The following is a 72,089-nucleotide window of genomic DNA, read 5'->3' as shown; positions in this document are numbered from 1 at the left end:
AACTGAATTTAATGTCAAACCAAATAAAGGAAGAAGGAAGAGGGAAAGGAGAAGGAAGAGAAGAGCAAGGAGAAGGAGGAGGAGGAGACAAGGAGAAGGCGGAGGAAGAAGTTGTATCATCTATTTGGCTTGTATAAGAAGAAAAAGGTGATCTTCCAAAGGCTTATTGAAAAATGAGTTTTAAATAAACTTGCTTTTTTAATATTCTGTAGGAATATATACTCATGACAAAAAAATCAGAAATAAGAGAAAATTAGAATGTTGAGAAAAAATTACAATAGTCTACTACTCAAAGCAATGTCATTTTGCCTAGTATATTTCTTACCGTTCTATTATTATTAATATTATTATTATTCCGTGTTTTGCATTTACTGTTCATACAGATTTAATAGATATAACATCAGCATAAATTTATATATAATTTTTTACTTAAATAAAAAATAAAATGTATTTTCCTATGTTCTCAAAATTCTTTATATGTATCACTTAAAATAACCATGCAATATATTCAGTATGTATCATGATTTACTTTACTAATTCTTTATTCATAGATAATTTTAAAGATTATTTTTGTATTTCAAATAGTGTCAAAGTGGCTATCTCTGTGCATAAAACATGTATTCTCTATTTAAGAATATTTTCTTAAAATAGGTACTCAATATTGGGAAAATTCAAGCATTTTAAGACGTTTAAGTGGAATTCTCAACCATAAGAATAAAATAAAAATCCATGAATAAAAGAATGAAAATGACAGAATCCTAAATAAAGACTTTCCAGAGAAGGAATTTAGTTAAATATCAAGAAAGGAAATAATGTATAAAATCCAAAAAGACTAGATGTTTTCGTGTAGCATTCCAAATCAGAAGATCATAGATTATGGAATATTAAAACAGATTAGATCATTTTTAAATGATGGTTTCGCTGAGATCAAATGATTACAGTCTACATTTGTCTTGAATACAGTTTTTCAGTTGTCAGTAAACATCACACATGATGCTTATTAACGAAGTTAAAAAATTCTGGCATTTCGTAATTAAATTAGTTCTATTAGTCAACATCAATTAAATAATGTATCAGGATGTTAAGTGAGATTTTCCCAATTGTCTCAAATTTTGGCTGAAGCCCCAAAACTGAGAACAGTGTAAAATAGTATCCACACATTCTAAAGAAAGGTGCTAGACACGTCCATGTCGGATTTGCTAAAAGAAGAGTAAGTTCGACCATCACCTTAGCCTCTAGTTTATTTCAGAGAAGATAAGAAATTCAAAAAGAAATTGTTTGAAGGGAATTTGTAGACATAGAACGGACTTTGACTTTTCTCCTCATCTCCCTAAACCAAGTAAGATGGTTCTTGAGATTGGGTGTGCCTGTAAGAAAGTCAGTGCACTGTCCCTCATCTGAATGCTGGCCGGGCAGCAGACACTCTGTACGTTTCTCACAGTGTGCCACCCAGATAGCGAATGATGAAAAAAAAAATGTCAGAAGAGCATGACCAATGTTTCCTAGATTTTGAAGTTCGTGTATGAATACAGTCAGGTAACAGTTTTCATGGAGAATCCCATAATGGCACTGAGTGCAATTAACTTGTCCAACATCTTGGCATGGCACTGATGTGAGAGTTAAACTTTGGTCAGGTGGATGTTTCATAGGTAGTTAGATTTGAGCCATCTTAAATAGATCCCAATATCTGAAAAATTAGACAGTTCTTTTAAGTGACCGGAAAGCTATGGGAACTGAAAAAGATGTCACAAAGAGGCAAAAAAGCAGATTGATCAGAGTATTCTAGGCCATTCAATAAAGTGATGATTACCCTAACTTAACTTAGAAAATGTGAGTAAACCTATTGACAACTAACTATTACCTGTGGGGACATTCGAAAACACTCTAGCTCAATGAAACATCCTAGTTATAGTTGTCAGATAAAATATAAAATGCCCAGTAATTTGTTTTTTTTACCTAAAATTTAACTTTATCTGGGCATCTTGTACTTTTTACCTATAAAATCTACGATTTGCTAGATCCCAAATGACATGCGTGCACTACCAAGCACACACATATTAATATATCTCTACCTATGTACAGTGAACATTTGTTGTTTATATAGATGTACACATCAAATGTTAGTGAATTTTACAGTTTTTATATTTATAGTGTATCGTTTATTATAATGCTTTAATGTACTTGTAAATACATTTACAAATGTGTTTACATATATTTATTGCTACTGCTTTATATGCATGACTTCCTTTAATCTTCGCAGTCACCTGTGACATAGACATTGTTTTTGTCCCTGTTTTACAGAGGAGGAAATCATGGTTTAGAGAGGTAAAGAAACTTGACTAAGGTCACATGGCAAGAGGGAGTGAAGGAGGATTTATATTTGGGCTCATGTGACTGCCAAGTCTGTATTCTAACCACATGTGCTCTACCTGTCTCTTTATGCTACATAAACCAGAAGAGTAAGTAAATTGCTTCATGAAAATGTCTTGCATAAGGACACTTTAAAGAAGAAACAAGGTAAAAGAAAGCACTACGAATGTTAAAAAATAAAATCACAAATCTGATTTTAATTTGGGACATTTTATCTTCCTCATACTGATATAAAAGTAGAGTTATGGCTCCAAGTGTCTAATTTGTGAAAACATCAATTGTATAGATACATTTAAACTTCTAAACAAGATCTCAAAAATAATGCCCTAGGCGAAATCTTCCTTTGATAATGAAGTGTTAGATACTCATGTCCAACAGAAAAGAGTTTGTGTTTTGTATCTTAACCTTTATTCTGTGTCTTTTTAAAAATTAATTCATGTATTTGCTGATTCTTCCACAAACAGATGCACTCGATCATACTTGAATAAAAGGGGACACACATAAGAGCTGTAATTTTTCTGAAAGCATCTTAATTCTTTTATTTTTCTGCTAAATAGGGTTATATAATTTACCCTTAATGAATATGAAATAAATATAGATTGTGAAAAGACATTTGCATTTGCCTTTATAATCATCAAATTATTCGGTCCCCAAAGATGTTATTTTTGTTACCCTCAAATAATTGAATGAAGTGAATGAAACTGTCCTTTTCTTACATTTCTAATAAACTAATCAAAGAATACATTAATCTCTGTCTTCCAGTGGAAATGGAAAGAATTTTCTCCAGAGATGTTGCCACAGTACATGCCACTGGGGATTCTTTTCTCCTCATCATTTTGATATTCTGATATATTCAAAATAATTTTAGTCAGGGTGGTATTTTTAAAGTTCAAAATAATGACATGAGTGTGATTGTGTTCTTTCTAACTCTATGCCATATTTTAAAAATTTTAAAATGCTACTTACTATTGTATGTTATTAAAGTATATGTCAATTTTTAAATATCCATCATTAAAGAAATTATTCCTAGAATTATCTTCATTATTCTAAATCTCTTTTTGTTATTTAAACCAGACTCCACCTAAAAAGTAGTTTCAATTGGGTTTCTGCCAATCACAGGGCAAGATGGTATTTCCAATGACAGGTATGAACATATAGGTTCTTTCTAGCCAAAAAAAAGGAAGAAGAAAAAGCGAATTCTTTATTAGGTATCATTGATAAAGCAATAAATTGGTAATGTGAAAGTTCTATTTACATATACGCCTTTTAGCAGCAATGTTTGTCATTTCCTGCCCTCCTTGCTCCGGGTTTAGATTTATTTCCATTTCAGTTTGGCCTCACTAATATGGTCTACATTTTTGAGTGATGAGAACTGTCAAAAATACACTCACTTAGTTTTCAATAGTTCTTTATGTATCTGAATAACCAATTGAAAAAAATAGACATTATTTATAAAGGGAAGGAAATTAGATTTTAATGATCATTGGCTAAGTGTCAGGTATTGTAGTATGTATTATATGTGCAGTGTCTCATTTAATCCTTACATCTACCTTATGAATTAGATATCAACAGATGAAAAAAAAACATGCTCAAAGAGGAAAACCACTTGCCCAAGTTTATACAGCAGCTAAGAAGCATTATCAGTTGAGGTGTGTTCTCTCTGAGTACATCTGTGAATTATATCTACTATAAAGGCTGAGTCTGAGACATTCAAGCTGTCTTTAAAGTTTGAATTAGTCTACAGCCATGCCACCCTGAACAAGTTCGATCCTGTCTGATCTCAGAAGCTAAGCAGGGTCAGGCCTGGTTAATACTTGGATGAGAGACCACCTAGGAAGACCAGGTGCTGTAAGTGTAAAAAAAAATAAGAGATTGTAAACTGACAAGATCCTTGCAATCTGTCAGGTCAACCAAGGGGTGCCTCACCTAAAAATTATATATATATATATATATATATATATATATATATATATATATATATAGTTTGAATTCTCTGACTACTGAGCTTTTCTGTTCAAGGATGCACTGTAGTCTGTCAAAACATGCTAAATTATTCTATAAGGGCAGTAAAACTTAGGTTCACTGAGTTGATATGAGAAATAATCAGTTGACTTTGACTGAATTTTCATTCAAAAATATTTATACAAACCCATGTGTGTAAACTCAGAGAACACTATGCAAAATGACAAAGATGAGACATGAATTGTCCTTGTCTATATATCTAAAGAGACACTAAGTATGCTACATTGAGTCTGTGCATGTTATCTCTCACTGATATGCCTGTGAATCTTTAGTAAGTATTGGAGATTATAATAACCATAATCTCTTGCCAGAGAGATTACTTGAATAATGTCTTTATTTTCATTACATGAATATATTTTTGATGCTGAAGAGACTTTTTAAGTAAGTGGTATCTATACCTGATCCTTTAAACCAGGTGTCTGCAGACCTCTTTTATAAAAGACCGTATAGTAAATATTTTAGGGTTTCTGGGCCATACGGTCTTGTTGCAACTACTCAACTTTACTGTTGTATTACAAAAACAGTCAGACAATGCATAAATGAATGGACATAGTCGTGTTCCAATAAACCTTTACTTATAAATACAGGTGGTAATCAGGATTTGGCAAAAGGGCCATAATTTGCCAAATTTTGCTTTTACCATGATCTGATAGGGTGTACATTCACATACAACACATATATGCACACAAATACACACCACCCTTTTTATTTTATTTTATTTTAAAATTTATTTATTTATTTATGGTGACATTGGTTAACGAAATCCGATAAGTTTCAGCTGAGCTGTACATTTTAACAGTAAGGCATATATGTATTTATGCTGTGTGTTCACCGCCCATAGTTAAATTTCTTTCTGTCACTACATTTGACTCCCTTTACCCCATCTACCTCCCCTCTCCCCTCAACCCCTACTGTCTGGTAACCACTAGAACATTGCTCATGTCCTTGAGTCTCTGTCCTGTTCATTTGTTGTTTTTAGGTTTATATCCCACACATAAGTGATATCATATGATTTGCAGCTTTATCTATCTGGCTTATTTCACTTGGCATGATTATCTCGAGGTCCATCCATGTTGTCGCAAATGGCTGTATTTCATCTCTTCTTATGGCTGAGTAATATTCCATTATATATATGTACCACAGCTTCTTTAGCCAGTCTGCTATCATAGAACACTTTAGTTGATTCCATGTCCTGGCCACTGTGAATAGTGCTGCTATGACCATTGGTGTGCAAATATCATTTCGGATATGGATTTCCAAGTCTTTGGGGTAAATACCCAGTAGAGGGATTGCTGGATCATAGGGTAGATCAATTCTGTTTTTTCGCAGAAACTCCATACTGTTTTCCATAGTGGCTGTACCAATTTGCAGTCCCACCAGCATTGTATGAGGGTTCCTTTTTCTCCACATCCTCTCCAACATTTGTTAGTACTTGTCCTGTTGATTATAGCCATTTTAACAGGCATAAGATGGTATCTCATTGTGGTTTTGATTTGCATTTACCTAATAGCTAGTGATGTTGAGCATTCTTCATATATTTGTTGCCCATTTGTATGTCCTCTAGGGAGAAGTATCAGTTCAGGTCCTCTGCCCATTTTTTATTGGATCATTTATTTCTTTCTTATTATTGAGTCATATGAATCCTTTGTATATTTTGGACCTTAGTCCCTCATCGGAGGCATTGCTTGCAAATATATTATCCCATTCTGATTGTTGTCTCTTTACTTTGTTGATGATTTCTTTTGCTTAACAGAATCTTTTTAAATTTGATGTCCCATTCATTTATTTGGTTGATGGTTAATTTAATCTTATGTGCTTTTTTTTTTACCACATTTGAAATATAAAAACTCTTAGAGAGTTCTGGGGACTTTTAAACAAGTCCAAGAAATGAGAGAGAGAAAGAGAGAGAGAGAGAGAGAGAGAGAGAGAGAGACTTCGAACACAATATATTCTTTGGTTTAACAGTGTAAGTTTGTTGCTTGCCTTTACCCTTGTAGTTAGTGTAGACGTAGAATCTTCAGATTGCAGACCTGAATTTGTTCATATCCTTTGCCCATTTTTTAAAAAATGTAAGTGAACCAGTACTATGATGGCTTTTTTAAATACCTATTGTAAGCTGCATCTTATGTGAAATTGCTGATAACATGCAGTTTCAGATTATTTAGTTCTTTCCTAAAGTTAGAAGTATTCTTCTGAATTAACTACTGGGTAATTAAAATGAAAGTTGGGTGCATTGTATTTGAGAAAGGAGTTGTAGGCAATAGATTATAATTCTCTTCAGTTTTAATTGAAAACTGAGTTAAATTAGCTCTACTCTGGCATGGTTTCTATAAAGGAGTTCATTATAAGCATTTGTAAAAGTAATGCATAGTCTAAGGGCACTTTTCTATTTATACTATTGCCATAATTAAGAGTCTGTCCATATTTTTAAAGGCTTGTTAAGACTTTTCCAATTTAGCTTTATATATTCTCTTCAGATAAAAATCTGGTAAATAACAATGACCCTGGTTTGGGGTGGGGATAGAGAAAGGGACTTTAGAACATTTGTTTTCTACTAATTAGCCTCTTGGGCTATTAAATATGGGTGCTTATGTTGTTTTATGGTTAAGCATTTCAAGCATTAAGACCTGTTCTTTAAGTTTAGCAAAAGTCCACATATTCCAAGATTTATTTAAATGGAGGTACTTCAAGCTTTCATTCTATATGCAGTTTTATTTTCAAAAAGTTTCCAAGAGAATTCTAGGAAATATTCTGACAAAGTGTTTGGACTTGAAATAATAGACTAAAACAATGTACAGAACAGATCTAGAATATAGAATTCTAAGAGGCAGAATGTCCATCATGTCTAAGGGAAAATGTGAGGAACTTCTGGATAAAATTGATAAATCTGCTAGGGATGTACATATCTTACACCTTTCTCAGATCAAATATCTGCTAGTTTTACAATGTAAAGGGCAATGAAATGTTTGACTTATTGGAAAAACAACTAGAGCTTTACAGTACTTTAAAAAGTCCATCATCCTATATAATAAAGTTGAACAATGTCCTATAACTTTTTTCCTTTTTCTTTAGACATGTTTACCAAGTTATATAACTCAAAACATAATCAAAACATACATTTATCTTAAGCTTTGCTTAACATGCCAGCTCAAAATATTTGAAAACCGAACCTACACAGCATGGAGTTCAAAATCTTACAATCTAACTCTAGCTTTCCTTTCCTGCCTTATTTTTTGCTAAGTCCTATCCTGAATGGTTTACTCTAGCCAAATAAGATTGAGTTTCTTTTCATGAATATTCCCTCCATTCCCTAGGTCCTTGCTCTTCCTCCACTTGGAAGGGAAATTTTAGAAAAAATGGATGAAGCTACTCTTAAAAGTTAGTGGAAACTGATTAATTTTCCCTTTAGGATCAAATGTCAGTAGTATATATTTTACACATATGGCCTCAGAATCCAATCTTTGCTTGCTTGTCAAACATCAAAAGTGTGAAATGTTTTAGCTACACGGTTCTTTTTTATTAATCTATAAAATATGTTCCCCTTTATGCAATGCTATCAACACTGCCCTCATGGCATGTAGGCAGTTTTTACATTTAAGGGGTTTGGGAAAGTCTCAATTGTGAGGCTCTCAAATTAAAGCTTTGAGGTCATGGAAGCATACTTGCATTAGGAATAAGAATAATTCCTTATTTACAACCTGCCTGGCTTGTTACCCTGTCTATTTGATGAAGGACATTTATTCTGATGACAACTGAGAATTAAACAGGACATGAGAACTGAAGAGAACATCTTAGCCTAGAGTTGGCTATGTACTATAGCTTTTAGGGAAACCTCAAGATTTTCTCTGCCTCAACCTTCACCAGTGGTAGGCCAATGAAGGGAAGGGGAGTTTAACTTAAGTTTAGGAAGGACAGGTAGTGTGCTTGGAAGTAAGACATCTAGTGGAAGAAGAAAAGAGATTATAAATAATAATAATAATAACAATAATAATAGATATTTACTGAACATTTACTATTTGCCAGGCAGAGTGCTCAGTGTTTTACCCGTATTATCTCATTTAACACTCATAACAGCGCCAAAAAGTAAGTGCTGTTAAATCATACCGCTTCAGAGATAAGAAAATAATGGCTCACAGTGGTTATACTCATTGAATTCTTGCTTTGCACCAAACACTGTTGCAATTTACAGCTACGTTTAATTTAATATCTATAACAACTCTATCAGGTAGATGATATTATCTCCATTTTACAGATGAGAAAAGGAAGGAAATCTAGGCTTACTGATTCATGAGCTTGAACTTGTAATCCTTACACTGTCTAGTACCTTAGCTTCAATTTGTTTTTTCTCTTATTAGAATCTCTAATTTTGTTTATATAGCTTAGCACTGTTTGATTATCTATCTATTAACATCTACGTACATGGAATTTATCTCTGATACTTATTATTTCCTATTATACCCCCCATGTCCTGGGATAACCTAGTAGGACCAGGGAGACTCAGAACAAGGAGACCTTGAATGGTGGCCTATATCAACTTTATTGTAAAACTCTGAGAAAGGATTCTTATTTTTCTAGGCTTTTCTTTTCTAGGCTGCCTCCCTCAGTCTGGTGGTTAAGATCCAGAAAATGGACTAGGAGATAACTCAGACATATTTCTCTTTGGGATGGGTGAAACTAAGAATTTTTCTCGCTTTGCCTGAACACATTTGTCTTAGTCTCAGAAGCTTCCTGCCATGTACCTGTTCTATATGCATCTGATAAATGTTAAATTTTGAATTGAATGATTTTCCTTGACAAACAAAATTAAGGAAATTATGAATTAATTTCTTTTTTTTAACAAAGATTGTAGAATACGATCCAGAGTTAGAACAATTAGTATGTGCACCTTCTGATATCAAGCTGATTTTTCAGGCAAAGTTGTTTTTAAGTAACGTAGTTGGGGACCTTTTCATCTGTTTCATTCTGACAGACCATCTGTTGGCTGTCAGCCATGGGTTTTTGCCTCCAGTAAGTACTGTCATTTTATAAACTATGCACTATTTTTACTTGTAGTTATTATATGAATGACATTGAACACTTGAATGGAACTTCCTTGTTATTGTACTAAGATTCAAAATTTCCTGATCATAAAGTCAAGTAATTTAGTCACTTGAATATAGACTATGGTGAGAATACTTATTTTCTTTATGTATCTTTTTTTTTTACTGGTTAATAGATTTTTGTAATAGATTTTTCTTTAAAAAATTTTAAAGCATGCAATCCCCAAATATTTCAAATTATTTTACTGTTGATTACAAATTATGTGTTTCAAAAAGTTCTATGACTTAGAAAACTTTATTGAAGAATAGTTGACAAATATAATTGTATATATTTTAAATGTACAATATGATTTTGATATACGTATACATTGTGGAATGACTACCAAGATCAAGATAACTAACAAATTTATCACCTCACATAGGTAACTCTTTTTTTGTGTGTCTGTGTGTGTGGTGAGAATTCTTAAAATCTACTCTTAGCAACTTCCAGGCACACAATACTGTATTATTAACTGTAGTCACCATGCTGTTATTAGATCCTCAGAACGTATTCTCTTACAACTGAAAGTCTGTACCCTTTGACACATATCCCCTTATTTCTTCCTCCCCCAGCTCCTGACAACCACCATTCTATTCTCTATTTCTACGAAATTGACTTTTGTTCGATTCCATATATAAGTGATACTGTACAATATTTGTCTCTCTCTGTCTGGTTTATTTCAGTTAGCATATTGCCCTCCAGGTTGTCAAAAATGCAGAATTTTCTTCTTTTTTATAAATTCATATAATATTTATAATATGTATAATATTTATATAAAATGGGATACATGTATCACATTTTCTTTATCCATTCATTTGTCGAGGGACATTTATGTTGTTTCCATATCTTGGCTATTGTGAATAATGCTGCAATGAACACAGATATGCAAAAAATCCGAGACTGGTTTTAATTCCTTCGGATATGTATCCAGGAGGGGAATTGTTGGACCATATCCTAGACTGAGTATCAAAGTATCTTCTCAACAAAGGTTTCTGTTTTTCAACTCAAATAGCATTAATTTGTAGTTTTTGTCAGCACTGATTACAGTATTTAGACTACAATTTCTGAGAAAAAAGAGTCATTTATATTTTGCACACTTAGGAGCCTCATTTATGTACTTTTAAATTATCCTACTCATATGCTGTTTCTAAGTAAACACAGATTAAAAGCCAGGAGAAATAACATTAACTTTTTTTGGTGACTATCATAATCATCAAAGACCCACTCTTATACTTCAAAGATGGCATATCTGACAGTTTTCTTGATTGCAAACAACAGAGGCTGACTCTTTCTAAATAAAGAAAAAAATCCATTGGAAGGGTATCAGGGACTCACAGAATTAAGGAAAAAATAAAAGTGAGAAGCCCAAACTTGGGAAATGACAGAGGCAGCAGGGCATTTATGGAAGAGCCAAACAGAAAACACCTCTACGATCTTCCCTCACTGTTATATATGACTTTCCTACCCTTGATCCTTATATTACATTCATTGGATGCCACAACATTCATCATGAAAGGGTCTAAAGGAAACTCTCTCATCTTTGTGTCACTTATTTCAGATTCAAAGTCCTGGGTAGAACTGTTCTATTCGCCTCCCCTTACCATGTTTCCAAAGCCACTGCCAGAAAATGAAAAGATCCACACTTTGATTGATAAAGTAGACGTAATGGAAAAACACAGCAACACATAAAGACTGCATGTATTGGGGGATTTATCCCTAAAAGGAAGGCAGCTGCATAGATTTAAAAAAAAAAGATCTAATATGCACTACACACAGGTTAATGAGTAGTAATTAATCCCATTTAGTCTTATGTAAAACTGTGACTATTCTTTCAGAAACAAATCATATTTTGATTTTACTGTGTAGTTTTTTGAGCTCTAAAAAGAGCTATCTTAATTTATTTTTTCTGTTTATATGAATGCCTTACCAAAAACAATGGGATACATTTAAAAGAATTCAGTAGTTAGTAAAGTTGAAAGAGCTATAATTAGCAGTCAGAAAAAAACTAAATATGTATATCTTTGCCAGTGGAGTGATCTTGGTAAAGGTTCTTAACTTCTCTGGATCTCCATTTCCCTACTCATAAAATTGAAATAATGTCTCCTGTGCTATAGTTATTATGAGGATCACATGATATAATGCAGTGCAGGGGTCCCCAACCCCCGGGTTGTGGACCACTGCAGCAAGAGGTGAGTGGCTGGCAAGCAAGTGAAGCTTCTTCTGTATTTGCAGCTGCTCCCCAGCGGCAGCATCACCGCCTCAGCTCCACCTCAGATCACCAGCATTAGATTCCCATAGGAGCACTGGTCCCTGGTGCAAAAAAAGTTGTAGACCACTGATATAATGAATGTGTGCTAAGTAAACAGTACTTGACATGCAACTTAATAAATGATAGCACTTGTCACTAGAGAGTAAATGTAAGTCACTGACTTCGCAAGTGCAAATTCACAAATTAATTTAACATCATTTCAGTTTTTTAGCTCAATTTAGAAAAAAAGTTTTTATTCAACCTGACCATGTAATTGATTGAATTTTTGAATTTGTCTAACTTTTAATATAATGTTTTATTGTCTTAAATTAATTTTATGTGGGTTTCGGTATAGCTGAGGAATTGTATCATAATGTTGAATTACTACTGATTTACCTTGGTAATGGTCTATCTTAAAAACTCCCCAAATACAAAAATAAGCAATATTTTTTGGTTTCGGTTTTCTGGGATAAAATTGCTTCACATATGATTCTTAACATTCACAGGACTTAAAAACTCTTAAACTCTGTGCAGATTTTCTTCATGTTTTTTTTTCTTTCCTGAGTTTTTACTCTCAGATTTGATCAAGCTTTTAATCTTGCTTTGTTGAAAATCACTTTATGGTCCTTAATCATCTATGCCAAATAATAATTAACTAGGAGTTTTTTAAATTATTCCACATTTAAACCATTTAACTCATCATTGTCTTCTTTGATAAATTCTTTTAATATTTCAGCAACTCAAGAGTTCAGATTTTTCTAAAGGCTAAAGTGTTTTTTTTTTAAATATATTCCCCATCTCCTGCCTAAGTTCCTACCCAACCTCCCAATCTCAGACAACTAATTAGCAGTTTAGAAAAAGTTGGCTTGTGCTAAACAATTGGGTTTTTTTCCTGTACCTTTCCTGCTCAGAGACTCCTGTTCTTTCTCTAAATTGTTACTGATATTTGGGAAGTTTGTTTGCTGCAGCCTTGCTATACACAGTTGTAAAATTTGAACATAAATAATGTAGCAACATGCACATTACTTACTATAGTGATATGCTCTTCTCTGGGCAATACCAAGAATATTATTACTCAGATAACATTTACATCCACCAAAGATTTTCACAATACTGATATCAGAGTGTATATATCGAAGATGAAAATAGCAGCGTGAATGTTGCGGAATACTGGAGATTAACTTTCTTCTATACACAGTCACCTACCTCTTGGATCTGGGCATTGAAAGGCCATTTACCTGTGGGCAATAAACAGACAATGCAACGTACATATGATGTATTATTAAATTGTACACTTGAAAACTATAATTTTATTAACCAATGTCACCCTGATAAATTTAATAACAAAAAATCTTTAGGGGATACATTGTGAGGCTCAATCTAAACTAGTAAATATCCAGTGTCTAGTGGATTTCAATATGCCATTGTATCACGAATTTGAAAGGTGCTGGTAAATGCATAACAACTAGGCTGGGGGTTAGATGGAGAAGTTCTGATTTGTAGAATTTGCTGATTTTCATGGTATAAACAGTCCTAACATGACCAATTTCTAGCTACCCATATACCATTGAATGCAGATTTGGGAATAATACTAACTAGGTCTCATGAAACAGTAAGAGCTGGCTCCAGCACACGACTACATATATATATATAAACCTTCTCATTTTTTAGAAAACAAAAACATCATACAATATGTGATTATCGAAGATAACATCTGTAGTCAATATAAAGCATTAAAATTTAACTAAAGCTCTTAAACAGTTGACCTTTGAACAACTTGCTGACTACTACACTCAGTCAAAAACTGACGTATAACTGTTGACTAGCCTAAAACAACTACGATCCCTTGGAATCTGCAGGGGATTGGTTCCAGAATCCCCTGCAAATACCAAAATCCATGGATTCTCAAGTTCCTTATATAAAATGGTGCAAAATAATGCCACACACAGCTGGCTCTCTGCATCCAAGGATTCAACCCACCACTATTGAAAACAATATTTTTGATCTGCAATTGGAAGTCTGCAGATGCAAAACCTACGGCTATGGAGGAGTGACTGTATATTTACAGGGAAAAAAATTCCTGTATAAGTGGACCTGCATAGTTCAAACCCTTGCTATTCAAGAGTCAAATGTATTCAAAGGCAAAAGTAACCTGTTATATTATGCAATTTTCAGTTCAAAATCTTCCCAAAAAACTAAAATCAAAAGGTATACTTTGCAAGGTGCAATTTGTGGAAAAGCCACTTCACAGACTAATTAACACTATTATTGTGGTCACAAGCCAATATTGCTTTTTTTAAATAAGAAAAGGTGAGTTGGAAAATGGAGCCACTTTGGGTCCTTCTTCATTTGAGACAATGCAAAACTAAAGTGTGCTAAGAAGGGCTTTATAAAGAGTGACTTCTCACATCATGTAAAACTAAAATGCTTGCCTTGGGCTTTCAATCTGCTTAACACCTTTTTTCAAGTGAATGAAGAGTATACACATTTTGAAGCTTACATATGTCTTTTTCATATTCAGTGTACTGAGACATTCCGTGATGCTAACGGAAGATGTAGGTAGCACAGAGACAATAGGTTGAGCTTGTAGGAGAACAGAATTCCCCTGATCTACTTGTTTTATACTCCCTGGCATGGTGGGTGCTGTGATGCTGACTAGTTGCAATGAGACAGAAAACAATTTTTTTTGCATGAACAGTCCTCTTTATAAGCTCCATCCCATCAGTTTCTCAAACTTCATTGTCAGAGACTCATAAAATGGCAGGAACAGAGGGGTTCTTGGTGATTACCATGATTGTGCAGTCTAATTGGAGGCGCGATTTGCTGAAATCACACATAGAGTGAAAAAAAGTTGCTCTTAAAGTCTAGTATTCCTTCACCTCATTTAGTATTTCCTTTGTCCAAATTCTTGCCAGCAGAGTGATCATCAACATTGTTGAATATCCCCCTACTACCCACTCTACATTGAAACTTTTCTCCAGTCCTTTGGTTGCTCAATTTGTCACTGCTTTCACCAGTCAGTTGGTTCTAAGGAGTTTAGAATCATCATAATGCATTGTCATAAATATAGCCTGTCCTCAATTCTAATTCTTGAGATGTGCTCAAAGTAAGTGCTTGCTTGTTTGATTCAGACTAATTTGCTTTATATAGTAATAATAATAACAATAATAACAACAACAACAAACAACAACAGCAACTCTCATTTGAGTACATTCTGTTATTTTTAATGTGACCTCTAGCGTTATATGATATAGTTACTTCAAATCCTCACCACAGCAGTGCACATAGGTATTATTATTTCGATTTTACACATAGCAACCTGAGACTAGTGGAGTTTAGCAGACAAGTGTAGGAGCACAAACTTGATTTTAGTTTTATCTGGCTCCAAAGCATTTCATCTTCAAGTCCTAAGCCACTAAAACCTTAATTATGCTACACAGCTTACAGTCATAAAATAGCTTCAGAGAGGAAAAATGGTTTCAGGAGATAATTTGTTTCCTACAATTGTTTGGATAATGTCTATTTTTTAAAAAAACATGAGTAATACCAAGTTTTTGAAGGCAAATGGCAGTTAACCAGGTACCTTCAAATGAATATATGGAGAGAAAATCGAACTCTCTCTAAAATAATGAACACAAGAGTTTTTGAGAGGTCAAGATGAATTTCTTCTTTGGAAGAATGTCTGTTTTCTGGGGCATATTTGCTACTATGATTTGTTGATGTTGAGCCATGTTAGAATGCCATATACCACAACTACAGAATTCATTTTAATTTCTTGAAACATCTCACTGGGGAAATCTCTGATGCTTTCAAGGACTGTAGCACTAAAAAGGTTCTTAGTTGATATTATCATTTGATATAAATGTAATGATGGTGAAAACATTGATATAATAGCATTACCACCTCCGTGGCTCTTTACCTTGGGCAACATGCACAGGTTCCTCTGACTATTCATTGCATAATCATTTCAGGAAATAATAGAGAAGAGAGAGAAATAGGATAAATGAAGATCATTGATCAGCTTTTTAAAGTTCTCTCCAAGGCTATACAGGAAAATGTAATATTGTTTGTCTGAGGGAAGTGGGAGAGAATGAAGAGTTTTCACAGTATGTATTTTTGCGCCCGTTAAATTTGTAGCCATTTAATGGATGTCTTGTTTATACACAATCACTTAATAACATGAAATTAAACTTTATGAAATATAAATCTTCCTGGCTGAAAGATGAGGCTATTTGAACCGGAAAGCTTCAATTCATGTTAGGCACTCTTTTTGTCTTCTGGTTTCTGACCAAATGATTTTGTGTATCAGAGTTACCTAATGCTGAGGATATGATGGCAGAAACATGATCTACATACATACTTACAATCCATCATAATTTGAATAAAAATTTTGAATTAAACATTGCAGCTTAAAAAACATGCAAAGTGTTTTGCACGTGATAGATGTCAGCAACTGTTTCTGGGTGTTGGAGTAAATAAATAAACCTCTAAGTCTGTGTACCCAAGATATTTTTCCATCCTTATCCTACTACCCCACACATCTTTATTTTCTTAGTAAGACAGAAAGAAAGAGGCTCTACGAGTATTCATTGCAAGACATGGAATGATAATAGTCTTGGTTAGATTCACATTCTTAATCCTTTCTTCATCTGACCTTCAAAGGAGAGTAGAAAAGAAACTAATTTTTCTAAGAGAGCTGAACCTGAGTCAGGCACCATAGTGAGAACTTTACATACATTATCTCATTTAATCTTCATAATGACATGAAGAAGTAAGTACAATCTTCTTTTCACAGGTAATGAAACTTAGCTCATAAATGTTCAGTTTAACATGACCCAGATCACATAGCTAGTTAAGTGGAAAAGCTGAGATTTGAGTTGAAATTTATCTAGTTTCTCAATTAGATATAAAGATGATGAGGACCATAATAATTACTATTTATCTAGTGCTTACTGTGTGTCATATCAGTTCTAATCTTCTCCCAAACCCTTCAAAGTATATATTATTATCTTCATTTCACAAGTGATCTAAAAATGAGGCTAAGAGACATAACGTAACCGAAGGTCACACAGTTAATATGTGGGATAGTGGATATATGAATCCAGATTTGTCTTTCTTCAAAATCTACTCTTTTCCACATAATACTATACCTCTAAATATAGCCATATAGCACCTGGTACCAGCAGAAATCCCATCCAAACTCTACTCTTACTCCCCCAATGCAACACACACCCGTTCACCCACACATACATACTGATGGAAGAATAATGGCTATTAAAAAGACAGGGAAGTTTATAATCTGATATCATGGAATTAAAAACCGATATTATCATCATTCTGGCTGTTGGACAATTAAATATAGAAAAGCCTGTTAAATTTGTATTATTTTAATATCTTTCCATTTAAAAGTTATCTTTATGTCCCTAAGAAGGAAAAAGATGACATAAAATGTTGATTCTGTTTTGCATCATTTAGATATACAGCGTCTTGTGGTTTGAGAGAAATTATGTAAAAATATTGATATAACAAATTCTATATTTAATCAATTTTAAGATTAAGGAAAATTAAAAATGCTAGATGTGTATTATGTTTTCCCTTGAGAGTAGAGTGACTAAAGGGGAAAATATATACAAAAGAACTAAGTCAGAAAAAGCAAAAGCAGTTGCCAGCAAAATGCACTTTCTTAATTGAGATCAATGACTCTTGATTAGATCAAATGTAATAGAGGGGGAAAAGGCCTGTGCATAAGTCATTTCCTAAATAGTAATATCCCATAAGAATGATCTATTTTGTGTTCAAATATAAACAATTATTCCAATGGAGATAAAAATCAAATTTTTTGATATTAATTAGAGGAGTTACTTGGACTTACACAATCAAAATCAACAAAAACCTAGTCTTTGAAATATACGAAGAGGAATGGAAAGGTAGTAACACTTCACTGAACTAGAAATCTCACTTATGCAGAATGCAGTCAGGAACTCATAATTAAGCAAAAAGACTTAGAAAGGACCAAAAGAGAGGTTGTGATGCCCAATAAAGTTGATGAATTTCAAAGTTTCTCTTGTCTATATTCAGTACCTCTTTACCTTATTTCAACTACTAATAGTAATGCATCTGGGTTATCTTGTTTCTAAATCCAACCTACATTAGAGACAGAGAATTATAAATGAGAAGAGTTTCTAAATGTTGAGCTGTTAACAAAAGTAAGTAGAGATAATTGTCAGAGAATAGAATGTAGGAAAACTATCAAAGCACACCACAAAGCTATCTAGGGCAAATGACCCGATATATGTATAAATAGCCTACAAGAGCCAAAATTATACTACAATGAAGTATGATAACACATTTGTAGTCAATACCCCAAGACAGTGGGAAATGGTTACTTTCCATTCATATTGCTCATTTTTTTGGAGGCAGGGGAGAGTACAATCTGTTTGAGAAATATTTATATATGATTAAAATCAAGTATTGGAGTTTAAAGCAATAAAACTTCAGCTATTCAGAAAACCACATGGTTTAGAATAACTGAGGCTCCAACACTGTGAAATACAGGCACTTACTGATAAATCCATACTTATATTAAACTAGTCTCTTTAAATATCAGAAGAATATATTTTTCATAGTCACTAAAGAATTAATAAATCATAAAGAAGTCAGATTAGGTGGTATGTGTGAAATTTTACTTATTAGCAAAAGATGATGCTTTGCAGTAGTTATTGTATAGCTATGACATTGCCTTGCATACAAAGGAATGGTTTGGCAGAGACCAAAAAGGGGTTTAGATTTGGAAAAACAAATGAGAGAAAACAGAATAACGCTTTCATTCAGGTCTTATATAAATTACGATTCTGACTACTTGCATTAACCAGGAATTATTCAGTTCCTTCTGCCTTTCAAACTCTCTGTAGGGGCAAGAGCTCTTCTCGCAGGTGCTCCTGAACTCATTTTCCTGCTCTAGAGATAAATCCATCCAGGTCTGCTGGCCTCCGGGCTTCACCTACTGGCTCTGGGCTCATACAATGACCTTGTTGTTTTCCTTCACAAACATTATACCCTCTCCTTGGCTGCCATCCACCAGTTTGAGATTTGTCATGATTTGTGGACTTGAGACACCACTGTTCTTTTTATCTGTTTCAAAAGGGATATGTTTTGTTCCATAGTCAAATTATGTTTTGAAAGTTCAAAAGGAAGAAGAGGGCAAAATCCCTGAGAGGAGCAGTTTGGCTGTGACTGCAAATCAAGTTATAAATTGCTGGTGATCTTTAATAGAAGCAGACAGATCAGTTTAAATAAAAGCAACAATAAAAATGCGAAGGTTGCTATGGGGGAGCCATGTGTAGCCATGAATCAAAGTGATCTTTTCTGAGAAGAAACAGCAATGTTGGGAAGGGCTAAGTGAGAAAGAAAGGGGGAAAGAATTTGTGGCCATGACATTAGGCTTCAGCTTGTACTATGACATGGGGAGTGGATTATAGAGATGACATTTTTGTCAATTTTGAATCAAAGGGTGGATGAGATACTGCATTTTTCTGACAGCCCCTTAGGAATCAGGAATGATTACTGTTTTTCTTAACAGCTTCATAAAGGTATAATCGATATATAAGAACAGCACATATTTAATGTGTACAATTTGATAAGTTTGGACATATGCAAATACCACTGTTACCATGTGTGTCCCCTGTGTTTTTGCTTTATTATAGTAAGAGCACAACATAAGATTTGAACAACAGCAGATGTGAATGCTATAAGTCAAATGGACCTTACAGATGTATACGGAATATTCCATCCAACAGCAGCAGAACACACCTTTTTCTCAAGTGCACTTGCAACATCTTCTATGATAGATTATGTGTTAGGCCACAAAACAAGTCTGAAAAAATTCAAAAATATTGAAAATATATCAACTATAATTTCTGACTACAATAGTATGAAACTGAAAATCAATAACAAGTCTACGGGCCTGCGACCCTGAACAAGACTAATCCCGTCTGATTTCGGAAGCTAAGCAGGGTTGGGCCTGGTTAGTACTTGGATGGGAGATCAACTAGGAAGACCAGGTGCTGTAGGTGTAAAAAATAAAAATAAGGGATTGTAAGCTGACAAGGTCTTTGCAATCTGTGAGGTCAACCAAGGGTTGCCGCACCTAAAAAAAAAAAATCAGTAACAAGAAGAAAACTGGAAATTTTACATACATATAGAATTAAGCAACACACTCCTGAACAACCAATAGGTCAAAGAAGAAATCGAAAGAGAAATTTTAAGAAAATCTTGAGACAAACAAAAATGAAATTACAAAATACCAAAACTTAATTGGAGGCATCGAAAACAATTATAAGAGAAAAACTCATAGCTATAAAGACTTACATGAAGGAAAAAGAATCTCAAGCAGCCTATATTTATACCTCAAGGAACTAGAAAAGAAGAACAAACTAAGCCCAAAGTTAGCTGAATGAAGGATATAATAAAGATTAGAGCAGAGATAAATGAAATAGAGACTAGGAAAAACAATAGAAAAGATTAAAAAAAGAGTTGTATTTTGAAAAGGCAAACAAAAATGACAAAACCTTTGCTAGATTAACCAAAGGAAGAAGAGAACTCAGATAAATAAAATTATAAATGGAAGAGGAGACATTACAACTAATAGCACAGAAATATAAAGGATCATTAAGAGACTTCTATGAACTATAATATATCAACAAATTAGATAATCAAGAAGAAATGGGTAAATTTCTGGAAACATACAATTTACTAAGATTAAATCATGAGAAATAAATAACCTGAACAGGCCGACAATGAATAACGAGATAGAATCTGTAATCAAAAACCTCTGAGCAAAGAAAAGACCAGGACCAGATGGCTTCACTGGTGAATGCTACCAAATCTTTAAAGAACAAGTAATACTCATCCTTCTTCTAAAAAATGGGCAAAGGACCTGAATAGACATTTTTCCAAACAAGACATACGAATGATCAACAGGTATATGAAAATGTGCTCAACATCACTAATCATCAGGGAATTGCAAATAACAACTACGATGCGATATCATCATGCATCTGTTAGAATGGCTATTAGCAAAAAGACAAAAGGTAAGTATTGATGAGGATATAGAGAAAAAAGAACCATTGTATACTGTTGGTGGGAATGTAAGTTGGTACGGTCACAATGGGAAACAATATGGAGGTTTCTCAGATATTGAAAATAAAACTATCATATGATTCTGCAGTTTCACTTCTGAATGTATAACTGAAGGAAATAAAATCACTGTCTCATAGATGGTCACGGGGATGGGGAGCACAGCATAAGGAATGCAGTCAGCAGTAATGCAATGGCTAGGTGGAGAGCCAGAGGGAAGATAGAGTAATCAGGGGGATTGTTTCATAAACTATATAAATGTCTTACCAATGTACCGTATACTTGAAACTAATAGTAAAATGAAATAAAATGTTCCAAAAGATCACTATCTCAAAGAGTTATCTACCCCCTGGCCATTGCAGCATTATTCACTATAGCTAAGACACAGAAACAATCTGTCAGTTGACAGATGAATGGAAAAAGAAAATGTGCTATATATACACAATGGAATATTATTTAACCTTTAAAAAGAAGGAAATCTTGCCTTTGTGATAACATGGTTGAAACTTAAGGGCATTAGCTTAAGTGAAATAAGTCATACAGAGTAAAGCAAATATTGTATGAGGATACTTATTTGTGAAATCTAAAAAAGCAAACTCAAAGAGACAAAGAATAGATTGGTGGTTGCCAGGGATTGGAGGGTGAAAGGAATGGGGCAATGTTGGTCAAAGGGAACAAACTTCCAATTATAAGGTGAATAAGTTCTGGATGGCTATAGCTAACAATGCTGTATTGTTTACTTGAAAGTTGTTAAGACAGCAGATCTTAAATGTTCTTACCACATACACATACACACAAAGAAAGAAAAAAGTAAACATGTGAGGTGCTGGATGTGTTAACTAACATTATTGTGGTAATAATTTTGCAATATATACATATACCAAATCATCACATTGTATGCCTTAAACTTATACAATGTTAGATGTCAATTACATCTCAATAAATCTGGAAAAAATAAATTTCCAGTGTGAAGAAAAATCAATGTGATTTATTCTCTTAAATTTTGAAGTCCACAATCCTGTATTGTTCACTACAGACACTATATTGTACAACAGATCTCTAGAATTTATTGCTCCTGCATAACTAAATCTCTATACGTACTGAAAAATGACTCCTTATTTCCTCCACCACTCCTACCTCCAGCCACTGGCAACCACTAGTTACTGGATTTTCTTCCTCAAATAATTCTAATTAGATACAGCTTGGCTACTTTTTTGTTAAAGTGGCTAGCCTTTAGGGACATGTTGGTCATCATTCTTCCTGAAGGAGAACCAACCAATTCCTATAGTTACCTTTGTTGATCCAACTATATAGTAATTTGTGAACCAGCCATGTTTTTGTTTTCACCTTGAGAAATCTCGATGAGTTCTAAATATAGTATAATTATTAGACCGTAAGGATACTAACCTTTAGAGTTAAGTATTAATTGATAGCACTTGAAATAGAGACAATTTAAACCGAATTAAATACAGTTATTAATTCAGCTAGTTCTAAATGCAAGTACTACTCCAAATACAAGGGTAGAAAACTGTCTCTCTGGGTTATAAAAACACAGCAATCATTTTGACAAATGTTTGGGTTGAGTTGATTTAAGAAGAAAACATTGGCTTAGAACTTAGGGGAGAGGGGTAGTATTTAAATTGTTTAAGTGACCAGATTGATTCCAGAATCCTTGGCCACTCTCAAAGTAGATCTTTTCACAAAGTCATCCACCTACAGAATATACTACATAAAACCTTACCTATTCACCAAGAGACCTATGGAAAGCAACACTTTGTTTTCCTAATTTGAGTAATGGTAAATACATGAAAATAACATTTTCCTCTTTTTTAAAAGTACAACTAAGAATCCTGTTTTTGAGATGTATTCTATATAGCCCCAGGGGTTCCACTGAGCCCTGTTAAGACAGTGAACAGGGAAGGTGACTTATAGAACCGATGACCAAAGGAAGAAAATTCAATTATTTGCATTTAACGTAGGTTTATGCTAACTATTGTTAACATGTGATATTTACTGCAGAATAATTTGTGAGTCCCAAACTATTCTTGACATGTAATAAAAATAATGCATGTAATGGATATTACTGGGAAAGCAGAAAGATTCAGAATAAAGAATTTTGAAATCTGAAGGGTCTTATCATCTAGAAGTCTAAACTTTTGTTGCACAAATTTGCAGAACAGATTTTAAAACCTAAGTTAGTAATTCTGCAGTTGACTCGAACTATTTTGTAGTTAAGTATATGCATTTTTTCTTTGCAACCACCAAGCTGCCATGTTATTTACAAATGGCTAAGTCATGAATTCAAGTTATAAAAAGGACATGAAATGCAATAGAAACTGGCTTTTTTCCCCATCTTCTTTTTAAAATTTACAACTTACGACAAATACTTATCTAAAATAATTCTTAAAATCTGCCATCGGAGAAGACTTAGAAACTCTTGGGCCACATGCTTATATGCTTTTTGGATCTTAGAATTTTAAAAATATTTTCCTCATTTAGATTTTAACAGATGAGTCTTGATTCCACAAGTAAAGTGAGCTTTCTTTAGTTTTCTTTACCTCTCTCTCTTTCTATTATGATCTCTTATTCTTCAAAGTAAGAAAAATGTAGTTAACTTAGTGTTCCCCATTTCCTTCATCTAAGTTAGGGGAGTTGATTTTGGCCAAGTGATGAGGGGCGAATTATGAATCTGCTCCCCATTGTTGCACTCTAAATGCTGGCAAGTATTGCTACTTCCTGATCGCTCTTTGTATATCCTCTTCTATCTTGACTACATGGTCATCTCAGTCCTGCTTATTCTGTAGACTTCAGATTTTCTTATTCAAGTGTACAATTCAACAATACATCATATTCATATTGCATTGTTCACTACCCAAAGTTAAATTTTTTGTCACCAAATATTTGACACCTTTTACCTTTCTCTAACTTCCTGATCCTCACTTCCCTCTGGTAACTATTAATCCACTGTCCATGTCCATGAGTCTCTGCTTGTCATGTTTGTTGCTTTCAGTTTCATATCCCATACATGAATAAAATCATGTGGTTTTCAATTTTTTTCTGTATGACGTATTTTTCTTAGAATGATTATCTCGAGATCCATCCATGTTGTTGAAAATGACAGTATTTTGTCTTATGGCTGAGTAATATTAACATTTCAAAATCATTTTTCTGCTTCTTTTCTGAGGGGGTAAATTACAAAAAAAAAATAAATTCCTCTAAAGAGAAGATATTTTAACAAGTCTTTGGGGATAACAAAGGTAGCTAAACAAATGCACTAAAATACATTTTGTAGGGATAAACAATATCCACCAATGAAATCATCGAGTTTCTTATTTTATGATTCAACTGTCAAGTGAGTTTAGTTTGATATATTTCTGAGTGCTTCAAGGCCCATTTCCCATTATGATTTGAGCAGAAGAAGCAAGAATGCATTTTCATGAGAATACAGAAATAAGAAAACCTGACATCTATTATCCAAGTTCAGGAATTTATGCCCAAATTCATTAACATTAAATTATGAATTAACTGTCATGGAAGAGCACCTCAGTAAATAAAGCAACGACCATACAAAGTCTTCAATGTCCTGGTAGTTTTGTTTTTAGGGCTTTTGGTAACACATTCAGCAGAGAGTAGCCTGGCAATGTTTGTAAACATTTTCTAGGTTATTTGTAATCCTTGGTATCAGCTCATATAATAATAGCAATATCATGGACAAAAAAGACATGGAAACATAACTTTCCTAGAGGAAATAAAACGGCAAAAAAGAATTTGAGTAAACTGAAGGGATAAGCCTTTTTAAGATTCAATCAACTAAATATTGCTTTTCCCAAAATTCTTTGGAATTTTTAAAGTGTTGTTTCTCAAAATGTTTCAGACTTTCTATACTTTAATACATTCTTCAGATCATTCCTATGTCTGTTTAAGTTTGAGAACCACCAACCATGAAAAATGTATCCATATATTCATGTATATACCTCTATGTAGAGTTCTATGTGTGTGGATATACATGTGTGAATACTTCTGATAATTATTAATATATTAATTTCATTGAGTATATTATGTTAGTATTATTGCGAAGAGCAGACACAAATATAGCTACTAATAGGTTTCTGAGCAGCTCTTTAAGGAATCTTTATGATAGTCACTTTGGAGAGATTTGGTTCAGAGTAGTCATGGTACATACCACTTGGTGAGCATGTATATCTGTGAAATGTGCTGAGGGCTTTACAAGTATCATCTTGCTCCATTCTCATCACATTCCTCTGAGTTAGGGACTCTTAATATTCCTTTGTTACAAAAGGGAAAAAAGTTACTGTCATGGAGCTGGTTGTTCACATTTTTTATTCACTCTTGTTTGTTCAGAGGTAGCTGAAGATCTGTGCTAATTTCTGAGAATAGAACAATAGCAACATCAATAATATTGATAAGAGTAGCAAACATTTATGGAGTGATTACTGTGTGCCAGGCACGGGACTAAGCATTTTCCATTAATTACCTTATTTAATCCTCATATCGACATTATGTTGTATATACTGCCTTAATGCCCATTTTGTAGGCGAGGAACTTGAAGTTGGGAGATCAAGTAATTTATTGAAAAATCACCTAACTAATGCTAATGGGTGATAAATATCTCTGACTCCAAAGTGCATTTCAAACTTTCAACTTACCACATATAAGTGAAATTGTATAGTATTTGTCTTTCTGTGTCTGACTTATTTCATGTAGCATAATACCCTCTAAGTCCATCCTTGTTGTCACAAATGGTAAGATGTCATTTTTTTGGCCAAGTAATACTCCATTGTATATATGTACCACCTCTTCTTTTTTCAGTCATCCATTGATGAGCAGCTTGGCTATTGTAAATAAAGCTGCAACAAGCATAGAAGAGTATATATATTTTCAAATTTGTTTTGGATTTCTTTGGATAAATATCCGGAAGTGGAATTGCTGGGTCATAAGGTAGTTCTATGTTTAATTTTTTGAAGAACCTCCATACTGTCTTCCATATGACTGCACCAATTTGCAATCCTACCAACAGTGTACGAGGGTTCCCTTTTCTCCACAACCTCACCAACACTCCTTGATTGCTGATTTTTTTTGATGATAGCTATTCTGATAAAGAAAAAAAAATGAATGAACAAAACAGAAATAGACTCATAGATACAGAGAATAAACTGATACTTGCCAGATGGGAGGAGGTCAGGGGACTGGATGAAAAGGGGGAAGGGATTAAGAGGTACAAACTGGTAGTTACAAAATAGTCAAAATGTTGTAAAGTATAGCATAGAGTGAGTACTAGACTAATCGCGGGATCACTTTGTAAATTGTATGAATGTCTAGTGCAGGTTGCTGAGGATAAAGGCCAGAAATGAGCCTCTGTGGCTCCAAGCATGACACATCAATCTTCTCTGTTCATCTGGAGTGTGGACCCTGAGCCCCAGCGAGGGCTGGTGGGCCTGGCCTTTCTGGGTGGGGTCTCTGTCCTGGTAAGCCAGTCCTTTCTGCCCTGCAGAGTTGGGAGGTCAGGTGGACCAGCTCAGCTGTCCAGTTACAGTTTTGGGTGCAGAAGCAGTGTCCCTCCCAAACCCCTGCCTCCCCTGCCCTAGCCACAGCATGCTGCCCCTCCAAGAGAGTTGTGGCATCAGTGACCTGGGTGGGATCACACATGCTACCTGCTGCTGGTCATCATCCTGCTCTATTTCAGCTTGTGGAAGGGAATGAAGGCATCCAGAAAGCTCATGGGGATCACAGCCTCCATGCCATGTGTGGTCCTCTTTGCTCTGCTCCTGCAAGGAATTACTCTTCCTGGAGCCACCTAGGGCATCAAAGCATACTCAAGCATTGACTTTTATCAGGTCTGGGAGGCTTCGAAGACTGATCATTGATGGTGAAGTATTCCCGCTGCCCATGGAATAGAGAGATCCAAATAGTATCAGATCAAAAACAAAGTCCTCCCCCAAAACAAACAAACAAAGTCCAGAGTTGGGCTGCAGATCGCTTCATTAAGGAAGAGCTTGTTTCGGGTTAAAAACCCAAACACAACCCCCTGGCTAAATTACAAAAAAAAATAATTAAGTAATTAGAAACACACACACACACACACACACATATACGTATATGTATACATACATATATATGTGTAATTTAAAAAATTAAAGCATGTACACTTTAAGGAATAGAATAGAAAGCCAGCACCTGGGTAACTGGTCAATAATTTAAAATTTTCTGCAGGTGACAAAAAAAGGCCTGAAAAAAATAATCTTTCAAAATCCCCTTCTTTCCTTCCTTCTTTCCTTCCTTCCTGTTTGCCTGCCTCCCTGCCTGCTTGCCTGCCTTTCCTTCCTTATTCCTACAAATATATTTGAATTTGGTTGACATCATTCCAAAAAAGCAACTCCCACAGCCCTGCTCTATTTCTGAGCTTATTTCTTTGTTTTCCATCTTTCTTAGAGGTTTATTCTAACTGCTCCTATTTCCTCCTTTCCTGTTTAAACCCCTTATCCTCTGCAATTGGAAGTCAATCCTCGTTAATTTCTAAAGCTGCTCCTTCAAGGTTGCAAAGGCTTCTTAATAATACATGTAACAAAGGTTTGTTAGTGCTCGTCATCCTAGACTTTGCTCAGGGTGATCAACAAAGACCACTGAGCAGAGAAGAACGGGTTAGTAACCTGGTTGTTTAAATGCATTACTAACCTGATTTTTTAAATTTGTTTTCTTTTGTCTTGTCAATGTTTCATTCACCACAGAGGCTAAGACTTTGTAATACCGACCAGTGTTGCTTAACCGGAGGGGCACATAAGCAGCAGCATCTTCTAGGATTTTGATTCAGTTGCTCTGAGGTGAAACCAGGTGTATATGTTTTCAACATGTTCTTCACATAATTCTTCTTTGTACCAAATATGGGGATTAACTGCTAGAGAATTAGCAGCAGTCTGTATTTCTTTCTAAGATGTACTGTAAAAAATGTTTTGGTCTCTATCTTTTATTTAAGAAACATGCTTTCTTACCTGCATGTTTTTATATTTTCAGGGTTTTTAAAAGTCTAGATATATACTACTTAGTATATATTATCTTACCCCTGAAGCTTTAAATCTGTTGGAATTATAGCCCTGAAAAAGTCAACTAAAATTTAACAGATATTTATCTTATGAAGTTTTAAGTTTAAAACAATAAATAGAGGAAGTATCAATATAAGTTCTAATAAGTTTATTAATCATATTACCATTGATTTTTCAATTATAAATTATGATATTTTAGGATTACTGTGTAAAATGAAGCATATTGTAATTTATCTTTGATGGCTTAATTGATGGCTACAAATGAGGTTTTTATGTCTTTTCACTGTAGAAGTGTACTTCTTCTGTACATGTCAAATTTAAAAAACACTCCAGAATTACTTTGTCTTACTTTAACCAAAGTAACTAATCTAATTCTTCAACCTAAAACAAAGTGGCCATTGAAACATATCATATATCATTTACTGGAGAAAAATTAAAATCTATACAATAGCTCCAAATAATAATTTTCCTAGTTTAATAAAAGTGCCTTAAAATGAATGAATATTATGGGTCAAGAATATTTTAGCTAACTTTAGAAAATATATCTTAGGGTAATTGTTACCATTCTATGAGAACTTGTAGAGTTAGAAATAGTCATTGAAATCAAGACTACCATTTATTTCTCCTTTTTATTAAAAAAAGATGGTTTCAAGAAATAATTTTGTATTATTGAATCATATAGCTTATTTTTTTCTAGGATCAAAGAGCTATTATGTTTTTAACCCATTTATTAGAAGATGACTTTTGTAATTTCCAATATTTTAAGAAATAGGTCAGCATGGAGACAAAATAAGAATGGGTTTCCTGCCCCAGATTTTCATAGAATCAGAGAATAGAGATGAATCAACTATGAAATAGTCACGGATATTTGTTGTTAGTTGGCTGAGATTATTAAAGAATTATTACTTAATTTGTAATTACTTGGAAAATTAAGGCCTTAAAATATTTGTAGTCGATGAGAAAAACATTTTTTTTTGGTTTTCTAGTTGTTTAGCTTAGTAATCAAGAACATCTATGAAAAATGTGTCTATAAAAATCTAATGCCTGTCCAACATTTCTACCTTCACAAAGCAAAGATCACATCTATGATGACCAGCTCATCCAAGATTACTTGAAATTCCTATTTTTGAAGCTGAAATATCTATGTTCTTGGGATTCCCCATCAATTTCAGGCAAACCAGGATGGTTTGTCATCTTTTTGTTTGCTGTTAAGGTAAAGCAGAACCTTCCTTGTGGATTCATTCATTTATTCAGGATTTCAATAAGTATTTGCCAGTGGTCTACTATGTGCCAGTCTCTGTGCTAGCTGCTAAAGGGACAGTGATAATTAAGACATCATTGCTGCCTTTAAGGAAGTTACAATCTGGTGGAGGATATGAACATTAAATAAATATGGTAACATTACCAAAGAGGAAGATTAAATTTATGTAGGAAAGAGGAGAGGTGAGTGGGGGGCTGGGAGAACGGGGTGAAGGGTTAAAGAAGTACAAATTAGTTGATAGATGGTCATGGGGATGGTGAGCACGGCATAGGGAATGCAGTTGGCAGTAATGTAATAGCTAGGTGGAGAGCCAGAGGAGAGAAAGAGCAATTAGAGGGATCGTTTTATAAACTATATAAATGTCTAAGCAATGTACTGTATATACTTGAAGCTAATAAAATAAAATTAAAAAATTTATGTAGGAGAGTTTAATTATAAGTCAAGATTCTGGAGAGTCTAAGAAGTGCTTCTCTGTAAATGTGAGCAGATGGAGGGGCAGGGGAGATGACAGAAATGAAGCCGGAGAGGTGGGCAGACAATAGACAATATAGGGCCCATAAGTTATGTTAGAGAGTTTGGAGAGCAATGGAAGCCAGATATTTCTTTTGTGAGAGTAGTCCACCATTAAAATATTTGGTGTCTATTATTCCGCCCTTAAGAAGAGAGCTATATGAATGGTTAGAACAGGCATTTCTAGGTTCTAAACTCCTTGGTTACACCTAACTGAAGTGAACTCTGCCATTCTTTTGTCAAACCAAGTAAGCTGCAATATACTGAGATCCATTCAAATCAGTGAAGCTTTTCCTAAGTGTGTCAGATGACTCACCAAAAAGAAAAAAAAAAGTCACCTAGAGGAACAAGCTGCCTTGCTGCCTTCTATTTCTGACAGCATATTCAAATTCTGTTGTCCTAGTCAATTTATTTTAACTGGCATCTGAGAGTGGAACTTCGGTGGTATAGGCACGGAGTTCAGATCTAAGGCTACCAGCTAAAACAATCTTTTGTTTACTATGCAAGTAGGCTTTCCATCTGGGAGAAGTACAAAATGTACTGTTCATCTGTCACACATTGGCCCCTATAAGGAGACAAATATCAGCCTTCCTTGCTGGATATTGTTTAACTGCTAATCCTCTTAAGGAAATCTCTTGTGTATCAACCATAGTTTAAATGGCTCTGGGCAACCAAATAGGTACAGCCTTTCCCTCATATTAATATGGATCACTGAATTAAACTGACTAACAATATAAGCAATTAAAAGGTTTCTGAGTTTAAAATGCTGATACTGTGTAGACAACGCATCTGAATACTCTTCTAAGTTTTCAACTTTTATTCAAAACTTGGTATTACAGGCATAGCCTACACTTAGCCGCCCAAGCAGTTCTATTAAACTTGCAGTTTTTTTGCAATCAATATTGATATCGATAGTCATATTAATTCAGCTGTGATGTCCACTGACTTCACAGATGGGCAGAGTCTTTTGCCTGACCTTGCCATTCTGGTTATTTTGAACACACAGATATAGCCGGAGGAACAATTGGTAGTATTAATGCCAGGCTTAAAGAATTATTAATCAACCTCTTAATGAAACATGATGACAGAAGAACAAAAGAAGTTGCTTTTAGGGAAAGCTCCAAAAAATTTATAACTCCTTTTGCATTTTTGGTGGATATCCTGAAATTTTTAGCCATTGGTCTATCAATCTTCCATAATTCCCAGATGTGTTCTTAAAAAAGAAAGACATTATAATTTTCCATAAAAACCTGTTTTGCAAGCAGCTATCAATGTCAATCTAATTTTTCCTCTGCTTCAATGGCTTTCGAATGGTGAAAAAATGAAATAGGGGAATATCTGCATTTTAGACATATAAATAATTGCATGAGAGTCATAGATTTCTGTAGAGGAGAAAGTTTTTCTGTATTATTTGCCAAGCCTGTATTTGTTGGATGTATATAAATTTATTTAGTTTGAACCAGTTGTTTTATTGTTTTTTTTAACAAACACTTTTAATTGTAATGTAATTGTAGATTTATATACAGTTGTGAGAAATAACACTGAGAGATATTTGTACATTTACACAATGGTAGTCCTACAAAATTAAAGCACAATATCACATTAAGGGTATTGACATTGATACAATCAAGAGATGAAACATTCTTTTTTACCACTATAAGGATCTTTCCTATTGCCCTTTCAAACACACATCAAATTCTGTCCCACCCCACCCCTTCCTTAAGCCCTGATAACCCTACTATGCCCTTCATTTCTATAATTTTGTCATTTCAAGAATGTTATATAAATGGAGTCATACAGTATGCAATCTTTGAGGATTGTTTTTTTTTAACTCATCATCACTTTTCGGAGATTCATCCAGGTTGTTGCATGTATCAGTAGTTAATTCTTTTATATTGCAGCGAAGTAGTTTATGGTGTGGATATACCAATTTGCTTAACCATTCACTCATGGAAGGATAGTGGGCTATTTCTAATTTAGAGCTATTATGAATAAAGCTGCTATGAATATTTGTGTTTAAGTTTTTGTGTGACCATACCTCCAGGAAGAATGGCCAGGAATGCAATTTCTATGTCATATGGTAGGTACATGGATACATGTTTATTTGGTTATAAGAATCTGACAGATTATTTTCCAGAGCTGCTGTTCTGCTTTACATTCCTACAAGCAAGATATGAGTGAACCATTTTCTCTGCATCCTTACAGGCATTTGTCATTATATTTTTATTTTAGTCAATGCAATAGGTGTGATGTGATACTTCATTGTGGTTTTAATTTGCATTTCACTAATGGCTAATACAGTCAAACAGTTTTTTTTAATAGTAAGTCCAAATTAAACTTTATTTGAATTCTTGTGCCTAGAGGACACAAATCTATAGCAGTACTACAAATATCAAGTATTCTGTAAGAATATAATATGAAAGAAATTTGATAAAGGTTTTTTCAAATTTGACAACAATCTTAAAAGCTTATATGGCATTACCAATACTGAGAACTGAAGTTAAAAGTTTTTAATCATACTTGGGGAAAGACTAAATTATGTTTCTACATTTGCTATGAAAAATTATATTATCAGCTCGTTGAGCTACAATAGAGCTATCAAAGAATATATAGCCCATTGCTTTAGGAAAAAGTCTCATAGAAGTGTGTCAATAAATAATAAAAATGTTATTTCTCTGGATGTTGAACATCTTATCATGCACTTTTTTGTCATCTGTATATCTTCTTTGGTGAATGAACCAATTTTCTGAAAACACACTACCACAACTCATCTAATATGAAATACATAATTTGCATATCCTTACAACTATAAAAAATTGAGTCTTTAATTTAAAAGGCCAAGATTGTTTTCCTGGAGAATTCTACCAGATATTTAGGAGAAGAAGAATTAACACTGATTCTACACTCTCTTCTAGAAAATAGAAAAGGAAGAAACATTACCCAATTCATTTTATGAAGCACATATTATGATAATACAAAAACTAGACAAAAACAATGCCAAAACAAGCAAACAACAGATGACTATATCTCATGAATTAAATGTAAAAATCTTTAACAAAATATCGGTGAATAAAATTTAACAATACATAAAAAGAATTGTACACTATGACCAACTGGAGTTTCACAGATACAAAGCTGTTTCAACATGTGAAAGTCAATGTAATTTGTCATATTAACCAGCTAAACAATAATATGATTATATCAATTGATTCAGAAGCATTTGACAAAATTCAACACTTGTTCATGATAAAAACTCTCCTAAAATAGGAATAGAGGGAACTTCCTTGGTTTCATAAAAATTACCTACAAAAACCTATATCTTTTCTTAATTGTATTTAATGATGACTCTCCCTAAGACTGGGAACAAGGCAAAAATGTCCACTTTGACCACTCTTAATGAACCAATTGCTTTTAAGTGGCAATATCATTTAACATTTCTAGTATATGAGAAGGAAAGTATCCTAGTAGTTTTAAAAAAATATCTTCACTCAAAAAGTCTCTCTGTGAGGTTTAAACTTTCAGGTATAAAACAAGTAAGTCATGAGGATGTGTCATGAGGATGTGGTGTACAGCATAAGTAATATAGTCAATAGTATTGTGATGGTGTGCTACAGGGTCAGATGGTTGCTTGACTTATCATGGTGATCATTTTTTTAGGTATAAAAATACTGAATAGTTATTGTGAACTCCTGAAACTAATATGATATTGTATGTTATCTATATTTTAATGAAAATATTTTTTTCAAAAGGTCTGTATATTAAAGATGAAAAATAAACCAATAGAAATTAAAGTTTCATTCAGGTATTTTTTTTTCCTTTTTTGAAATAAAGATCCACAAAGCTTTCAATCTCTGAATTTGACCTGCCAACACAATTTAAAACCTTTCCGAGCATTTTTGTAAATCCTGTATACCCAGGAATAAAAAGCAAAAGTAGACTTCTATCTATTTTTTTAAAATTTATACTCTACAAAGAGGAAGTGAATAACTTTTTAAAGAATTTCCTGTTGGAATTCTCCAGGGAAACATATGCTTGGTTTGGTTATAGAATTTCTTTTCAATTATTCATTCTTTTCAAGAGTTCCATATGATCATTTATACCTTTGAGAAGAGTGATTCTTACATCCTGTTGTCAACTCTTAGATTTGAAAAGAAGATACAGAAAACCAGGAGAGTTACTCTTTAAGTGACACCCTTGGCTAGCATATTTTATTTGATCTTTAGAGTTTTATAATCATTTATATTTTATAGCAAAACAGCCAACAGAAATTGGTAATGGAAAACACTCTAGTATCTATATGTTTTAGCTAAAACAGGGGCTTCCAGTTTAAATACATATGTCAGTACTCAAAATATACTCTATTATATACTATATACATACATATTTTAGATTATCCCCATAACCAAAGAGTAAAGAAGCTGACCCCCATTGCTATAGAACACTTTTTAGTAATAGAAGTGTGAGTCTATTGATGTGTAGCAAACCACACCAAACTCTAGTGACTATAAGGGTAGCTATTACTCTAATTCTATTAATGAAGAAAATGAGATGTGGATTTTATATGACTTTCCTGAGCCATGCAATGCAAATAAGAAGCACATTCAGAACCCAAATATAGATGTCTCCACTTTATCCACTTTGATTAAATCAAATGCAAATTACTGTAGATACTTGTTAAGAAATGTTACTGGTAAATGTCCACTATCTATTCATGGTATTATGTTGATGGAGTTGTTCTACTGACTGACTATAGATGCCTTAATACCATATTAACAGCTTCTCCAAAAGTATATTCTAAAATCTAACACAACGTTTTAAATAAGGCACAAATCAAGAAATCAGTTTAATCTGTATATATTGATCTTCAAATATGTAACTCGGTGGTGTATAAATCAATTTACTACATGTAAATCTTTTTCTCTTTTTATTCAGCAATTTCTCTAAGATAAAGTTGTTTATAAGGCAACACAGTTTCTGAATTAATGTTGCCTCGGGTCCATCTTTTAATTTATAAACTCTCTACCTTGGCTTGTGTTTAAACCCTGGGAATAGAACACAGCAATCTAGAGGACTAAACCCTTTTCTAACTAGAATCAAGTAGTGATCCTTGAAATGATAAGTTTGAAAATTTTAAGCTTCAACATAAATTAAATTGTGATTTTAATTTTTTAAAAATTTAAGCATTAAAATAGAAAAGCATATATTCTCTTACATTAGGCTACTTTCAAAGATACACTATTCAAATTCGGAGCTGGTGTGTGTGTGTGTGTGTGTGTGTGTGTGTGTGTGTGTGTGTGTGTGTTTCCTGGAACCAATCAACCTGTTGAGTACCTCAATGTTTGCTACATTCTCGTTTGAAATAAAGTATGAGAGATAATTAATAATGTCAGATTTACTTATCTGTGTCTATGCTCACTAATTAGTTTCAAGTAAAATATAGGCTTCTTGAACAAGTAGCTATCAATTGATTAATGCAGCTCAATGAATTGTTTTCAGAATTATAATTTGACTTGTTTTATTTTTAAACTCAGACTCTCTTGTGTTGATAGTTATAACCTCAGCTTCTTTTAAAACCAGGATTTTGGATGTGATTTAAAAATTTTCGTAAACTTAAGAAATTTGCTTTGTCCTTGATTTTTCAAAATGCCTTTGCTTTTATCAGGTAAGGGAGTAGGAGTGTTGTTTTCGAAGTTAATTATAGTATAAAGTCACTACTGAACACCACCCCTAATAAAACAAACAACAAAAAAATAAAGTTGCTTCTCTGTAGGGAAGCAAAAAAGAAAGTAGGAGCCAGACCGCCAAGATTCCACAGTGCTATATTGAATCGAACTCTGCCATTCACTAGATGTGTGATTACAAATGGAAGATGTGCAGGCAAACACTTCACTGAACTAAGAAAGAAAAAAATATACATAAAAATGGGTATTAAGTTCTTTGTAAATTGAGTTCTTTTACTTTGCTGTTTATAACAATGATTCTACATTTTTTCTTCAGACTCTCCAATGGTACCTTTATTAGATTGTAATTGATTCACCACAACCATTAATTCTCAAAGTAGAATAATGTTCAAAGGAGAGACACAGTTGACATAGTTATGGCTGTGTCAGCACATTTAACATAATTTACTTTAATACAGTTTCCTACTTGGCTATCATAAAGCTTCTGGGTGGAGAATTTGAGCGTCAGGTTTTAGCCAGAATGACTCTTTCCTTCTAGTCAGTTTTATAAACGTGTGCTTATTGGAAATTTGAATGTGGACATAGAAGGCAAAGTATTATCTCTTTCACATGATATATTTCTGAGACGCAATATGATTTAATGGAAAAAAAAACACAGTATAAGAAATATAAATACTCAGTTCTAGAGCTACTCCCTATTTAACCAATATATGACATTGGAAAAGTCAATGTCTCAATTTCCCTACTGTAAAATGGGAAAAAATTTTGCCTCTCAAAAGTATAATAATCAAATTAAATGATGTGTGGGAGATTAAAATAATTTTTGCTGTCTACTTTTTGATAGTACAGAGTTCTGATAATATGTAAAAATTATGAAGCATAACTGAAACCACCATCTAACTCAACTAGATTCTTAGCAATATTGTTGCAACTACCAATGTGTTCCTTCCATAGTCAGTCCCACTGCCTCCTTCTGTTTACTCTCAGCTGCTTTTAAGACCCACTCCTTGCCTTTTAGTTTTTGAAATTTCACTACAATGTTTCAAAGTCTGTGGATTTCTTTTAACATATCTTGCTTTGTATCCATTGTTTCCTAAACATATGTTAGGCTGTTTTATCTATCATCTCTTTTTCATTGTTTTCTCATCTACTTCTCTTTCTATGCTTCATTCTCAATAATTTCTTCAGCTCTATTTCCAGATTAGTAATTCAGTTGTGGGCTGTGTCTAATATATTATTTGACCAGTCTTCTCAGTTTTTGAGTTTGACTATTATACATAATTTAATTAAACTTCTAACATTTGTTTCTTCTTTTACTTATTTTGGATTTTATTAGTGCTTCATATATTTTTGGATGTAAGTCCTTTATTAGATATGTGTTTTGAAAATATTTTTTTCCAGTCAGTAACTTGTCTTTTCATTCTCTTAACAGTGTCTTTTGTGGAGCAGATGTTTTTAATTTTAATGCATTCTAGCTTATCAATTTTTTATTCCATAGATCATACTCTTGGTGTTGTACCTGAAAAGTTATCACCAAACACAAGGTCACCTAGATTTTTCCTATATTATATTTTAGAAATTTGAGTTATGCATTTTATATACAGGTCTATAATCTATTTTGAGCTATTTGTTGTGGAAGATATACAATCATATTTAGATTTATTATTTTTTTGGGATATAGACATCTACTTGTTCTAGCACAATTTGTTGAAACATTTATCCTTTATCCATTGAATTACCTTTGCTTCTTTGTCAAAAGTCAGTGGATTATATATGTGTGGGCCTACTTTAGGACTCTCTTTTTTGTTCCATTGACAATGCGTGTATTTTTTTTGCCAATACCATACTGACTTGGCTGAAGATTTGTAGCAAGTCTTGAAATTGAGTAGTTTCAGTATACTGACTTTATTCTTCCTTAGTTTTCAGTTGGCAATTCTGAGTCTTTTGCCTTTTGATATAAACTTTAGAGTTAATTTGTTAATAACCAAAAAATTAGTTGCTAGGATTTCGAATGATATTTCATTAAGTCTACAGACCAAGTTGGGAAAAGCTGACATCTTAATAATATTGAGGCTTCTTATCCATGAATACAAATGGTGTCTTCATTTATTTAGATCTTTGAATTTTTGTCATAGTGCGCAGCTTTTTTCATGTACAAATTATACAAATGTTATTAAACCTAAGTATTCTTTTTTCTGTGCTTATATATGGTGTTTAGTTTATAATTTAAAATTTCATTTTTTCCTTTCTAATATAGATAAAAACTGTTATGTATTAATTTTGTAATCCACGATCCTGCTATAATTGTTTATTAATTCCAGGAGTATTTGTTTTTAATTTTTAAAAATTTTTTTTTTAATTTTTCAATTACAGTTGACATACAATATTATATTGGTTTCAAGTATACAACATAGTGATTAGACATTTATGTAACTTATGAAGTAATCGCCCCAATAAATTTAGTACCCATTCAACACCATAGTTATTACAATGTTATCAACTATATTCTTTATGCTATAATTTACATCCCCACGACTATTTTGTAACTACCAGTTCATACTTCTTGATCCTTTCCCCTTTTTCCCTCAAGCCCCAGGACACTTTCAATCTGGCAACCATCAAAATATTCTCTGAGCCTATGACTTTGTTTCTGTTTTGTAGATTGCACAGAACCCTATATATACTGTTTTTTTTCCTATACGTACATTCCAATGGTAATGTTTAATTTATAAATTAGGCACAGTAAGATATTAACAATGATAACTAATAATAATATAGAACAATTATAACAATATACTATAGTAAAAGTTATGCGAATGAGGTCTCTCTATCTGATAACTGACCTGATAACAGAGATAGATACTAAGTGACTAGTGGGAGGGGACATAGAATGGGTAAACTAGAAAAAGGGATGATTTATGCCTGGGAAGGATGGAGCAGAATGGCACAGGACAGCACTAGGTTTTATCACATTACTCAGAATGGCACACAATTTAAAACTTGTGAATTATTCATTTCTGGAATTTTCTATTTAACATTTACGGACTGATTGCTAGTCGCTGAAATTGCAGAACGTGAAACTCCAAATAAAAGGGGACTAGTGTATATGATAGTGCTTGGCTCATGTTAGATCAGGGGTCTCCAACCCCCGGGCCACAAACTGGTACTGGACCATGGACTGTTAGGAACCTGGCTGCACAGCAGGAGGTGAGTGGTGGGCAAGCAAGTGAAGCTTCATCTGTATTTACAGCCTCTTCCCAGAGCTAGCATCACCACCTCAGCTCTGCCTCAGATCATCAGGCATTAGACTTTCATAGGAGCATTGGTCTCTGGTGCCAAAAAGGTTAGGGAACACCGACTTAGAGTACTGCTCATGTTAAGAAATATTTACCTAACGCCTTACAATCCTCTGCCCCTCCCTCAAATTTATACGTTTTCTCTTATTTGTAAGCATCAGAATCATCCTCTTGACATAGGCAAAAGGATCCTTAGTGTATTTTCAAAGCTAAAAACGAATGAGTTCTCTCACCATAGAAAGGCAACATCATAGAAAGTTATAAAGCTTATAGCAGCAGCACCTGTTATAGGTGTCATGCTAGAAACTGGAGAATAAATTAAAATAAAACCTCATCCTCAAAGAATTCCCTCTAGAGTGGGGGAGACAGAGTAACTTAAACAGGCAAGTGTATTACACTGCGGTAGATGCTAAGATGGAGGTAATGCAGAGTGCCATGAGAAAACAGACAAGAGTCTACGGCCATGCCACCTTGAACAAGCCTGATCTCATCTGATCTTGGAAGCTAAGCAGGGTCGGGCCTGGTTAGTACGTGGATGAGAGACCACCTAGGAAAACCAGGTGCTATAGGAAGGGAGGGAGGAAGGAAGGAAGGAAGGAAGGAAGGAAGGAAGGAAGGAAGGAGCAAACAGACAAGAGCCTCTATTATGGGGTTAGCGTCATCAGGTCAAGGGAGGCTTTTCAAAGATGGTAACAGCTGAGCTATGTCCTGAAGGATAAGAGGGATTTTGAAGGTAGAAAACAATAGGCAAGAAAATTCCAGAGAGTAGCATCACTGTAAGCAAAGGCAGAGAGTTATGAAAAAGCTTGACATATGAGAGAAGCAAAAACATGCTATTGTGACACTTGATAGCAATTCAGAGAAGACTTCTGCACTCAAGTGACTCTAATTTTCATACAAAAGATAGGACATTCATATGCAATACACACACACACACACACAACATACAATGGTACAATGGTATAGACCAGTGGTAAAAAGAAGTGTTTAGGGATGATGGCAGTGATGATGGATCACTGTGAACCAGTTTCTGGGAGTTTAATGGGAGAAAGGGGAATATGATTGAACTTTATAGAGAAACTAAGACCTACACTAGAAGAAAGGATGTAGAAAACATCTAAGGCAAGAGGAATGATAAAATCAAGAAACTTCTCAGGAAGGAAACAGTGGACCACATGGCCCCCATGTTTCCCAACTTGGGGTAACTGCCCACTTAGTGAGTATCCAGAAATGTGTGGGGACATATAGTTATCAAAGTGCCTGGGAGGAGCTACTGACATTTAGTCTCTCGAAATAAGTGATGCAAAACTTCTCTCAGTAATGATGTCCTTAGGTGAGATTACATAATTAAACCTGATAATTATTGGTAGCTTAACAAGCTTCAGGTTTGCACGTGTGTTTGCTTTTGTTATTTCACATGCAAATTTATTTTCGTGAAACTTTCAACCCCCAACCCTCATCCGCCTTCTTTGGTAAGGGTTTGAAAGTAGATGTAATGTATCTTCTCTTTGTGTGACTGAACAGGATGATACCTGCTAGAATTTTGAAAAAAAGATAGTGGCCTTATGAACGGGTCTAGAAAAAATTCAGAAGAATTTATCCATGATCACACCAGATGTTTTTTTTTCTGTTAGTTTTCTCTCCCTGACACCTCCCTGTCCACTCCACACAAAAGCAAACCCTGGCCCCCTTTATGCAGATATTGGAACATTTGGATGATAGACCTTGCAACATGATAGATATGGACAAGAAGCTGGATTGCTTCAGCAAATCTAATTGAAAAGAAAACTGGATGTTAGTGCTTTAGCCACGATGAATGAATATGAAATGCTGTAGCCTATTATCAAGTTATAATTCAGAAACTTGACGTTCTCACTTGTTTCCACCTAGAACCTTAGGCAAACCTTTTATTTTTTCCTTTATCAGAGGACTGGTTATTTCCCAATTGTTATAGAAATTAACAAAAAGCTGATTAATATAAATAAATTTGGTGATGTCCCATAATACAAAACAACAAAGGGCCTCCCAAATTATCACTAAACAAATGAGGTGACTATAATTTGTTATGAGTAGTAAATACCTATACGAAAGCAATGTACTCTCAACAACATATCACATTTCCTTTCTGTTGTATGAGATTAAGAATAATGTGTCCTCTCAGTGTGACATGGAAAAAAATTATATTATTATGGAGTTCTTTCTATATAACTAGAATAAAATTATTTTTTCTGTGTGAAATGGATTTCTCCCTCTAGCCCCCTCAAATTCAGTTACAATAGGTTTAGCCGTGGCTCTAAGCCAAGTTGTATTTTGTTTTGTTTGGTGTTTCTATAAGCTTAAACCCAGCAGCTGTGCATGTTTGTGCAATTCCAAAGTCAGAATTTATATATGTAATTTTTCAACCGAGGGAAAAAAGTTAAAAATATCTTTAATGAATCACATGGAAAGCCACTGAAATAAATATAACACCAAAGAAGATGCTCTCTTTTTTCCTTCGTTAATCTACATATTTACAATATTTATAATGGAGTGGATATAGACTTCTCTTGGACTAAGGTTTACCCTCCTACAAACCGCTTGAGTTAATTTTCAGCGTAGTGATTCAGGAAAGCAAACGTGTTTTTGAAGTCCTATATGGTGTTAAGATTCAGATGGGACTGATTTTCTTTAAAAAAAATCTTTCAACACTCCTCCTGCTGGGACACATGCACACCTATCTTACTCAAATCCCTCTAAGTCCAAAGCAGGGCCCAGATTACAGCTGACCTTTTCTCGAATGAGGAATATTAGAAAAGCAAAATTTCTGGTCCAGCAGGACCCTCTCAGCAGTACCTATATTTTGCTTGGTTAGCATTCTCCCCAACCCTGAATTTGCCTCTTACTAGAGTGGGTAAACTAATAGATTTCATAAAATATTGTATTTTTGTAGAAAGTGCTATTAAGTGACATTTTTTTTCTATGTTGGAATGGGAAAAGATAACTCTGTTAGGCTTCTCATCCACTTTTCCTTCTGTGCTTTCATATTCCTCCCTCTTCCCTGCAATAACTCACACCCTGGCTGTCCAGTAGCAAAATTGCCTCATAAGTCCTCAACACAGTGTATAAACCAACTTCCTCTCCCTTTCCCCTGACATGGGGCTTGCACTCAAGGATAAGACAAAATTTGGAATCTACACTCGATTTTGCACACACCTAATGTTTTATTACGTGAAAAAAAAACGTAGGGAGAGATTGACTTTGTCCTATGTAGACACTTAGCTCAATAGGATGTACTCAATAAAGCTATTCATATCCTGTGTCTTACTGTATTAATTCAAGGCTCTCAGCATCAAAAACTTGAGACACAGCAGTAGCTTTGAGAATTTCTCGCCTTCATCCTTTTAAGAATAATTTTTCGTTGGCCACAGAAGGAAGGTGTTTTTCTCCTCATTTGATGTCTACCCTGGAAATCTGGCAGAGGGCCATACATTGTGCTCACTCAACATTAGCTTTGCTCAGATACTGGATCCACAAAATAATTTTAGCTTCAACCTTTCAGATGAAAGATGAAGTGAAAATTAATTAGTAGAGGAAGCTGGTATCTTCTTATCACATTAAATTTTCATAAAATTGGTCCTATCGACTCATTATAAAGAAAAAAAAGAGAAAATTTGTCTTTTACCTGTCTTGGAACAGTCACAATCTGATTATCTTCTGCCTTCTACATACCCTATCAATGGACAGGGTACCAGCAGGCTTTCCTTGTCTACTTTTCTGTACCTGAATGCACAAAACTATGCCCAGCCCATACAGTGAAAAAGAGGTGCACAGCTATCAATGGTCTAGTACTACTATTACTACCAGCAGTGGTAACAGTTAACATATATTGCATGCTTTCTACGTGCTGGACATTGTGTTTAATGCTTTGTGTATATTATCTCATCGAATATTTATAAAAAGCCTCTTGAATGAAAGTGATATTATCATTATCCCATTTTTTGGATGGAAAAATTGAGACTTTAAAAGTAAAAGGTTAACTAGGTGTGAAATTGTGTTTTAACAATCATACTCTTTTCCATAAAGGGCAAAAATGTGGCATAAAATCCAATACAGTAGAATCAAAGAATAATAGGATAGATAAGAACAAAAAACATTTGCATTTGCAATATCAGTAATGCTGTGGTTCTTCTTGAACTTTTAAGGTCCAGTGTTTTAAATGTAATACACACACACATAAAATATTTAATTAATATTTTAATACAATTTATATATATACTTTCTTCATTGTAATCATAATTACTCTGGAAGATAAAGGAGTGGAAATTTGTAGATCCATACAGAACCAAGAACTGGCACTAGGCTAAATATATGAAGTCAATTTACATAAATACAGAGAAACATCTTTCATTAACAGATTAACTCAGAGGTTCACAGGAACCTCATCTCCAGTTTTCAACAATCAGTGCTGGTGTAACCCTTGAGTGTTGAGATGCTGACATATTGAAAAAGAAGGCAAAACTGTTTTTTCTTCCTAAGATTCATGCAGCTATCCTGAAGATGCCATTTATCTACAAAATATCTATTGATTTAATGCACAAACTCTAATACAAACACAATGTTGCATTTTATTCCTAAAAGACAAACTTAAGTTATTGCCAGATCAGTTTCCATTGAAAAGAACTCACTAGTTAAAATGTATTTACTCCATAAAACTTTACTCCTAAGGAATACCCATACTTCATATCACTAGGCTAATCCTTAGCTTTCCCTCAATGTGCATCTAGAATTATGGTAATTTACGTTTGTATGCAAAAACTCAACTTCCACAGCAGGGCTTATCAATAATTAAATCCATGAACTGTGTTTCTGTTTCAACGTCTACTCCAAAATGTATTTGTTCAAATAAATGAGTCTCCTCGATAATGGTTTTTAGTGAGCATTACATGAGGAACACTTACATTGTATTTACCCAGGGATGTTGAGTAAATTTCTGAAACTGGATTAAAGTTCAGAAGGACTGGGTTTAAATTCCACTTGTGTTACTTTGAACAAGTCCCTTACCTCATTAGAACTTAATACTCTCTCTCCTGCAAAATGGCGGTGTTGGACTAGTTGATATTAAGGGTTCCATTCAGATCTAAGATTTTAGGATTTTAGATTTCAGATTTTCAAGACACTTGAATTCAGTATGTCTTGCCTTTCAAATAAGGGGAAAAGGGATCAAAATTCTTACATACTCATATATAGTTAACATGAGATTTCACTTGAAAAGGGAAAACAGTCATAGTTCATGCTTTTATTATCATTTCCTATCATGGACATTAGCTGGCATTTAGAATTTATATGTAATTTTTGTTGACTGCACATTGATTAGATTTTCCCTCAATTGATTGGACCCTTGAAGCCAGCAAGTCCAGCTAATCACGGCTGTGAACTGTATTTTGTGGCCAATTATTTATTTGTATATTCATTCAGGAAATGTTTATTGAGTACATTCAGCCACTGATCAAGGCACTGAGGACACAAGCTGAACACAGTTACATTCATTATCATCATAGAGTTTCCTGTTCAATGATGGAGACAGAAAATGAGTGAACAATAAATATTTAATATCTTGATGACTGCCAGGGGGAAACAGTTTGCTCTGCTATAGAGTAGCAGAAGTGGGATGGGGATGAGAAGAGATCTTATTTAGAAATCATGGTGAATAAAGACCTCCCTAAGGACTGACAGGTAAATCTCACCTTGAAGAAGAAAATATGATACATGAAGAGCAGTGGGAAGGATATTATAGTCAGGAGAAAAGACACATGGAGAGTTTCTGAGACAGGAAAGAAATTAGAATGCTTAAGTGTGGTTAGAGACTAGCAAGTAAAGGGAAGAATGACATAAGGTTGGAGAAAGAAGCAGCAGTTAACACTGCCTAGGAGTACACTTGGGGTAGAAACTCTTTTCTAAGAACTTTATATGGATTATTTCCATTGATATTCAAAGCAAGCCTATGAATTTAGTATCATTATAATGAGCTCCATTTTACCAACGAAGACAAGAATACATAGAGTTTGAGTAACTTGATAAAGGTTACATAGCTGGTAAAGAGTGGCACTTGCACTCTAATTAGTCAACTTTGGAATGCATGTTATAAATCAAAACACAGTATGGCTTCATAGGCAAGGGTCAGATAACACAGGTGCTAGAGGACTGCTTAAAAGGGTTTAAACTGGATGGTAAATGTAATTAGCGAATAGCCAGTAAACAGTTCTTAGTAACATAATCTAAGTTATGTTTTAAGGATGCATTTCCAGATGACATGTGGAGAATAAGGGTGAGAATAGAGATTAAAGAAGAGTGAACATGGGGAGAATGGTTATTGGGAGCTGCTAGAAAAGCCTAGGAGAAGCAGACACTATTGCTTGATTATTTAACAGCCTTTCCTCCCCTTCCTCCTAGGCAACAGGGACTCCGGCTTTGATTCTTTTTTTTGTCAAGTGCTCATGTGTTCGTTAGTCTAAGTCGATATTTCTCAAACTCTTCAGTCTTAAGATCACTTTATATTCTTAAAAATTTAAAAACCCTGATGAATGTTTTTCGGTTTAGTTTTATTGAGGTATAATTGACAAATAACAATTTTACATACTTACAGTGTATACGATGTTTTGATACACACGTATATTGTAAAATGATTACTACAATCAAGCCAATGAATGTATCCATCACTTTGCATGGTTATTTTTGTGGTGGTTATTAGATCATTAAAGGTCTATTTTCTTAGCAAATTGCAAATATACAGTATAGTATAATCAACTATAGTTATCATGCTGTGTATCAGATTTCCAGGACCTATTAATCTTGCAGAACTGAAACTTTGTACTCCTTGGCAAACATCTCCCTGGCAACTACCATGCTACTCTCTGCTTCTATAAGTTCAGCTTTTTTTTTTTTTTAGATTCCACATATAAGGGTGAGAATGCAGTATTTGTCTTTCTGTGCCTGGCTTATTATACTTAACATTATGCCCTTCAGGTTTATCCATGTTGTTCCAAATGGCAGGATTTTCTTCTTTTTAAAGACTGAATTATATATATATATATATATATATATATATATATATATATGCTACCATTCAAATATTTTATTTATTTATTTCCCTATCAGTGAACATTTAGGTAGATTCCAAGTCTTGGCTACAATGAATAGTGTTGCAATAAACATTGGTGTGCAAATATCTTTTGGTCCAATTAAAAGATGGGTAGAGGACTTGAATAGACATTTCTCCAAAGAGAGCATACACATGGCCACAGACATATGAAATGATGTTCAATGTTATTAGTAATCAAAGAAATGCAAATTAAAACCACATTGATATATCACTTCACACCTGTCAAAATGGCCATCATCAATAAATGAACAAACAGCAAGGGCTGGCCAGGAAGTGGAGAAAAGTGAACCTTCGTGAAGTGTTGGTGGTAATGTAAATTGGTGCAGCCACTATGGAAAGCAGTATGGAGGTTCCTCAAAAAATTAACCAGAAAACTACCTTATAACCCAGCAATTCCACCTATGGATATTTCACTGAAGAAATCCAAAACACTAATTCAAATAGATATGTGACCCCCTATGTTCATTGCAACATTATTTACAATAGCCAAGGTATGAAAGTAATATAAGTGTCCATCAATACACAATTAGATAAAGAAGAGGTTGTACATATACATAATGTAATATTACTCGGCCATACAAAAAAATTGAAATCTTACCATTTGGGACAACATGGATGGACCTAGAGGATACTGTTGTAAGTGAAATAAATCACACAGAGAAAGACAAAGACCATATGATTTCACTTATAGGTGGAATCAAAATAATACTATAAATGAACAAGCAAACAGAAACAGACTCATGGATATAGAGTACAAACTGGTCATTGCTAGACAGGAGGGAAATTTAGGGGCTAAGTGAAAAAAGTGAAGGGATTAAGGAATACAAATTGGTAGTTACAAAATAGTCATGGGGATGGAAAATACAGTATAGGGAGTATAGTCAATAATATTTTAATAATGATGTGTAGTGCCAGGTGTGTACTAGACTATTAGGGGGGATCTTTTTGTAAATTATGTACATTCTGACCATTACACTGCATACCTGAAACTAGTATAAAATAACACTGAATGTCAACTATATTTAATAAAAACACTTAAAGAAAAATCTCTAGAGACATATGCTGAGTGAAAACAAGCTAATCCTCAAAGGTTACATTCTACATTATTCTATTTATAGAACATTCTTAAAATGCCAGTTATAGAGGTAGAGTAGTGGTTGCTAGGGTTTATGAACTTGGGGGAGGGGAAGTGGTGTGGCTATAAAAAGGGCAGCAGGAAAGTTCTTTGTGTTGAGGAAACTGTCTGTATCTTGACTGTGGTGGTCCTCACAGGATTCTCCACATTTCATAAATACACACATGCACACGAGAAGGTATCAAACTGGCAAGATTGGAATGAGGTAGATGGAGTGCATCGATGTCAATTTCCTAGTTGTGATATTGTACAACTATTTCAAAATAAAAAGGTTAATTTTGGAAATTGATCACACTCCTCTATACAAATGAAGAACATGTGGAAATCAAAATTAAATACAAGATACTATTTACAGTCGCTCCAGAGAGAAAGAAACATTGAGCTATAGATCAAACCATGGACTAAGGGGTAGGTGAAAATATTAAAAATTCAAATCTCTTTCTAAGATGTACAATATAAAGAATATATCTGACATGTCTATTTTACAAGGGAAGAACAAACTAGACATATCCCTAAGAACATAGACGGATCTTAAAAACCAAGATCAGCAAAATATTGAGAAATGATGGTGTATAATATTAATAGATACCTAAATTAAAAATAATTGCCTATAAACTATCATAGACATATTAACACTCATGAAAAGTATAAGCATCAGATATATCAGAATGATTGCCCACGACAAGAAGAATAGGACTGGAAGGTAGGAAAAAAAGGAATCAATGAGAAAACAAGAGAACTCGAGGAATATGATTAACTCAACCCTCTACACGTGATGTCAAAGCCACTGCATCATCTCCCCACCTCAGCCGCACACACACAACAGAGTTTATTCAGGGGAAGAACAGCATTAAGATATATTGATGGATGAAGGGAACGATATGAATACCACCTTTTACTCAATTTTGTTCTTGTAATAAAATTTTCTGCTGGCAATGCTCCCTGTTATTGCCTGTGGGGGGGGGGGGGTGCACCATTTCCGCTGTGCTGCCCTTGTTAGGCTACTGCCCCACTCCAAGTTTCTCAAGAACATGCACTAATCAGTGTTGAGTTTCTGGTCTGCAAACATTATTTTAGTGTGTGCATGAGTGCGAGTGTGTGTGGTTTGTGTGTGTGTGTGTGTGTGAGTGTTTGTGTGTATGTGTGTTGGGGGGTACTGTCAGTGACTTTCTGTAGGCTGAGTATTTTGTCCTTCTGAGGGCCATTAGTTGCTTACCACATCCATGAGGTGCAACATACATCACAATGACATGAGTGACCTGGAGGTGGTTTTGATGTCTGCCTTCTGAAGGGAGTGTCATTGTCACCTTAAACACATTACAACTCTCCCCACCCACCCCACTCCCCCTCCAGCCCTACACACACTTCAAGGAATATGAAGTCCTTTTCCTCCCTGCCTGTGAGATAAAATGTTAAGAAGGACATTGGTCTTCATTTCTCAGTCCTGACCCAGGCCTTGTTCTCACTGTCTGGCTACTCTTGTTCTGCGGGGCCTCACCTCCTTCCCTCTCAAACAGCCGCCACTTCCCTTCCCTCCATCCCAACCCTCAGAAAACCAAGAGACACATATTTTTAACTTGACTTTATTGTCATCCTCATCAGGGTACACTAATTATCTGCTGCATTCTGAGGAGATGCAGGAGATAAATCAAAATCTGGTCACTGCCATTCACAGGTCATTCTTTTCATCATCCAAGTTCTGGGGGGTCTCTTCTTTATGCTCTGGCAGGTGTTGATTTTGCTGCTTCTTCTTTCTATAGTAGAAGACAAGGATCGTCCGCTGTCTTCCCCCTTTCTTTGGATTTTTTGCGTTCTGACGCAAGGCAGACCGGACGGTCTTGACTAAACTCAGCACCTGGTAGGGAAACAAGATGAGATCAGAAGGGCATTAGTTTGAAGGAAGAGGATGGAGCATGAATAGCTGTGGGGGTGGGGGCTCTATGAGAAGAGATGCAGATTGGGGAAGGGATTTTTGCTAGGCAAGGACAGAGTGTTGTAGGGCAGGGATCTATGGGGAAGAGGAGGAGGAACAAGGATGGGGGCATCTTACTTCCTCATTGTCCCGGTTGTTGGTTTGACCGGAGATCTCTTTATTCACATTCTCTCTTGGGCCCGGGGGTGGCTCGTCCATTGTTATCGTTGTTTCTACTATATTGACGTTAGTTTCCTCTCCCAAGTTGATTTCATCCTCCATGCATAAATTGTCTGGGTCATAAGATCCAGGGTTTGTTTCATCCCAATTTTCAGTTTGCTCAGAAAAAAAATTTCCCATCCCTTCAGCTTTCGTAGGTCAGTAGACACTGCTCCAGTCAATGGTAACTAGCCCTGAGGTGGCTTCGACATCACAAAGCACAGCTGCTGACATCACCATGGGCGGGGCTGCAGAATGTTGGAGGAGAGCTGAATATGCTGTCTTTGCTGAACCCCCTAAACATAGTTCCCAAACCGACTGGCCACCTTCTTTATCTCCCACGTACAACTCTGATGGCGAATCAGACATGCAAAGGGAATTTCATCCATTCGTTACCCATGGACACCCCTTTTCTGTGGTTTACTTGATCCTTTCCCACTCTTTGCCATATCTAGTATTTTAAATTTCTTACCCAAAATCTCTCCAAAATGCGGTTTTAATCACATCACCCAATTTCCTCCTACAAATTCCTCGTACGCACCTCGAAGCCCATTAATTTCTTGGCTACTGCCAGGCAGCTTGTCCATCCACTTGCTTTCCCCCAATGTTCATGTAGATTTCTTCAGCGGTTGGTTTCCAGTCTATAATCACTGACTTCAAGCTGTCAAGACTTCTGTGAATGAACTTTCTTTGCCAGGCATACTCATCTTGTTTTAAATCTGGGAGGAAGTTCATGTTAGTAGATATAGTAACTCCACATGAGTTTTACCAAGGGAGGGGCAAGGCCCAGGGGTTCATGATGAAAGTTGTTCTGGCATTTTATGAAGGAGGCCCTGACATGAGGACCGTTGTATTAGAAGCCTCACAGTGTCCTCGACCTCACCTCTTCTTACCCTATAGTTTGTAACCGCACACAAACTTCATTTCTTTAATATGGTTTTTGTCCCTGTGATTCAAGCTGGTTTTGCCCAGATAATGGCTTTGAGGCTCCCTTGTCTTCCCCCACCCCTCATCTATGTGCCTGCTCCTTTAGTCATTAAGCCTTAGGAGGTAAGATTAACTGAGCCTCAGGTCTATAATCCTGAGGACAATAGGTTTCAGTTGGACTTCAGACTAAGGGTAACATCTTGGCTTTAGATGTGTTTCAGCTCCAGGCCTATCTAGGCAGAACAACAACCCCGGGGGTCACGGGATCCCATGGGATGGCACCATGGCTGATTCCAGAAGCAGACAGGATGATCCATTACCTCATGCCCCTTTCATCATCCAGTCAGTAACACCCATGCCCCACCTCCCTTAGTTTCCATGATGACCGATTTTTCCCTGCATAACCTGTGGTTCCGTGATTCTCGGTGAGCCAGGCCTTTGCGTGCTAGTGCAGCCACGTCTCTGGGAATTATAATTCTCTAATAAAAGCTTGTTCTAAGTAGCCCCACTCCCATTTCAGGCTATAGGCTAAAAGCAGCACAGTCGAATGAAGACTGGACTCGATTGCCTCTGGTTTCGTTTACATGCAAAATACTAAAAGCTCTGACATTGTGAAATAGGATTCAAACTCAGCAGGGAGTGGGGTTCTTCAGGCCTCAAATCTCGTATTCTTTCTGGTACTCTGGATAAATTGCATACCTTCTCCAGGCTTCAATTTCCTATCTATGGAATGAGGAATTGAGAATAACTAGCGCTAACTCTAAGAAATATGCTGATTGTATAATTCTCACTACTAATAATATTATGATTCCTTAACTCTAAGTCTTATAATTGTAGGCTATCAACCCCAGAGTAGAAAACTGTAAGTGTGGAGCTCTCCTGGCTTGAACTACCTTCTTGTCCTTTCTCATTCAGTTGTCACTGAAAGACCCTGTCGGCTCCTAAGAACAAAGCCCTTGGCCGAATCTGGAGGATTAGTCCAGAAACAGGGCGCTTGAGACAGAAGTAAACCGTAGAACAAATATTATTAAGTCACTCAACAACCCTTGAAGAAGCACGTGTTCTGCGTTAAGCACTTTGCTTGGCACAGAGATATAAAGATCAATAAACATGGCCCTTGTCATGTTATTGTGGTGCGTCAGATCCAAGACCCAAGGAGCCAATTGAGATGAATTGTGAGCTTTTATTAGCCGGCCAGCAACTGACTCTCTACCATGCAGGGTTCGAAGAGATCAGCCCCGAGCTCCCAGAAGAGGCAGTTTATATAGCCACCAGCACATCCCTGAGCAGATCACCACACCCTGGTTAACAGTTGGCCATTAGCATATCCTTGATCAGATTACCCTGGTTAACAGCATCTCCTTGATCAGATTACTGCACCCTGGTTAACAGAATCCTTGAACAGATTACCACACCCTGGTTAACAGTATCAGAAGTAAATACTTAATGCTGGCTTACTGGAAAATTGTCCACCCATAACAACGTACCCTTTGAGGAAAATTTCTCTGGCCCATGCCTTCCCAGATATTTACTTCCATATCTGAATACTCAGACATCTTCTACAGTGCTCAACATTTTAAGCTTTTTCCCCACTGAGATGCCTGAGACTAAGGAGTGTAATCCTTTATTACTATGTCTAATATGAAAGAGACTTCAATGCCACTTGACGGGTGGAAATATTAGCTTACCATAAGAAAGACCTTCAGTGTACAAAGAGAGAAAAACAAAGCACTGCGATTTTTTTTTTACTCTAAGGCCTAACAATTTGAAAGAATATCTTTTTGGAGTACTTTCTGGAAATCAGTGTCAGGTATTAAGAAATTTTAACGGAGAAAAGAAAGTAGTACTATTAAAGGCTTTTTTGTCTCTCGATATTTAGAATATTTGATTTTTCTATTGTAATTTTGTCACATTTTCAGTGACAATGTAGAACCCAGTATAGTGCATTATAAATAATTAAACTTGTGATTTGTCGTACATGTTTCTTAACCCCTGTACCTATCCTGAGAAGATCTTTCTGTTTTACTCACATTTCACATTCAATTATTTCCTCAAGTTCTCTGAACTGTAAATGAAAAAGTGCTATCTTAAGGTCAGTTCAGTGAAAGAGAAACTGAGACCTGCTGCTCACACTTTGTCTCCAAGGAGTGACGGGCCTGACGTGTCTTTTCCCTGGAAACAATGTGTTTCCACCAAACTTTTTTCAATTTTTACTATAAAAAATAAATTTTGACATTTAGGAAATCATCTGATCAATTCCTATAGGCTTAATTAAATTATACATTTCAGAATATGATAGTACCAAGCAGAAATGTCACAAACCAATAACAGCTATGCTGGCATAAAAGATGATACCCTGCTCCACGCATGATGCTCCTCATGACTGTGTATGTCACATTATACCTGAAGAAAGCTCTTCACCCTTCCCATGCTTTCCTTCCCTCTTCCCAACTAATGGCTCTTTTGAGTATTGGCACTTCGCAGATATCAACATATTTGTCTGACATACCTTGCTTAAAGAAACGGGTCACTTCCCCAGTAACATAAACATTTAAGATGCAGTGAAATTTGTTTTTGAATTGCTTTCCAATCATTATGCAATCAACAACCTTTTCCTGCTATTTACATACACACCAGTGCAATATTTTTTTTGTATAGTGCTCTATATTTCATTGAACATTTGCCCTTATCAAGCGTGTATGTCTAACACAGGCACGTCTCAGTATAGGAAGAATGGAGGTGATGGTGTCTTTCCCAGTGACATTCACCAGAACAGTGTGCTGCAATGTGCATGTGGGAGAACCTACACAGACCTCCATTTCTAACAGAGCCGTTTTGTTCCTTCCACGGGGGACACAATCCATCTTTCACGTGTGACTCACACACTCTTGTGTAGCCCTTTCAGTTCAATCAGAATCTAGAGCTATCATTTGCAAAAGCTGCCAGGACGTCATAGAGCAGGACATGGAGAAACGTGCTCTGCTGGGGGGACTCCAGGGGAAGGAGAGACGTATGGACAGAGAGATGCCCAGATTTCCAAAACAGGGCTTAGAGTTAGGAAGGTTCTTACCTGGCTGAGCTTGGTTCTGGGATGAATAACAGTTAACCCCTGGCACTGATAGAGGAAAATATGATTTTCAGTAGTAATGATTTGTTTCAACCATATTCTGCAGTTGACTTTGTTTCGTCCTTACATGAGAAGATGCTTACATTTTTGCCAGGATCAATCTGGTCATCGGAAAAAGTGTGGGTGTGTGGCTGAACAATATCTAGGATTACAAATGACAAGAGAGTCCCATGTGGCCACCACCCACAATTGATCTGAGTCACGCAGACATCTGTGTCTTACTATTAGACATCCGGTTGCACTTGCAACGAAAACACACTAAATACGTGGCCTGGCCCCCGGATAGCCCCGCATTTAATGCCTGCATCAGAGGAGCTTATGGAAACGGTAGAGTCCCTTGCTGAGCACTTTCCCAGGTGAGGTCCCTGATCATGTGCTGGGCTCCTTCCCTGGGCCAGGCGCGGAGCTGGGAGGAGCATGCTCACGAATCTGACATGGAGCCTCCGCGGGAAATATGCTGAGATGTGGCGGGAACCAGCGGGAGCTGTGAAAGAGAGATGTGGGCCATCGTCGAGGCTCAAAGAGGGACGGATGGCAGTAGACAGAAGGGGTCTATGGAGGAGGGGAAATGTGGGAGGGGCTTTTATGGATGGAGGATATTTTATGGATATTCTTTAACGGGGAAGAATGAAGCCGTTGAAGCAGGGGCAGCTTGGGGGAAGGAGGGCGCAGATCCGGGGGACTCCCCCTTATGCCCTCATAGCACTGCCCATTTCTGCACTTCTCACACCCCTGTCTTCTTGTCGCTTATTTGTCACTCTCCCTCACAACGCTGTGAATTTCTCATCCCCACCTCCAACATAAAACAGCCTGTGGCAACCGTACACAAGATATTCATCAACGTTTGCACAACCAAAGGCTGAAGAAATAAAACTCTGAAAGATAAAGTGACTCTCTAGGGTCACTCCCACGCACGAGATGGTGGCCCTGGAGTGAGGCACAAGTTCCAGTAACCCCAAATCCTGGGACTTAAAACACAGTGACATGCTGGCCCCTGATATTCAGAGCAGGTACTCAGGGAGAGAAGGTCCAAAGGGTTGCCTCTTCCCATCAGGTGAAGTAGAAATCCTGGCCAGGTCATCTTTCCCTATTTACTTCTCCTGGGTTTGCAGACAGGGGCTGTTATAGATGAGGGTAGTGGGGAGGGGGCAGGGGCTCCTGATACAGCCAAGCATTTGTGTCCATCAGCGTCTGTGCTGCACATTTCAAATTAATGAGTACCCTGGGAGAAGCTGGATGACACCCAATGACAAGGGCGAAGTCAGGGCCAGATCTGAAGTCCATGGATACAGGTTCGAGTGCCAGCGAGGCCACCTGCTACTCGTGTGCTTGGGGACACACGCACCAAACTCTCAGCCTCGGTTTCCTCAGAAAGTAGTGACACCCACGGTGTGCATTGTGAAGATGCAAAGCAGATGACGCCTGTGCCCTACTTAGCCAGTCGACGTCGGCGTCGCCATCACACAAGTGCGCAAGCGCCTCTTCAATTGCAACTCGGAAAGACCTGGAAGGGAGCGCCCCAGGCTGGACCCGCAGTGGCGAGCACGTCTCACCGAGAGGACGGCCTTTCGTAAGCCTTGCCATGGAGAGAAAGGGATTGCATATCGATTGAGTCAGACGTTGACGTGTGCCACGAAGCCGCCACTGGGAATGTGAGGAGGGGATCAGAGGACTGGGTTTTGCATGTTAACGTTGGAGGTGGGGGCGGGGCAGGATTCTTGGCGGCGCAGGTTGTTCCAGGCCGGGCTGCTGTCCCGCTGCCGCGAGCCCGTCCGGCCCGACCCGGAACTGCAGCCAGTGTCGTTCTGCGTGGTCACGGCCTGTGCCATCCCAGGTGTCCAGAATTTTACAGTCGCCCTAGCTACCAGGACTTGCAGCTGTGCTCTGACAGGCAAGGGACCTGCAGAACCACGAAGCAGGCACTGGGGGTCCCAAAGCACCGTACTGAGGCAGGAACTAGGGGACGGCTTCAGGGCGATGACCACGGCGGGCAGCAGGGCCACAAGATCCCCTGGATCTGTGATGAAACATAGACTCCCTGCTCCTCCCCACGGGCAGACCCGTGCTCCTGAGCATTCCCAAGAGGAGAGTGACGCCGCATAAATGGGGTTCTTCCTAGTGAGAACGATGACACTCTCATTTATATAAAAAGCCTTCCTTTGTGCCAGGCACTGTGCCACGAGCTTTAAAGACATGCATCACATTTGGCCCTGCCAACAACACCACGAAGTAGGTGATGTGTTCATTTCCATTTTACATAAGCAGAAAGACACTGAATGCAAACTAAAACCATGATAAGATAGAAGTTCACACCTAGCTGGTCTCAGATGGTTTTAGATGGAACAGTTACACTCTCTTTCACACGGCTAATATCTAAGTGCCAAGAAATAACAAGTGTTGATGAGGATGTGGAGAAAAGGGAACCGTCGTGCACTGTTGGTGAGACTGCAAATTGGTGCGGCCACTATGGAAAACAGGCTGGAAGTTCTTCAAATAATTAAACATAGAACTATCTCATGACCCAGCAATTCCACTTCTAGGTATTTAGAAATCCATAACGGTAATTTGAAAAGATATATACACTCCTGTGTTCATTGCAGCATTGTTTATAATAGCCAAGACAGGGAAGCAACCTAAGTGCCCATCAATAGATAGTTAGATAAAGAAGCAGTGGTACATATATACAATGGAATATTTTTCAGCCACAAGAAAAATGGTATCTTACCATTTGTGACAACGTGTATGGACCTGAAAGGTATTACACTAAGTGAAATAAGTCATAGAAGGAAAGGCAAAAGCTATATGATCTCACTTATATGCGGAATCCAAAGAACAAAAACAAACAAACTAAACAGAAACAGACTCATAGATACAGAGAACAAACTGATGGTTGCCAGATAGGAGGAATTTGGGGGGCTGGGTGAAACATATGAAGGGATTAAGAAGTACAAGTTGGTAGTTACAAAATAGTCATGGAGATGTAAGGTACAGCATAGGAATATAGTCAATAATATTGTAATAACTGTGCATCGTGCCAGGTCGGTACTAGACTAATCAGGGAGATCACTTTGTAAATTATATAAATGTCTAACCACTATACAGTACACCTGAAACTAATATAACATAATATTGAGTGTCAGATATCTCTTGAAGATACTGATTCTATTTTGGGGGGTTATATACTCAGAAGTGGAATTGCTGGATGATGTGGTAGTTCTATTTTTTTAATTTTTTGAGAACTCTTCATATTATTTTTCATAATGGCTGTACTCATTTACATTCCCCCCAACGGTACACAAGGATTCTCTTTTCTCCACATCCTTAACAACACTTGTTGCCTTTAGAAAATATATTTCTTTTATTCGTAAGTCTGTAGATTGGGTAGAGGCTGGTTGGTCTCAGATGATCTTAGATGTTCTTTTCCACATGGACTCTCATTGTTCAGTAGTCCAGCCAAGGCTTGTTCTCATGGAGGAGACAAGGGTTTGAGAGAGGAAATATTCAAGGGCTTTTGCAGCCCAGGTTCGGAATAGCACACAATTACCTGGTTCACATTCTGTGGCTAAAGTAACACTTGTTATCTTTTGTCTTTTTGATAATAGCCATCTTAACAAGTGTGAGGTGACATCTCCTTGTGGTTGTGATTTGCATTTCCCTGATGTTTAGTGATGTTCAGCACCTTTTCATGTACTTATTAGCAATCTGTATCTTTTATGGCACCATCCATGAATGGGTTTGAGTAAATGTATGTGTGTGTCAATAATATGGAGGTTTCGATGAGGTAAAAGTGTTGTCATGTTGGGTTACTAGAATAAGTGCCTGGAAGTATAGGAGGTTAGAAAGGGGGATGCTTGAAATTGAAGTTTGAAAAGAGGTACAAATTACCAGAGATAACAAGATTCAGAATTGATTATTGGAGTGTCTTCAGTAGGTTATGTGTAAATGTAGTTGGAACTAAGGAGATAAAAGACCTGAGGGTCCAAGCTGTTGTATGGGTCATCATCTTGGATATTGAATGTCCTTGACATGCTAACAAATGTTGGAGTGAAGAATGAGGGGAAGACAGTGATCTACACGGTTTCCAAAAACAAGTAAGAGGTGGTGGATGACAGCAGTGAAGAGCAGAACAAGGTGTTTAATTCAGTAATATGAGCTTCTGTAGTCAATGAATACACTGAAGTTATATTGTTTCTCAACTTAGGACTCCTCATTTCTTTTTGTTTTCTTTTTTCACTATAAAAGTATTTGCATTATAGGAAATTTAGAAAGTACAAATGTATGTCAGAAGTAAAATAAAATTATTCATAAACCCATTGTTGTTGACATTTTTGTCTTTATTTCTATGAACTTACATTTTTATATCCTCATTTTTTTTCTTAGCATTATATCCTGAGTATTTTCGTGTGTGTGTGTGTGTGTGTGTGTGTGTGTGTGTGTGTATGTGTGTGTGTGTGCCTGTTTTAAATGCCATTTTAAATGTTAGATTAGTGAACCATTCTATGGATATAGCATAATTTATTGAACCACTTATCTATCAATGTATATTTTTCTATTGTAAACTGTATTGATACTTCTACATAAATTTTTGTCCATACCTCTGAGAATTTCATTAGAATAGATTCTTAGAATTCAAATTTCTGGGTCAAAGATAAGACCAATTTTAAATCTCCTGATACATGTAGAGGGCGCCTAAATTTTAGTATCTCTAGCCAAACAAAACTATTAAACTATTATTTAAAGGTTAAGAAGATATTTCTTTTTGCATTACAGACTACTGAAAAAATGTAATAGACTTCTTTGGTTTCTAGTAATATTGATATGTGTTCTTTACTTTTCTACCGAGGATGTAATTGAAAATTTTAGGTAATGAGAAAGCTAATTGACCAACATTTAAATGAGTTTAAGTTATCATGCACTTTGTTCTGGTAGCAGCAAGTAAATTTTCTCCCATCATAAAAGAAGAAAAGCTATAGAGGCAACTGTGACAGTTCCAGAAATTAGAATAGAGAGTCGTCTAAAATGTAGACACGGGAGGATCCTGAAAAGCTGATTAACTCAACCTTTCTTTATTATTAGACCCCTAAGGAGAAAATAATAAATTAAATTTAAATTCAATATAAATTAATCAATTTAATTCATTAATTAAATCCAATGAATGAATTTAATTACTTTTAATTTAATTTCTCCCTAATGAGAAAAATTAAATACCAGTGAGTAAAATGTTTTCTGGTAGACCTTTGGAGGGCTCCAAACCATTATAATATCTAAGATTTGTCCCCTGTATACAAACCAATTTTACCTCTTTAGGGCAGTATTGCCTCTATTGAGAATGCATATTTAAGATGAAATGAGGAATGCTCAACCACTAATAAAAGGAGAGGGGCTTTAGTTTGAGCCACCCTTCTCATTAGCAAGAGGTGATTGTGGTTTCACTTCAATGTGGTTGGAAGAATTCTGAGATGACCCCAAGATTCTCACTCCTGTTGTAAACACACATTCTTCCACTTATTTAATCAGGCAGGTACTACTGTAAAGGAATTTTTTGCAGAGGTAATTTAAGTTCTAAATCATTTGACTTAAAATAGGGTGATTATACAGGTGGACTTGATTTAAGCAAAAGACCCTTTAAAATATGGTTCTGGGCTCTTCCTTGTAAGAGAGATTTGATGTATGGAAGAGCTTATGAAGGGAGATGCATAACAAGGACCTGAGATTGTGTTGGGTGTTGATGACGATCTCTAACCTACAGTCAGAAAATCAATCAAATAAACAAATAAATAAAACAAAACCTAGGATCTCAGTCTCACATCCTAACTGGGGCGAAGGATTCTGCCAATAACCTGAAGAAGCTTGGAAGCAGACCTTTCCCAAGTCAAGCCTCCAGAGAAGGACATACCTGGATAACACCCTATTTAAGACTTACGATGCCCTGTGCAGAGAGCCCAACTAACAAGTTCTGGACCCATGACCCATGGAAACTATGAGTTGATAAATTGGTGTTTTTGACTCTTCTAAATTTGTGGTAATTAGTACACAGAAATATAAATCTACAATCGACCCTTGAACACAGGTTTGAACTGTGTGGACCCACTTATATGTGGATTTTTTTTTCAGTCAATTATAGAAATATATTTTTTCTTCTTTATGATTTTCTTAAGAACATTTTCTTTTTTTCTAGCATACTTTATTGTAAGATATGGTATATAACACATACAAAATATGTGTTAATTGTGTTATTTGTAAAGCTTTCTGTCAACAATAAGCTATTAAATTTGGAGGGAATCAAAAGTGTGTGGATTTTTGACTACACAGGGATCAGTAGCTCTAACTCCTGCGTCGTTCAAGAGTCAATACATATTTCACAATCATGACTTCTCATTAAACTGCACGTTCTTCTTCTCATCCTTTCTGTGAGAACTAAAATGAGATGTTGGGATGGGAAAAGAAAATGAGGACAGTTTCCTTTCTTTTTAATTTGCTTTCAGCTTTTTTCACCCCTTTCTATTCTTGCAATACTATCCTACTTATGGACCAGCTATGACAACATCCCCAGCTTTAATTATGGCACTCTTCACACATATTCCAAGATATAAGTGAGCTTTGTGACTTGCTTCTCTCAACACCAGTCCATACGCATATTACAAGATACTTTTAGGTGTAAGATTTATCCTGCAGCAGCTGTCCCTCATCTAACATTTGGATCCAGGACCTGCCAATCAGAATTTGGAAATGTTAGTGAGTTTTTGCTAGGATTTTCTTCCATATAGCCCCAAGGCAGGTCTTTGCTTTGAATGTAGCTCTTTTCTCAATCTAGTTGCATTTGGAAAAATTTTGCAGAGATGATGCATATTTCTCTAAGTTCAGTATTGTTTTGCTCATTGGAATAGAACTTTTGGAGGGGGGCAATTTAAATGAGTCGGTATCAGATGTTATATTAATGTGGACAACTCTTGATTCAAGTTTAAAGAGATGACTTTCTTCATTGTTGTGTACTAAGCAAGTAGATTATATAACAATATGGGGGATCTAGAAGGGTAGGCTCTTTTTCTTTAAGAGACTCAGAGAAATCAGATCAATCAAGCACATAGACTTTACTAAAGGCAATCTACTAAAGGCAGATTTTGTCTTAAGAATTTTGAGGATGGTTTTAATCCTCTACCCCTGGCTTCAGGAGCAACCATCTGACTTCAAAGGATTGATAGGCTCTATAGGTGCCTTGCAATTGTGAAGTGGCATTTTGGCTTGAAGGAAAAACAAATATTTGTATCGACAGAGAAAACAAATGAGTGGATGTTTGTCAACAAATATAAAGTTAGTTTGGATATATGTATGTATATATGTGTGTTGTATTCTGAACCTTATTCACCTTTTTTTGTGAAAATGAAATATTTGGTGGTATATTTAGTATTATATTATTGAATACAGAGATTGTTTAGAGAGAATAGCTTCTTTCTTAGAGCTTATTGCCTGAGGACACAGGAATAGTTTGAGCATTCCTTTCAAGAAAAGTCTTACAGGTAATATTTTTCTATTTGTTTAGAGACAATTTAAGAATGTGTATATCCCAATTAGGGTTTTGCTGGCCCAGCATTTATTGACAAACTAGAGACCAACATCTCCTAAGCCCTCTTGCCTCTATAGATAGGCAAATTTAGGAAATAAAATATTTCATACAGGGTTCCCTGGCTATGTGTATGGTGATGTTTTGAGGACAACCATTTACTTTTAAGTCATTTTTCATTGTATATAGATACTGATTGTGGACAGAGAACTCTTTGTGAGAGTTTAAGGATGTAGGAGATGTGTGTGTGTGTGTGTGTAGTTATTTAGAGTGAGTCTCTATTTGAACAAAAATATTCTTAGAGAGGAATGGTGGTATTACTTGGTGGTATTTGTGGTAGAGTATGGCCATATGATTCGGACTCATAGTTCCAGATTTCAAGTAGTTTTCTAAGAATTGAGCTAACATTATTTTCCACAAATAATCTGAGTATTATTTGTGGTCATTTTACCAAGATACACAAAATATCTGAGGACAAATAAGTCCTCATTTAAGATTTTCAAGTTGCATCACATTTAGGGACAAATTACCCTTTGCTCCTTGCTTGTAATTCTTTATTGTGATGTTGTAGTAATAAGCACCACTTGAAATGGTTTTTTTTGTATCTAAGTCATCAGGGAATTTTAGTGGTAAATAACCTTATTTTTTGGATGTTTTGTCTAAGAATGTAGGAACAATTTGTGCAGAAACAACCCTCTTATAAAATCATTCATGCACAGAAATTTAAGAAATAAAGTACTTATCCCATGTTAATTTTCCACGTGTGGAGAAACAATTGAATGGGGTACCATCTTAATGTTCTTCATCTTAATAAGAAAGGGCATTTAAGGATGGCGAAGGGTGTACCTCTTTGTGTGGGTCTTTAAGATTGTAGCAGTAGCATGGGGGGAACGCTACATGTGGGGAGCTCTTCATTCACATTTTAAGGGAGTTTTGAAGAATGAGAAATGACTCATTGCTTTGGGTTTTTGCCTTTGGGTGAAACATTTGAACAAATAATTATTAGAATTCGTCTAAACCTGAGAGAGAGGTATATGGCCAACATCTTACTTATGTTTAGCTTTTGTCCATGTGTTCAGAAACAAGTGAGGGATAAAGAATTCTTTCTTGATTTGTGGGACTTTACATTTGAACAATTCCAGGGTCTTCTTCATAAATAATTATGGCCACAGCGTATTAGTATATTGTTGTTTTGGATTATTTTTCTCTGCAAGTTAGATGCAATTTTGATGAAAAAATTCTGTATGCGAGATTTATGTTTCAAGCATATGGCAACACAGCATAAAATCACTTTCTTTTTTTTGGTATTAGTGTTTAAGATAGACCTGGCTCAAATTTCCTTTCTGCCATGTATTAGTTGTGTGCCATTGGCACAAATTACTGTGTTTCTGAATCTCAGTTCATTAAACGGGGAACATAATAGCCCCAAACTTAGATTCATTGAGAGGGTTGAATGATATAGGCTTGTGGACCACTTGAAACAGTGCCTGCCTTATACTAAGTGCTCAGTGAGGATTGCCATCCTCAAAACAATGATAAACTCTTCTTTGTATATAGCTCTTTATAGTTTACCCTTTCCCCTGCTCAGACATCTTAGGATTTTTACACAAAAGACTACTTTTTAGTCCTACCCCATTATTAAAGACTTTCAAAATGACTTTTGGCAAGACACTAAGCATCTCTGCCTTTCTTATTCATCTTTCAAGCTGATATGATGATAACATGCAGCTTATTTTATAGTCTTGTGAAGGTGAGATTAGATTCTATGTGTCATTTGAAAGTTTAATGCAATAATATTGGGGTAGGTGCTCTACCTTTGTTATCTTACCTAACCTGCCCAGCAGTCCAACATGTAAAATATTAACACTTTAATTTCATTAATGATTAAGATGCATTTTAGAAGGGTTTAGTAACTTTCCCAAGATCATATAGCTAGTAAATGACAGTGCCGAGACTTTGACGCTGGTATTTCTGAGTACAGAACCACACTATTTACCACCACAATAAATTATTTTTGGAAATTTAGAAGTGGTGTTGAGTTATAGAATTCTATTTTTGTAATCATTACTATTATTTAATATAACACAGTGCAACTGGAAGATTTAATCATTCTGTATGGAAAATTTCCTTCCCACTATCTATATAATAGCTGGAGAAAGACTAAAATTTAAAAAAGAGCTAAGAATAAGAATATTCTGAGCACACATTTGTGAGGGTCTTGACTACCGTATGAGCTACAGATCTGAAGATAGATATATGTGAAATATAATGTAGTAGACAATGATATTCATATTGGAATATATGAGTTGGGCAAAGAATAGGGAATATAATGGTGACTCTGGGTATCTGAATGACCAACAAGATTGAAATATGGTTTTGACTGGATTGCGTTAGGTAGGAAGAGTAAGATTTTAGAGAAAAGGTAAGTTCAATACCCCAAATGTTTAGTTTTCCAATAATCTAATTACTAAAGACAATTTAGAAAGTTGGCTAATGTTTAAATATTTTTAGGCAAGAAGATGAGATGCACTTAATGATATCAGTAAAATCTTCATTTTTTTCTACCTAACCATCTTGTATTTGTGACAAGACATCCGTGGTTGTAATATCAAATTCCTCTCCCTGGTTTTCAAAACTTCCGTAATAGTATCAAATACTATTAAAGAATAAATTTGAATCTTAGTTCTTCCCATTCCAACCATGAGGCCCCAGCCAAATAATTTATCTTCTCTGAAATACTTTTTCCTTATTTACCAAGTGAGCATGATCATTCTTGTAATGAGATAAAATGAGATTACATTTATGAATGTTCTTATACATGATAATAATCCTTAGAAATTATAGGAAGTTTTAATATAGTTTCATGTCTTCCATTATATCCTGGGAAATATCCCAATTTCGGTTGGTGTCAATCCTACATCTCTACCTTTTTTTCATAGTTATATTCATTCTTTCTCTTCTTCTTCATTGTTCATTCTCTTCTTCACTAACGTAAATTCTATTTATCTCCTTTCCCTAGCTAATTGTGTAATCTTTTGATAACTTCTTAGTAAATAGGTTCACACACACCCACATCTTTCCTTTGTTATTTAACTGTGTCATTTCTGCTTTGCTCTATTCTTCCTCGCTTAATCCTATTATCAAGGTACTTTTAGTTTATCTTCTTTATCATACATAGGCTTTATTAAATACCATGGAATTAAATTATATCTCACCTAAATTTTTGTGTTTCAACACATTGCATTTTATTTCATCTATGATGAAAAGAGCATGTGATCCTTTAAATCAAATCTTTTGCTCTACCTGAGAGCTGATATTTAATACTTCATGTCTTCTTACACAACTGTGTTTGTCTAGGCTAAATAAATCTCCCTTTGTTTTTTCTCATCAACCTTATTTACATAGTGGGTGATTAATGAAGCTATAATAATATTTAGCAGGAAATTTTCCACGTGCCATATATGTTAATGTATTTCTTATCTTTGCTGGATATTGAAATTGTTTTGGCCATTAACGTCAAGAATATATAATTGCTGTCTCACTCACTAGGTATTACTTAGTGGACTCCTAAAGAAAATATGATCAGAATAGATCAGATAAAATTAGATTTCCCTTCAATAATGGAAATGGATCTGTAGTCTTTCTATAGTGACTAATTAATTCAATGTAAAAGTATGATAAATTGATTCACTTTACCGGTAATTGCCACACATTTATGAGAAATAAGATGACTTAAAAACAATATTCTCTTCCTGTAAATATGCCAATATGTTGAGACTTTAAAACCATCACCCAGAGCCAGGAAACAGCACAGTGAGACACAGATCAAAGCAATTAGGTGCTTGCAGGAAAATTTAAAGTGGCTAATCTTTAGGCTCCCTCCCCATTTGTTTGATAAGAATAGAATGCTTGCAACACACCGAAGATGTTCTTAAAATTACACCTTGAAATGTTCATTTCTTAGCTCTTTCCCTGTACTTTCAAGTGGTTCAGTGTCACTCTTACTGTTCTTAGAATTTAACTGTATTCACCCGAACTATGACATTTTCAAAGATCCATCTTCCTTTCTCCACTAAACACATTAAAGTAAAAGTCATATTTCAGTAATTTTTGGTGATTTATGAGATTTGGTGTCTTGCTTCCTTCTTAATATGCGCATTGTTGAAAAATCATTCTCTAGATAATTAGCTTTTATGCCAGAAACTAAACTTAACCTATACAAGGTATTATAATCATCACTCAAGGTAAGATGGTATATATGGCACCATAAAAACACACATGGGTGTTTCACCAAATTCAACTAGGGGCTTTTAAAAAAATCGCCTGTCATTCAATGGAATTCTTCATCTGTGGAAAGATGGGCTAATTTTACTTCTTTGTCTTACTGAAGTCCAGGAAACAGAAAACAAATTGCCTGTTCCCTCCTCCACCAAATATATGGTAGCTACACCTTAAAAATTCCCTTTTTCTGTTTGACATTTTAGTTCAGAGGTCTAACCTTACCAATTAATGTGTCTAGAGAAGCAGATTTAATAGGTAATTACTGAGGTTTCCAGGTTGATTTACTCCTCAATGAAGTTTAGAGTTAATGAGGTAAATGTTAGGGAAAATGCCTCTGTCAATTTTAGTGGTCAGTCTGATTTTTAGCTTGTACTGCTATTTTGGAGATTTTGTGTAGGCTGCTATGTAGGGAATTTGTTGTTTTTGCTGGGAAAGCTATTTCAAAGGGTTGATGTGAAAATAAAATATTTAAATGATATATAATATAGAGCATAAAAATAGGTTTATGATGGTAAGATTTATACAAATGATATTATTATTAATAAATACAATCTAGATCTAATATAATGAAAGAGTTTCAGTTAATTATTTTTCTTTAATAGAATTAATAACTTCATCCTTCAAATATGCTTTCTGAAATATTTGAAGACAATAGATTATTTAATTGGATATGAGAGTATAATTATAGTAAGAAAATTTCTTAAAAGCAAAGATCTGTGATTTCTGATTCGAGATGAAAGACATTTTCACTTCTCTCTTTCCCCCAAGCCCATTAAAATGACATTAAATTATCAAAAGAATGGGGAAAACACAATAAAAATATGGTGGAAATTTGGACAGAGATGAGAAATTAGTGAACAAAGATTGTGCTGAATTTTGGGAGAGTGGAAAGGTCATGGGATCATATTGACAGATGACCCCTGAGCAAAGTGAACCAAAGCTGAAAGAAGTTCCAGTAGAAGAGAGAATTCTCCTTCCCAGTGCTATTCTCCAGAACCAGTAGCAGTGGAGAGTGAAAGTGAGAAAAGATATATAAGTTAAGAATTTTAATTAAAGAACTGCTTGCATAAAAATGTGTAGTTTGGTCCACTCATTTATAGCAGAGACTGCTAATAGTTGGCGGAATTATCAACTATCTGACTTAATCAAACGATCTTTAAAAATATATAAAAAGGAAAACCAAGAATCATCAAAAACTTTAGGAAAACAAAAGAAGAGAGGGACCAAGATAATCAAACAACATCTTATTCCAGATGAGGCATGCATTTTTTTATGGAGGAGAAGAGAATTTTTAAATTTTTAAATTTTTAATTTCTCTTAGAGGAATTTGATAAGATATGCATCTATAAAATAAAAACAGATGCTTCCAGTTTAAAAGAACAATCAGAAACAAAGAAGAGTTTGGGAAAATTAAAAATAAGATTATCAAAATAAATTCAATGTCATTACATTGGAAAAAATGTTTGAAAAACGCTTTCAGATGACAGAGGGAAAATGAATTAGAATATATGATAGGAAAGTTACAAGATACTAAAGACCAAGCTTCAGAGACAAACTACAATCTAATTAGGAGTACTAAAAAGAACAGAGAAGGTGGGGGAAGAGCAGCAAGTATAAAAAAATAAAAGGAAATTTCCTAGTGTCAAATAAAAATAAAGCTCTAGAGACTGAAGAGTCCATTCATTGAGTGCTCAGCATGATGGATGAAATAAAATAAACACCTAGACAAATCTTCACAAGATGTTATACTGAGGATTAAGAGAAGATCTAAAGGTATCTAGAAAAGAGACAAAACAGAGCAAATTATCTACAAAGGAGTGATTTAAAAAAATGGCATGAGACTTCTAGGTCTAAGATTCTAGAAGACAATGGACAAACCTTAAAGTTCTGAGGGATGATAATTTTGGATTTAGAGCTCAATACCCAGCCAAATTAACAAATAAGAGTGCGAGGAAATTTTTTTTTTAAATTCAAAGACTTAAGGATGAATTGATTTCTTTAAAAAAATGATCAATTTTTTTTGTGGTTATGCACCACTAAAAATGAAGAGTAGAAATAGGAGCTAAGAACTGTGAAACTGAGGAGCATAATAGAAATAATTCCTAGAATGATAACCATGTAGTCGTTCTAGTATAATAGTTGGATATTGTGTTTGGTTATTAGTTGCAGTCCTGACTATAATGGTAAAATAAAAAAAAATATTTATTTTTGTCATGTTATAAACAATGTTGAAGTAGTTGGTTGATGGTATTGTATCAACAGTGCAGTTTCACAGTTCCCAAACGGCTGTTGCAGGTCTAACCATCACGTTGGCATTCTAATGAAACAGGGAAGCAGGGCAAAGGGAAAACAAAAAGCATCTCCCAATCAAGTTAGTTCTTGGAAGCCCTACCCAACAACTTCTACTTAGATGCCATTGGTCAAACTCGTTTGTAAGGGAGATTGTGTCAAGTTAGGGGCAGGGGGAGAATAGATTTTAGGGTGGGCAATTAGCAATTTCTAACATGACTCAAAAGCATTTTATTGCATTCAACAAATAGTATGGCCATGATATTCAATGATATTTCATGGTGAAGAAGGCATATATTCATTTTATAAATAAGACATAAAAAGGCCTTTGCAATTTCAGAAAGAATAAAATTATGTACAAGAGTCATGTAACACAAACGAAACAAAATGAAATACTTTGAAAATGTGCCATGATTATAGGGAATATATGGAGTCTGTGGAACAGAGTGCCTTTGACTTTGAACCTGCAGTGTTAGTTGGAACTTCTAATATGATGTTGAAAAGGAGTAATGAGAGAAGAGATTCTTCCCTTTACCAGATCTTCAAATTTAGGGAAGCTTCAAATTTCTCACCATTAAGTACAATGTTAGCTGTAGGATTTCTGTAGTTGTCCTTTATCGAATTGAGGAAGTCCCCCTGTATTCCTAGTTTACTAAGAATTTTTTTTAATCATAAATGAGTGTTAAAACTTGGCAAGCGCTTTTTCATCATCTATTGATATGATCATGTGATTTTTTTCTCTTTTAGCCTGTTGATATGATGGATCACATTAATTGATTTTTGAATGTTGAGCCAACCTTACATATCTTGGATAAATCCCAGTTAGTCGTGGTGTAAAATTTTAAAAAATACATTGTTGGATTCGATTTACTGATATCGTGCTGAGAATATTTAGATCTATGTTCCTGAGAGATTTTGGTCTATAGTTTTCTTGGTTTTCAATTTTTTTTCCTGAAACAGCAGAAATTTATTTTCTCACAATTCTGGAAGCTAGAAGTCTGAGATCAAGGTGTGGGCAGGGTTGGTTTCCTCTGAGGCCTCTCTCCTTGACATGCAAATGGCTATCTTCTCCCTGGCCTGCACACAGCCCTCCCTCTGTAACTGGGGCCAAATTTCCTTTTCTTATAAGGACACTACTCATTTGTCCAAGGTCATTTGGTTTGACTCTGATATGATCAGGAACCCCAAGTGTTCTTTCCAGTCCACGTCTCAGGGTAAGGTAACAGAAACCTCCCAGACTTCCTGTAAGTTCCACATGAAGTCTAATAGAGCTGAGCACATGGAGTCAACAAAACCTGTCATGAGAAAAAGGAGGCCAGACATGTGCTGGGTGAGGCTTTCCTCCCAGAAGAAACTGACAGTGCTCACAATGTAGCCAAAGATCAGGATAGTTCTGTTCATCTCTGCAGTGGTGCTTCTTAAATGAAGCAGGTGCCGTTCATCATGCTGCATTGTCTTCGTTAAATTCAAAGGAATGTTTCCTAAGCGGATTGGCTCAGAAAACTGGTAGTCGATAGCTGTGCATTGCTGCGCAATATTTTTCAGGATGAGGGCACTGATGTTTGGGTCAATGCCCAGGAAGTAACACTTCCTCCAGAGGCCCGAGTAGGTGAGCAGGTGCAAAGAGCAGCTGGCTGCGGTCTTCATCCAGCCTGCAGAGCCCTAGCTGTGAGAGTCGGAGGTCCGTGCGCCCGGGGCCGCCAGAGAGCAGCCAGCACCCCAGGGTTGGACAAGTCCCCGGTTTTCAATTTTTAATATCAATTTATAAGCAAAGCACATCAAACTTAATTATAATTGAAAAAAACTATAAATATAATATAGCTTAACAATAGGGGAAGTAAAGGGAAATAATATAAAGATGGTAACATATCTTATGCAATGGGAAGTCAAATAATACTGTCTAGAGTTGATGGATCAAGAAACAATCATTAAATATATTATTCGTTATAATGTCAAGATGGAGAACTCCTCAAAATACAGTAATTTACAAAAATTGTAAAGAAAAAAGGACAGGTAGTAGTGGGAGTGAGTTAAATCTCTCACATTTCATGGCAGATATAAAATAGGTACTTTTTAATTATTATTTAGAATACAAGCTATGCTGCTGGAGCAAAGAAATGCCAAAATAATGTGTTTTTTTCCCTCTAATGTAGTAGTTTAAGTAATTGATCCTGGCTGGTATGTTGCTTTGACAAGATCCGGGATCTAGATTCCTTTTATTACGTTGCTACTCCGCACCTTGTTTTCATCTTGCCATCCATAGGGATGCTTTAGCTCAGCCACCATAACTTCATTTCAGGCCATGGATTAAGGAAAACTGTAAGGGGAAAACATTCCTTCACATTAAGGTCATGACATAGAAATATTTACATTTCTTCTTCTCACATTCTGTTAGTCACAGAACTACTCACACGGCCTCACCTATCTGCAAGAAAAACTGGGATATAGTCTTTAGTGGGGCGGATATATACCCAGGTAAAAATACTTTCACTGTGGAAGAAGAGAAAAAACAGATATGAGAGAGTTAGCAATCCCTGCTATTTTGTTTAAATTGTATTAATAAAGAAATATAAGTATAAACAAATTGTTTAGAGTTATAGAGTCAACCACAGATCATCTAAAATCAGAAATGGTACAAATATGGTTGCCTTTGAGAAAAAAGGAGGAGTGGGAAGAAGTATCCCTTTTAAGTTTTACCTTTCTGTGCTTGGATTACTATTTCCATGTGATTTCAATAATAATAATGTAATAATAACAATAAGTAAATGTAATTTATGTGACAAAGATATATCCCTTTATCAGATGGCATGGGGAAAACTGATCTCCGTAAGAGAGTAAAGAAAATCAGATTGAGGGAAAATCAAAAGCTTTAGTTAAATTACCTTTTGATTTCCTCTTTACTTCTCTGTTTTCTCATGTTTGTCCACACAGGGGTGTCAGCCTTTGCCAGATAGGTTGAGAAATGAAAGACAAGATGAAACGGTAGCTGTCATCACTTTGGGTGAATGTGGTTGCTTGAGAGAATCAGAGAAAAGAGAAATCAAACACATTCCAGGCCATTTTGTTCATGGCCTGGACCTGAGCAATGATTCTGCTTTCAGGTCTTTGACCTGTATGATGTTTCCATGTGCTGAGCATTGAAAGATTTTGCTGACTCCCTTATGAAGATTATTTCCTGGTCTGATATATTTTGTCCATTGAAAATTGGGGGCTTATTGTCTTCTAGGTACATTTTCTTTTCATTGATTTAATCCAATTATTTTTAATTATATCCTTCAAACCATCTCTATAATTTCCTTCTTTTATTACGATTTTCAAATACCTTTTACAGCAACTCCTTAGTCATTATTTAGTCAAATGTACCTATTATTATCTCTTCTTTGATCTTTTCTCTTAAGTAAATTCCTTCAGCCACTCAATGTCCATGGTTTTAGGGATTCCTTTTCTGCATTGTTCCTTAAATGGACCTGTATCTATTTCTTCCTGAGAGCAGCACATAGTTTCTTCCTCCTGAAAGAAATTGGTTTTTACACTGAGTTGAGTTGGATAAGGGGACATTTGACTAGATGGATAACCTTGAAGGTTCCTTTAAACCTTGTGATTTTTCAATTTTATACAAAGATTACAAATTATTTTTTACTTATAAATTGTGCAGCTAAGCAGTGATCTATAAAAAGAAGTAGGAAAATCAAATGCAAACCTTTTTCTGAATCTTTCAATCTTTAGTAATGTGAATATATTTTGAACAGTATATATAATATTTGTGCTTTATGTTATTGTTTGTTTTATAACTGAAAACTTTCATATATAAATATCCATATAATCTATCATCCACTCATGTCCTTTAAAATAGTTAGGCAGTCATTCATTGCATTTTTGTAGCATAGCTTATCTATTCAAATATGCAAATCTTAAAAACTATTATTCCTGAGTTATAAAATGACATCAATATATAACAGGTGACTGATTCATTAAATAGAGAAATAAACTTGATTTTAGTACTGAACTCACCTCTAATAATTCAGAGGATGCCCATAGAATGTATAAATAATATTTTATAGTCTTATTTTGGAAAGACACATCAAAAGTTTATAGTTGACTATCTTTCAATAATGTGCTTCAGTATTTTATACATTGTTACTTTCTTTTTTTAATTTAACATTTGACTTTTTTGTAAGGTGCATTCAATGTCTTTGGCTGTAATATTCTTTTATATAAAAACTAAATCCAAGAGAAATCTTTTTCTCTCTTCAGCTATAAGAGGGCATTTAAAACACACAGAAATTCTCCTCTTGGATTCACCCCCTGCAGTTCCCAGTGGCTAATATTTCTGAAGGTGTAAAATGTGTCTTTAGTTCTTACAGTGACAATTCTTAAATAAAACTTCTAACTGGTCTCATGAGATAGTACTTAACAAAGTTAGTGGGTAGATATATAGGTCCTTTTCAATATTGAAGTTGCCTTTGGCATATGCCATTTTGTAAAATATGCCCTTTTCATGATGGTCCCAATTCATTGCTGAAAGTACAGAGAAGAGAAATAATTTTAGCTACGTGTAAGAGAAGCAAGTTTGTTGGAAAAGTTGCATACTGAAGATTAAAAGATTTAGACTCCATTACCCAAGAATTGTGACACCTTATTAACAAGGTAGAGAGATATGCTTTGGGCCAGACATGAGCTAAGTATATGTTATCTGTATGTAAAGTCTAGTGTATAATGATAGAGACTCAGGAGAGGGGGATTGTTAAGTGTAGGAAGAAGGGGAAAGGTAATGTGGCAGATATAAAAATATAATTACATTTTAGATTTTCTTTGAGCAGGTAATAAGAGAGGAGGGTCT

The 72,089-nt window shown here is 35.4% G+C and overlaps 1 protein-coding gene and 1 pseudogene across 1 annotated transcript in view; one reads left to right on the top strand and one right to left on the bottom strand.

Moving 5' to 3' along the window:
- The first annotated feature begins 39,113 nt into the window (after window positions 1-39,113).
- LOC118608494 lies at window positions 39,114-39,232 on the top strand (annotated as a pseudogene).
- Window positions 39,233-68,458: 29,226 nt separating this feature from the next.
- LOC107501754 (transmembrane protein 178A-like) overlaps window positions 68,459-72,089 on the bottom strand; it is a 5,546-nt gene continuing 1,915 nt past the window's right edge. The window contains 3 exon segments of the mRNA XM_036226568.1: window positions 68,459-68,866; window positions 68,868-68,979; window positions 70,789-70,811. Of these exon segments, the coding sequence (XP_036082461.1) occupies window positions 68,459-68,866; window positions 68,868-68,979; window positions 70,789-70,811 (543 nt within the window).

This window comes from Rousettus aegyptiacus, unplaced genomic scaffold (genome assembly GCF_014176215.1).
Source record: "Rousettus aegyptiacus isolate mRouAeg1 unplaced genomic scaffold, mRouAeg1.p scaffold_m13_p_9, whole genome shotgun sequence".
In the NCBI taxonomy this organism is placed as follows: domain Eukaryota; kingdom Metazoa; phylum Chordata; class Mammalia; order Chiroptera; family Pteropodidae; genus Rousettus; species Rousettus aegyptiacus.
This window is presented reverse-complemented; position numbering and strand designations above follow the sequence as displayed.